The 71,101-nt window shown below is 32.9% G+C and overlaps 7 protein-coding genes across 17 annotated transcripts in view; 3 read left to right on the top strand and 4 right to left on the bottom strand.

The window, feature by feature from the left end:
• The window catches only part of LOC140792256 (pyruvate dehydrogenase E1 component subunit beta-1, mitochondrial-like), a 7,221-nt gene extending 4,975 nt beyond the window's left edge, over positions 1-2,246 (bottom strand). Inside the window, exons 1-7 of the mRNA XM_073143132.1 lie at positions 2,141-2,246; positions 1,851-1,905; positions 1,680-1,757; positions 1,222-1,302; positions 1,118-1,144; positions 930-992; positions 637-723 (exon numbers count right to left, since the gene is read on the bottom strand). Coding sequence (XP_072999233.1) covers positions 637-723; positions 930-992; positions 1,118-1,144; positions 1,222-1,302; positions 1,680-1,757; positions 1,851-1,901 — 387 coding nt within the window. The 5' untranslated portion in view covers positions 1,902-1,905; positions 2,141-2,246. The remainder of the gene's footprint in view (positions 1-636; positions 724-929; positions 993-1,117; positions 1,145-1,221; positions 1,303-1,679; positions 1,758-1,850; positions 1,906-2,140) is intronic.
• A 10,985-nt stretch (positions 2,247-13,231) lies between these two features.
• Positions 13,232-14,443, bottom strand: LOC140792532 (NAC domain-containing protein 83-like). Its single transcript, XM_073143602.1, has 3 exons — positions 14,136-14,443; positions 13,750-14,033; positions 13,232-13,630 (listed from the first exon to the last, which is right to left on the bottom strand). The coding sequence occupies exons 1-3, from the start codon at positions 14,317-14,319 to the stop codon at positions 13,370-13,372; spliced, it is 729 nt and encodes a 242-aa protein (XP_072999703.1). The 5' UTR covers positions 14,320-14,443; the 3' UTR covers positions 13,232-13,369.
• A 9,682-nt stretch (positions 14,444-24,125) lies between these two features.
• LOC140792843 (bidirectional sugar transporter SWEET14-like) lies at positions 24,126-25,731 on the top strand. The gene is made up of 6 exons (XM_073144063.1): positions 24,126-24,177; positions 24,587-24,623; positions 24,721-24,931; positions 25,020-25,181; positions 25,266-25,385; positions 25,495-25,731. The coding sequence occupies exons 1-6, from the start codon at positions 24,126-24,128 to the stop codon at positions 25,729-25,731; spliced, it is 819 nt and encodes a 272-aa protein (XP_073000164.1).
• A 4,474-nt stretch (positions 25,732-30,205) lies between these two features.
• Positions 30,206-31,854, top strand: LOC140792842 (bidirectional sugar transporter SWEET14-like). Its single transcript, XM_073144061.1, has 6 exons — positions 30,206-30,257; positions 30,686-30,722; positions 30,822-31,032; positions 31,122-31,283; positions 31,369-31,488; positions 31,618-31,854. The coding sequence occupies exons 1-6, from the start codon at positions 30,206-30,208 to the stop codon at positions 31,852-31,854; spliced, it is 819 nt and encodes a 272-aa protein (XP_073000162.1).
• A 1,389-nt stretch (positions 31,855-33,243) lies between these two features.
• LOC140792771 (serine/threonine-protein kinase PBS1-like) lies at positions 33,244-39,448 on the bottom strand. 2 transcript variants are annotated; one of them, XM_073143956.1, is made up of 5 exons: positions 38,898-39,448; positions 38,241-38,443; positions 37,786-37,975; positions 34,687-35,078; positions 33,244-33,958 (listed from the first exon to the last, which is right to left on the bottom strand). In XM_073143956.1, exons 1-5 carry the CDS (start codon positions 39,016-39,018, stop codon positions 33,506-33,508), a joined length of 1,359 nt encoding a protein of 452 aa, XP_073000057.1. In that variant the 5' UTR covers positions 39,019-39,448; the 3' UTR covers positions 33,244-33,505. The 2 variants fall into 2 exon arrangements, with proteins under 2 accessions (XP_073000057.1, XP_073000058.1); XM_073143957.1 differs by having other exon boundaries at positions 38,241-38,697; positions 38,898-39,272.
• A 7,125-nt stretch (positions 39,449-46,573) lies between these two features.
• Positions 46,574-52,800, bottom strand: LOC140792943 (uncharacterized). Of its 9 annotated transcripts, none has more exons than XM_073144197.1 (7): positions 52,261-52,760; positions 50,432-50,455; positions 50,211-50,258; positions 48,944-49,017; positions 47,438-47,510; positions 47,260-47,315; positions 46,574-46,882 (listed from the first exon to the last, which is right to left on the bottom strand). In XM_073144197.1, exons 4-7 carry the CDS (start codon positions 49,000-49,002, stop codon positions 46,753-46,755), a joined length of 318 nt encoding a protein of 105 aa, XP_073000298.1. In that variant the 5' UTR covers positions 49,003-49,017; positions 50,211-50,258; positions 50,432-50,455; positions 52,261-52,760; the 3' UTR covers positions 46,574-46,752. The 9 variants fall into 9 exon arrangements, with proteins under 9 accessions (XP_073000298.1, XP_073000303.1, XP_073000304.1 ...); XM_073144202.1 differs by having other exon boundaries at positions 47,438-47,524; positions 50,211-50,349; positions 52,261-52,757; XM_073144203.1 differs by having other exon boundaries at positions 47,438-47,524; positions 52,261-52,756.
• A 4,933-nt stretch (positions 52,801-57,733) lies between these two features.
• LOC140792656 (uncharacterized) lies at positions 57,734-69,757 on the top strand. Of its 2 annotated transcripts, none has more exons than XM_073143774.1 (8): positions 57,734-58,043; positions 59,616-59,732; positions 59,893-60,140; positions 65,717-65,836; positions 65,962-66,115; positions 67,695-67,834; positions 67,949-67,984; positions 68,677-69,757. In XM_073143774.1, the coding sequence occupies exons 2-8, from the start codon at positions 59,657-59,659 to the stop codon at positions 69,484-69,486; spliced, it is 1,584 nt and encodes a 527-aa protein (XP_072999875.1). In that variant the 5' UTR covers positions 57,734-58,043; positions 59,616-59,656; the 3' UTR covers positions 69,487-69,757. The 2 variants fall into 2 exon arrangements, with proteins under 2 accessions (XP_072999875.1, XP_072999876.1); XM_073143775.1 differs by having other exon boundaries at positions 57,779-58,043; positions 59,616-59,803; positions 59,921-60,140.
• Positions 69,758-71,101: the final 1,344 nt, after the last annotated feature.

Genomic DNA, 71,101 nt, shown 5'->3' with positions numbered 1-71,101 from the left:
GTAAGTAACTAAGTACAGAACTACTACAGCATCGATGTGGTTGCTCTTCCACACAAAAAAAAAATCACTAGTTAATAGTGTCCACCACAATGGTACAGCAAATTCTACCAGATCACATACCACATAGTTTTGGGGAAAATTTTGAAAGACGAGAATGAGAGGATCAGACCTAGGTTCAGACTAAGTTGCAAATCATCTATTATACGAACAATTCATTCCCAAAAAAGATACTTACATAGCAGATTTAATATATGGGTGACTGATGAGAGTAAAATTTAGTCAAAGCAGACGTTGTTCACTTAAACAAATTTGAGCCATTATAGCTCTAGTTTTGACTAGAAATTACCTAAAACCTCTTATACTCCTACTATGTGAACTAAGTATCATTAAAACTGTAAAGAAGACAATTTATTGTATCAACTAAGATCAAATAAAGTAAAACTTTCTCTAGTAACAATATAATGTACTATGAAATTCATAACCTTCCAGATTTTCATGCAGGGCTCAGCCAGTATGTAATTAACTGACCAATAACCAAGCAAATACTTAAGTCAGGCTCATGTAGCATGACTTTTTGTGAATTTATATAGTCAGTAAAATATGTCAAATAAGCATAAAAATCAGAAAGCAAGCTACCTGCATGGAGAAATTGAACGTCATAAATTCCACTACAGGCCGTAACCCATGATAAGCTGCACCAACTCCAATCCCTGTGAACCCAGCCTGGACGAGCAGAGCAAAATGAATGGCTGTCAGAATTAGAGATGGCAAGAGAATCTTTTTAAAGAGTCCACGTTGAGGGTGAGGGAGATAGTGAAACAGAGTAATTAGCTTAACGGTTAAAAACAATCTGATAGCATAAAGAGAAAGTGTTCCACATTGAGTGACCAAAGAAATCAATCATTGGTGAACAAGTACAAAGATACAACCTCAGTAATGGGAGTATCAAGAACTCTATCAGGGCCGTACTTGTCAAGTAAACCCTTGGAAATCTGCAACAAGTTACAATAAAGGGATGCTCAATATAAGAAGAAATTGAAAAAAGAAAAATCTATCATGTATAACAGAATAGAAAATGAAGATAGACTTAGTCTTCTGAGGCTTTATGGATTATGACCTTATAAGCGCCTTGATACTCTCCAACCTATAATACAAAAGTATTTATCAGAAAAGAAGGTAACTGGAGAAAACTCAACAGACTTGCTTTTCTCAAATAAATACCTCTTCCCCCATCAAGAAAACTTTGGGATCCGCTGACATCTCCTCATCTAGTGCTGAGTTCAGAGCATCACGCACGGTCATCTTCAACAAAGATGTCGGCAAGTAAAATTCCATGCTTCCCTTACTAGTTAACAAGAAATTCATGTATAACAAGAAAAATAAAATGACAACATTCTATAATTATTCTGCTGCAGCATACACACTTTCACATAAAAGCAACTGTTACTTGATCACTCCATATGTGCTCACATATAAAGTTTCTCACACTGGAATTTAAAACCAAACTATCATAACCATCAAAAATTAATCCCGCAACCATAGATATATCACCAAGTATCAATATAACATCAATATATGAGTTTTCTCTCCTCAAGCTATCAAAGACATGATCAAAGAATGGCCTGACCTCATAATTCATAGTCATATTTCAATAACGAAAAGAACAGTTAACAAAATACCTCCTTTACCGCAGTCGAGTAATGCTTCGGCATAACCGATCCAACGGGCCGAATCCTATGCAAGGCTTGCCCTAAAACCTGCCAAAAATTTAAGCTAAACTCCATAAGAGCAACGAACCACACCTAACCAAGAAACCCAAAATCCAAACAAGAATATTCAATCATTGTTACCGAAGCAGGGAAGCTCCCAGATCCGATCTTTCGCCTCGCGAGCCCCAACATCGTTCTAACAAATTAGAAAAAAAAAGAAGGAAAGAAGAAATATTCAGAAAAATTCACTGATGGGCACGAAAGCCAACAACAAAATCTACGCTAGAATCGTGTTCTTGGGCTGCGAAACGATCAGTATACGAGAAAAGCAAGTTAAAATCCAAATAAAGGGAAACTGGAAGGAAAAGATCTTAATCTCTAGAATTCAAGTAGAAAATTGGGTTACAATCGTAAAATTTTAGATTAGTTACGTTATTTTTAGGAGGAAAAGCACAAGGAGAAACAGAGGGAGACTGCAACGGAGAAGAATGGATGAAGCGACGCCACAGAGAGAGAGAGAGAGAGAGAGAGAGAGAGAGAGAATTGCTATTTTCTGGGAGGCTTTTTTCACTTAACCCCCTGCCAAAAATAAATACTGACTATGGTGGTGAATGCTTTGCAAGATAATTCTACTTTATAATTATTTCAGCAAACATGGACTAAGAGTCTAAGACACATGCTTACAGCAAAGTAGTCTTTTTTTGCAAATAATTTGAATTCTCAATGCATATTTTGTTATAATAGAGTACATATAGAGTGCACATTAGAGTTTATTATTATAAATACAAAAAATTAAATACAACACAAAACCCCCAGCCTCAAGGGCTCTAAGGCAATACTATGATAACAAAGCATAGAATTTTGGAAGTACTTGCTCAGACACTTTCCTATAGCAGCTTGTTCAATAAATGAGTACTATGTAAGAATTCTAATAGGCTTAGGAGTTTGTACAATAAATGAGTACTATGTAATGTAAGAATTCCTATTGGCATAGCAATGAAGTCACATATGATGTTATATAGAGTTTAATTTTTCATACTGGGCTTTTAAAATATACCCATTTTAATATTAAATTTGGAGTAGAATTCATTTTGGTGAATAAAGTTTATGACTACTTTGGTCCAAAAAAAAAAAAAAAAAATCAACTAGTTCCCATAATGCTTTTGCTAAAAGGGATCTTCTTTATTCTCGTTTGCAATTTCAGTCTTTTCATTTCTTAATAAAGCAATCATTTTAAATTATTTGAATAAAGAATACCACAAAGTTGAAATTAAATAAGAGGATTAAGAACAATTTTTTTCTCCTAATTTTTAACTCTTTGGTGTGAAACGACTTGAGATCAGCAAATATATTAGAGTATTGCATAAAGCCAATCAGGAATAGATTCTTAATATATAAATATAATCCAACTGCGACTTGGACCAGAGATTTTGCACTTAGCAACCCCAGAGTTTTGTTCTTCTTTATTTTCCTATTTTTCTATGCAATGATTAGTTTGGTTTAATAAAAATATGCAACTGACTTTAGGTAGGATGGAGTATAATATATAGTTGCATATAAATTTGGGTTAGCATAGTCTGTTGAAGAAATGGATGGCAAACAATTTTGGTTAAGTATGTTCATCAAAATCACATATAAGAAAGCATTATTTGGTTGGTTGTATATTATAAAGTTAACCTATCCTGTCTATCTATAAATATATATAAGAAAAGGAGAGTAGACATTTTAGTACTGTAGTCGAATCCGGCTCATAATAAGACATGAGTTTGAATACCCTTTAGATATTGCAGATTAATATTTAGTAGATTTTTTACTAGAGTAGTTAGATGATTTTGCTGCAATTTTTCTTTTTTGTGCATTCAATAGTTCAAAAGCTAAATATTTGTTTGATAGAATACCAACATTCTCTAAATGCTGAGATATTTAAGCTCCACTAAATTTTAGTCTAAGCTTTAAGTTTTATGCGTTGTTGAACTAATGCTATGAACTAAATACCGGCCAGATATTATTTCAAGTCATTGCGCTATCGAGCTACTCCTCCAAGCCACTGCACTGTCAAACTCATCAATCAAGAGTATTGAGTCAAGCTACTGAATAATTACTTAAAATCGTACTCGATCTTGCGATGGAGAAGGTAGCTAACTAATTTTATTCAATAATTTCATTGCAAATTGGGAAAGAGAAGAAAAATAAACAATAATTTTTTTTAGACTAATGATAAGTAAAGGGAAGGCGTCTTTTGCAAATACGGAAAAAACGGCAAGTCTGCAAATGTCGAAATGTGGAACTGTTTTTGCAACAAAGCTAAAAATGTAGGAGTGAAGGATGATTCGCTTGTTAGGTAGTCAACTGCATGATGGAAGCGACCATTCAAAGCCACCAAATTACTCCCTCTCAAATTCCTTGGCTTATAAATAGTAGGAGAGAATTTTTTTTTCTTAAAAACTTTTGTGAAAAGAATTAAGAAAGAAGTATTAATTTTCAACTATATAAGTAAAAAATAATAATGATAAATACAATGACGGTGGTGAAGTATAAAACCCTGACTCATTCAAAGATCGAGAACTGCTTAACTTGAATCGAGCTAAGTCCAATTCAAATCTAACTTCATTATTCATAAACTAATACTAGTCACTCTTGGCTTCGAATTTTTTTTTTCTTCTTATTGATGGCGTTTAAAAAGAAGTGAAATAAGGCTATTTTATGAAAAAAAAAATGGAGTAGTGCGATGGGAATAGATAATAACCCTATTTATCAAAAATCCTAGCTCCGCCATTGCATCTATCAATAATGATCAATTTATTATGCACACTAATTGCCCGAATGTAATATACCCAAATTGAGTCTTAATTTTGAACACTTTGGACCTAAAAATAAAGCCTAGTAATCTTTTTATTTTCTCCAGAAATCAAAAACCAACTTAAATTACTTCCTAGGGTATGCTTTTATTCCAAATTCTCTCTATTTCATTTGGGCCAAACTCCTACTCAATTGCGAGCACTTAAACCAAAAATATCCTTTGCTGAGAGCCCAAAATAATAGTGGGCCAATTCTTAGTTAACATGGACTAATTATTGGGCCCTTAGGCAAAGCCCATGCAGTGAGTACTTCCTCAAGAATAGGAAGTTTTTTTTATAATATTTTTCCCTCAAACTTCTACAATAGATACACAAAAGTTCTGTGAGCTTAGAAGATCTAGTTTCTCAGAAAACAATAGATTAAACACATTAAATTAAGACTAGTATCATGCTTTGAACCTATACGTTACAATGTATATGTAAGAATTAGTAGAATGCAACCTTAATATTACACATGGATAGATGATAAATAATAAGATACGATCGCATATCCTCAGCACTTCGATATTAGAAAATGGGAAATAAAGTAAGGCTATCAGGGTTTGATTTGAATTCATGATAAAATTAGCTGGGATATTATGTTAGATAAACAATTAATCTAAAAATTTTAGTTGTTAAGTACTAAAAACAAACAATAAAAAAGGGAAAAATATGGCCACCAAGGTGGTGAGTTCAGTAAAACCTTTATGACTAAAATTAGCCCAAATTATTTTGTTATGACTGATATCCTGGAAAATATTCTTCGAAGAGATCACAACCTGCAAGTAAATCATCACAATGTGAGTTCTTTTTCATAAACCTACTCCTCTTAATAAACTTTCTTGAATTCTTTACCAGTGCAATAGTAGTTTGTACTGTCTGAACTCTTCTTACTTTATTGCATATGTGAGTATTTTAAGCCCCATTCTCTTCAGGAATAACAAAAATTCTTATTCCAGAATACAACATTTTTTTACAACATTTTTTTTCAGAATAACAGCTAAACACTATAATAGTTATATTCCAGAATATAAACAATATTTATCAAAATTATATCTTATATCACACACTAACCTAATTATTAATTTACTCTTAATTTGACTATAACCTCTCTTAAAAATCTTATTATAATTTATAACTTATCTTTTATCTCTTTCAAACATCTTATCATAATTCATTACTCCTCTTTTCTCTCTCTTAAACATCTAATTAATATCCTATTATCACTCCCCTCTACTCTCTCTCCTCTCTTATCATATTTTTTTATTTTACTTTTATACTAGATAAATAAAATTTAATTTAAGCAGCGTAAATGTCAATAATTTAATATTTCATAAAAATAAACACATTTTAAAAAGTATTACTATTATTAAATATTATAAAATTCTTAATAATATAGTATTTAATTGATATAATAATTATTTATAAATTATCTTATTATTAAAATTATTTTTATATGTACTAATAACATTAAAAATATAATATTAGTAAACTAATATTTTATCAAATTAAATATTAACTCATAGATAAAATAATATATTTACTATTTAAACTATGTATTAATCTAATTAATTTTTTTTAAATAATAAAATAGAAAATTTGGGAAAAAAATAATATAATATTATTAATAATCTCATGTTTTAAGCTAAAATAAAACATATGAAAGAATAAATATTTTAATATTATTAATAATCTCATTTTGCAAAGAGTACTAAAAAATATATGTTCCATGTAAAATAAAATTTTAATATTTTTAATATTAAATATAATAATATTTAAAATATAACATATTATTTTTGACTATAAAATATGTAGGATTAAATGTAACAAAAGACTAATATAAATAAACTAATATTTTAAAGCATTATACACGTACCAGTATACAATACGTAGGTACGCTCCCATCGTAGTAATATGTGCTAATAGATAGGTAAAGCATAGTTATGATTGATATTGGTTGCCAAAATATAATGCATTACATACGTACCAGCACACAATGCATAGGTACGCACCCACCATAATAATGGGCGTTGATAGATAGGTAAAGCATGACAATAATTGAAATTTCTTGCCAAAATATAATGCATTACATATTTACCTGCATAAGTATGCTTCCACCATAGTAATAAACGCAAATAGATAAGTAAAATATAATAATGATTGATATTGCTTGCCAAAAAGTAATGCATTACATACGTACCAGCACACAATGCATAGATATGCTCCTAACATAGTAATAAGCACTGGTAGATAAGTAAAGCATGATAATAATTAATATTGTTTGTCAAAAGATAATGCATTACATATGTATTAACACATAATGTATATGTACGCTCAAACTATAGTAATACGCGCTGACTTTGTTTTAATACCATATTAACTCACCAACTACTACTAAATTAAAAAACTTAAACAGTCAAATGACGATAATTTTAATATTTTATATTCTAATAATGTTCATAGAAATCAACTCAAATGATGGCATTTACTTGCTATATATTTTAGAGCAAACTCCGCTCTAATGTCTCCGGCTATAGATCTTAGAAAATAAGATGGCACAAGTCAATTATGTTCAATGGCAAGTTGCTCTAAAACATGCCAAAACAAAAAAATACTTCTTAAACTTGGTTTTGTAGCACTAATTCACTCACATGGAACCATCCCTTCTTCCTTTTCTATGATCAGTAACATGGAATATATGTACAGCCAACTGCAAGCCTTGCTTTTGCCCACTTTACCTTCAAAAATCCATTGGATTATGGATTGCTGACTTAGTTTTCCATGATATTCCAAAGGACCACCTCCAATGGCCTAGAGCTTGAAAACACTTCTGCCAACCACCACCTTGATGAGAGGATTCTGAGCAACGTTAACAAGGAAGCAAGGCATCACAAGGGTTTGGAATCTACATGAGAATAATTGTGTGGGAATTGGTTTTTTGTTGGATTAAAGCATCTTCTCGTGAGGAGGAGTATGTCTTAGTCCGACTGAGAAAACTAGTTCATCTGTAGTTTTAATTGATGCTGTGCACCTGGCATAGTAAATCTTGTGTATTTCTTTTCTCTTGTATGTGTTAGTCTCTTTGCCTCTTAGTGTTTCAATGAAGAAATTCAAGTAATACATAATAAATTGATTGCGAGTAGACTTTCGAGGATTGGAATTAAGCTGTGATCATAAAGAAGGGGTGGGCACTTGTGTTTTTTGGAACAAAGTGATAACACTTCATGTGCAGCACATGCAGCTTGATGACCAAGGAGTCCTTTTTCCCCCCTCTCTCTTGCAATGCAACAAAAGAGAGGAATTGGTTGAGTAGAAGAAGAGTCCATCCTTGGACTAATTAAGGCCAAAAAATTTTATTGGAGCTAGTGGATTGTTTTCTTCTTGGAAGAAATATATGAATCGATAGATCGAGAGTAATTTGTTACTCTGGTATATTGGCATATTACATATGAATCGTTTTCTCAGATAACGACTTTTGATTATTTTTTCGGACAGTTTTTCAGTATAGATATATGGTGATTCATAAGAGAGCAATTTGATGAACTAACAAAACTTATACTAGAATGAAATTAGTTTAAACAGTAACATACTGCAGAACCCTGTAACAGTGCTTTGATTAAAAACTCCCCATTGAATATACTGCTGGTTGCTGCTTGTGGTTTTGTGAATAATTGCATGACAACAGCAAGCATTAACTTTTGATAAATGATTGCATCAACTTCTTGTCTCATTGTCTTTAAGCTTCTAAATAGTTATTGAAGATCTAAGGCCCTGTAAACATCTAGAATAGGGAGGAATAGGAATAGCTAAACCTAATTTATTATTCCTAAAATGATGATTGTATTCTAGGAATAGTTATTCTTATGTTTACGATGTAATAATTATTTTTAATGTGATATAAAATTAATAAAATAATGAGAAAAATTACTGTAATACCCTTCGATTTGATTTAAAATAGATTGATGGATAGAGGGAGAGAAGCTTATAATATTATAAGTACGCAATGCATGCACGAAATATTGCATTATCGTGCTTTACGTATTTGACGAACCTGAATCCACTAGTTGGCACGACAAGTTGTATGAGTACAAGGATGTGAGAGACTAGTCACCTTAAGAATAAGGTGTCGGAAGCGCGGTGGATTGTTACGATTCGACCACATGGGTTAAGTCGAGCCAAGTCGAGTCGAGTTAAGTTAGTTACTTAGCTTTATATTATTGTTTTGAATTTCAAATATATCAGATACTCCGCATATGGATCCGATCCGCTAAGGATTTTACTCCTATAAATAGGGGTGGACATGTGTTGATAATTATCATTGAAAAAATCTGAGTTTAGTCAAGTTATTATTTTCGTCCTTATCTTTTATCATAGTCGTTAGATCGCTTTATCTTTCTAAGAGTATATCATAGCCGTAGAAATATTCTGACCTTCTAAACCCTAGCCACCTCCTACCTCCAGTAGCCACCCTACCTTACAGACGTCCACCACCACCCTTGACCGTCCGTCACCCTCCGACGACCGCCGCAACATCAGATGTTTACCGTTCTGCCCTATTTAGACCTATCTCCATTATTTTAATTATATCTTTTCATACCTCCGATTTAGGTGAAACTAGAGTCATTAGAACCCCAACTTACGAGGCTACCTCCACCTAATTTTTTATAATTTTTTTATGTCCGGATCAGTCCACATCTAGTTCATAACATAATCTTATATTTATCAAAAAGGTAATATAAAAGATATGCAAAAAAAATGTTTTGAGGGGCAAATATCTACTTCAGACAGATATACATGCAAAATATCCAAAAAATATATATCAAAATCAGGGATCTCAGACTAGTATTTACTAAATTTTTATATTTTGTATTTTAATACTCCCACTTATTTTTAGGCTTTTTGATAAGCTCCAAATGGAATGAAGCTAGCTGGACCTTCTGGTGGTCGGGCGTGCTATGGTACATGAAAAATTGCTCCGCTAGATAGGTCCAATCTAGCGAGTCTGCTCTAGAGAATTTTAGGAAGTCAAGCTTGACGGTCCTATCTTGGATCCCAAAATGTGGTTTGTCATCGCGGGCCAAGTGACCTTGTGGTCGAGGTTAGTCATGTGGGTCATAGGTCCACGGGTTCGGCTCATGTTGCACCCGAGCTACACTTGGGTTCGACTCAGTCTAATTATGCGGGCCCACAGGGTCATTCCACCTTTCATCCTCAGGCTCGTACTCGTGCTCGGGGTTATGTTCATGGGTTCCAAACTAGTTCGCATGAGGTGGTTGAACTGGTTGGCAAAATTTTGGCATGCCTCAAAAATCGTGTGCTTCATCTCCGTCATTCAAATAACCTAACCCTAATGCTAGGGCTGAATTTGGAATTTGGCCTAGGGGCACCGCCACAGGTTTCATGGGGGGTGACGGCGACTAGGTTCGATCGTGGATCGCCGACAGTTGACCCCTAACTGGTCCTCGCGGCGGTGGAACGGCGGCGAGCGGCGGAGGAAGCCAATTATCGAGCTCAGGCTCGAGGGGCTGCAACGGCGGCCATGGCACGTCGCCGGCGGGTCCACCGGCCCCCGGCGACTGCAGAAGGAGCTTGTGGCCCCACTGCATGGGAGCAGCGGCAGAGCCACCCCGACGTAGGGATAGCTTCCCACTCGACTTAACCCATGTGGTCGGATCGTAATAGATTAAGTCTCACTAGTTTAATAAATAAAAAGATAAAAATACAATTTTTTGAGAAAGATTGGAATGATTCTATTAGAATATATAAAATAAATTAGAAATTATAAAGAGAAGAGAAGAGAAGGATCGAATCAAAGCCCTGAACAGTTCCCACGATTTCTAATAACTGCTGATTTGCTACAATACATCTCTCTTCGTTTCTTCCATAACAACCACCAAGCTAAAACAATGATTATATTCCTTCTTGGTCTCAAATCTTTAAAAACATCTAATTTAAAAAAAAATTACATAATTTGGAAAGTTAATAATATGAAGATGTTGAAATAAAATTAGTAGTAGGAGGCTAGTGCTCGATGGATCGCATCATGAGGATATTGGGCTCAATGGATCGAGTTTATTTATCTTTTAATTAATTCATATTTATCTTTTATATACGCACTTAAGACAAGTCTAATTAAGTCATGTAGGCCACTAAGATAAGTCAATTAAGTCACGTAAGCCACTAAGATAGATTTAATTAAGTCATGTAAGTCTATAAGGCAAGTCCTAATTCGAGTCGTATAAGCTCTAGGGCTAAGTCTGAGTAGAACTCATTATATTCAACCTCTGTATATAGAGGGGTCGTGCTTCTTTGTTTATTCATCCAAGCATCTAAGCATTGAGAACTAATTGAGTTTAATTATTTTCTTATTATCACATTTACGGTTTTATTGTAGCCGTTAGATCGTTTTACCTTTTCTATGAATAGATCATAGCTGTAGAACCTCTTAAGTTTCCAAACCCTAGCCACCACCTTCCTCCAGTAGCCACCTTATTGTACGGCCATCCACCACGATCCTTAGTTGTCTGCCACCCTTTGACGACCATCGAAAAGTCAGATATTTATCAATTTGTCTCATTTTGACCTTTCTCTGCTATTTTATTTATATATTTTCATTCCAAACATCTGATTTAAGTGAAACTAAAATTATTAAAACACTAACTTCCGAGGCTACCATCAAGAATAAGTTTGAAAGTACAAAAAGCGAAACGGTTATCAAATGCTTTCCTTCTCTTCAACGCAAAGAACACAAAGTAAATAGGTTTTCCATCCTTTCCTTTCCAAAATATCTTTTGCACGTAGCCAATAACATACCACAAGCCATAGAAAAACTTTATTAATTATTGGATGGAATCTTTAAGCTCCAAATAGGCTTAGTTGAAGCAAATATAATGCCCATAAAATTCAAAATTTGATAAAAGGATTTAACTGAAAAAGTATTTGATGAAGATATTCTCTAGCTTATGCTGTTTAGTCCACCAGGTAATGATAAAGAACTGAGAAGCTGAAAGAGGTCAACTTTCTTTTTTCTTTTTTCTTTTTTAATTTGCTATATGAGATCTCCTCGGGAAGTAGTTTATCCCACGAGAAACTATTAGCCACCTTTAAGTGCAGTGGCCAAAAATGAAGGAAGACCCTTGTTTATTTGATTTAGAAACTAGACTCCAATTTACTAAACAATGCCAATTATGCTAAGCTAGGCTAATCATTCTCGCATGAAGGTCTGTAACAATATATGAGCAAAAGAGGAGATGATTAAAATACTCTTAACTAAGAGTTAGATCAATAAGAATAATTTTGCATTTTCTATACAAAAACTTATGGGTAAGCTTTAAAATATATTATTTATTTTATATCAATATGATATTGCAATACCCCCAAAATTACTAGGGTTCTTTTAATACATGCATAACTTTTAAAAATCTTTTTTTTATGCGCATCACCTATCAAAAATTAGTATATCCCTCAAAATCATGGAAACCTAGTCTCGTCTTTTATTAACCGTTAAAATTTCATCAATTTAACTATAAACAGATATATATATATATATATATATATATATATATATATATATATATATATTAAAGGTATATATGCTATTTCTTTGTTAAGATTCCAATTTACGGATGCTAAAGAGTAATCGAAGGAGTATCATATGCATATTATACGTGGAAATATAAAATTTAGAAGGGCGTACATGAAAATAAGGAACTATGGATTATTTGAAAATTTTGAATTAGCTTACACTTAGTTTAGTCTGGTTAATATTAAGTTGATTATTCTTGTAGATATCTGACAGACTTAACCTGATATATAAAACAATGAATTTCCATGGAATCCAGAGTTTGATTGCTTCAAATGATACATATCTTCTCACTTCAACTCATAGCATATTTCCATCAGTCAATTACATAAGAGTGATTGTAGAATAGTTGCATGGGAACAACTGCAATAGTATCTCGGTAAAGCTTGCGTGTTGGAAATTTGCCCACAGCTTTGCCTCAAAACTTTTGTAGAATTGGCAACTTGCTGACCCCTCCACAATGATTTCTCTTCCTATACGACTCTCCAGATTGCTCAAATCTGGTACAATTTGCTATGAGAATCTACTTCTAACCCAACAAATCTAGGATCAGTTTTACAGCCAACAGTTGGAAAACTTTGATGTTTGAGTGAATAATTTTATTACCATAGTTCGAAGTGTCGATTTCAGTTTTTTTTTGGTGACAATTACAAAGAAATCGAATAGTACCGAAGTGGGAAATGTTTTTTGGCGAAATATCTCGGCAAATTGTCTCGAGATCTCAGAAGAAACTTCAAATTGATGAATTTAATTTCCTTTTGAAGCTATCCTGAGGAGGAGGAACATATTAATCATTATCTAATTGGTAGCCAAACTAACAACTTGGTCAGAGCTGCTGAAAGCTGGCTTGAAACTAAATTGCATCTGAGCCAAGAAAGTCCTTGATCTGATGTGATCCTTAGCTCTTCCAATTCAAAGCAAAATCTTTGTGCAGATTTTCTTGACTAAGTGGGCATTTATCAGGGGCCCCAGAAAGCCACTGTTATCCTCCAAAGAAGGCAATCTCTTGTCCAACCAAATGCATATATACCTTATCCTTATGCATTTATGCTCTTAGAATGAAATGAGAGGCATACGACAACTCTTTTAAGTCTATCAAACAGTTCACTGGTAACCACTTCTCTTAGCTTTAAACTGCTTTTCGATTGAAATTATTGCCCAAAAAAAAAGTTAAAAGAAGTCACAAAAGATGCTGCACATTTTTTTGTTTTCTTTCTTTCAGAAATGGAGATCCTATTACATCAGAGATTCTCTCGCCCTGCGTCGTCATCAGAAAGATCGGTGACACAGCTCGAAGAAGAAGACGACGACGATGGTGATGAAGGCCGTCGATCGCCGGCCTGGTGGTGGCTTACGCAGTTGATAAACTTAGCATCAGGAATTTTCAGAACTTGAGTGCTGCTGCATTGCTGGTTGATCATCTCTTTGTCAAACTTTTTCAGCTGTCGATTCTTCTTAAAAATGCGGCAGACCACCCAATCTTTAGTTTGTACCATGCAGCTCTGCAATGACAGAAAAGAGAGAAACTTTTAGTACTCTTTCTGAAGCATGAATTGTAGAATCTTTCTATATCTTAGAACAATAGGAAAAGAAAGAAAAAAAAAAAGGTTGGAAAGCTCACATGGCTTGCATTCTTCCTTTGAGGAATGCTTAAGGCTCTGGATTCAGAAGCTGCAAGGCGGAATTCATGCATTACCCACTCAGTCCGGCGGCTTTGCGACGTCTTCCCTTCATGGAAGACGAAGACCTTCTTCGTCCCGACCATCTTCTCGCTCCGTGAAGCCACGATCGGCTTATCTTTCCCGACGGCCTTCCAGTACCCCGATCTTGTTGCCCTAATAGATCGGTCACTCTTCGAGTACTTTACTTCTTGAAGATTGAAAAAGTATATTTCTCCGTAGCCTCCTAAAGTGTTCAAAAAAGTTATTACAACAATAATATTTCACATCAATATGCTTCGAAAGTGATCCTTAAAATATATATAATAAAAAAATAAGTACTACAAACCGTGCAAGTCCCAAGGATCACACTTCCCGAGATTGATCTCGGGGATGACGGCGGCGGGCAATGGGAATGAGAACACCTTCCTTTTTAGATACTCCACCACCAGTTCCTCATCGGTCGGGCAAAACCTAAACCCCGGCGGAAGCCTCGAAACTCCATGTCTCATGACTACCGGCGGCCTCTCCATTACCAACCTCAAAGATGAAGAAAAAGATCGAGCTTGTGATAAATTTGAAAAGAAAAAAGAAAAACCCAACTCCCTTGTTTAGAAAAACGAATCTAAGAAGAGGTGGGTGGGTTTCATGAGGAGGAGGGGGGGGGGGAAGTGGGAGTTCTTTATAGCAAGAGTGGTGTTTGGCGTGAGCAAGACTACAAACGTAACTACCACATTGGAAAAGGATTCCATATTTCTCTTTTTTTTATTTCTCCCTATTGTCCTCATTGAACGGTGGAATTGAGAGGTGGTGATGTGTATTGGATTCTTTCAGTGCAACTACCATGGTGAAAAGGAAAAAGTGCTTCTTAAAGGGTAGTTGATGTATCCAATTTGGTTGGAAATTTTTATTTGTTATTTAGCAAAACTTTGTTTAAATTAGTAGAGATCAATATATTTTATTCTTTGATTTAAAAATTACTAGGGCTAAAAATGATCTTAATTAGTAACTTTCTTGGATATCTCTCGAACAATTACAGATCTTTTTAAGAGTAAAATAGTATACTTTTTTTTTTCCTCTCTACGGTGGTCGATCGGAGTGAAGGAATGATCGATGCCTCTGGTCATAGTAACTGATACTTTTAGTTATTTTTATAAAATATAAAAATAAAAATAAATTAGAGGTAAGTATTAAATTATTTATTTAGTGATGAATAGTAACAACAACAAATAACAATAGTAATAAGTTTCTAGTGTTATAAGCTTTGATAAAATAGGAGGGTATTGTTAGGTATAAGATTTGGTATGAAAAAAATATCTATTAAAGTCGACCCTGGAAAGAAAATAGAAGTAATCTACTTCATAAAGTTTAAACTTGTTGAATTTATGATTGACAAGTAAAGCCCTAGTTCTTGAGTTTAATTAGGCATTTTTATGGTACTTGGAAAAATCTTCTTGAAATTTTTGTAAGATTAATGGGTGCTATATTTACTATCCAAATCCTGAAAAATTATTTTACTTATTTTTGACCAATTTGTTATTTCTAGCAAAAATAATTATTATTTTATTATACTTTTAAACTATTTATTAAAATATTGTAACTGCTGTCATGTAATAACTATTTATTAAAATATATCTTATAATAAATGTATTTAAAAAAAAAAGAGTTGCTTTTAGCAAAAAATAATATATTCTTCTAAAAAAATCATCCTATTTTAATAGTAAAACACTGAAAATAAAATAGAGAGATACTTTGTAAGCAGCTTTCTCTAAGGAAGTGTTTCATTGCTAAAAAGTAAGACGAAAAATAGTCACTTTTATAAACTTATCTAATTTTAATATTTGGTTATAGAAAATAAATAAATAAATGACTTCTTTATCTATTAAAAGCAGTTCCAATTTTTTTTTTTTTTGATTTCCTTCGCAAAGAGAAGAGAGAGTCAGTTCATCGAAGTACATTATTTTATTGAACTCCACTATGTAGTAGTCAAACACATCCTAGCTAAGAGGGATTTCCAAAAGAAAAAAAAAATTATATAGTAGTTAACTTGGTAAAAATTGTACTAGTTTGATAAATGATTTAAAAAGTATAATACAGCAGTAATAAATTTTGTCAAAAATATTATATTGGATCAATAAATAAATAAATAAATAAAAGAAAAAGAAAAAGAAAAAGTGCTACCTTAGATCAACATGAGCTCATGCTTACAATATATAGTGTCTTCTATAAATCTTCTTTTATGACAAATATACCCTTCAATTCCAATGCTTCTTTATAGAGCCACTTACCAATATGCTCTCTTTCCCATGGTCCCCATTTTTATTTGGCATGGAGATTCCAAAGCAAGAAGGTTACAATCGCAATAAGCTTTTCCTTTTAATGGAGTACTAAGTTTAAACTATTTTTATTTTCTCTTTTTATTCTTTAGTAACTAGAAATCTTTTAGACAAAATACTATTCAACTCAGAAGGCTTAGGCACAGTCTCCACCCAATAAGATAAACAATGAGATAAGAAGTCTTTAGATCTATCGAGAGTCCTAGCACTTGTTGAGAATGTCTATCAACTGCGGAGACTCAAATGTGTAGAATAGTAATTGAGATTGCATGCCTCTAAAATAGTTTGCAGAAAATGAAAATGAAAAATAATTTGAAAACCTTACAAGTTGCAGATAGATAAAACTAAATAAGAACATAAAATGAATATAAATATAGTGTGTGTACAGCCACATGAATAAATATTGGATAAACCTCATTTATTTTTTTAGATATGATGCATAACTGAATGGAAGTAAATATGAATATATGGATATGTGTGACATCTTATCCACATCCTTTTATTTTATTATACTATTTTAAAGTAAAATATGGATAGAAAACGTGGATAAGGGTAAACACGAATAATTTTATACTGAATAGTTCCATTGATTACCTTTTAGGTCACAGTCTCTCGTGAACCCCACTTGCTATTTGGCTTCCAATGGTCATCTTCAATAGCCTTCTATGGTTGACATTAAGAGATGATATTTAAGAATCCTTAAAACCTCATCCTGGAAGATAAGGCTTTTGAAAGCTCTACTTTTGTTCCATTCTTTTTTAAAAAAATTAATTGAATTAGGAATCCAGGAGAGAAAGAATATGTACTTTTAAGTAATTAGTGAGACAAAGTTGCACTTTACTAGTGCTTTACCTAGGCCATGTCTTGTAAAATAATAAATATTTTTATATCATATATAGTTAATTTTCAACAATTTCACATTTATCCTGGTGATGTTTAATTAGAGTTGGTTCTTTGCAAATATAATTATAAAATGAAGGATTAATTACACCTAGAAGGCTAGAAACTATTATTTGGTTTTTGTGATGCTTTGACTCTTTGACATTGTATGAATATTTTATAATTATTTTGCAAAACTATACTGATGTAATTTAATTTCCTTCATTAATACCAATATTTTTATAACATTTAATTTCTGATCAAAATATCTTGAATAGACTAATAGATCATAGTTTAATATGGGATTCTTTGAATAGAGCTAAATTATTATTTTTTTGCTCTTCCATCAGCATTTCTTCAAGATTGGATTTATGCAAGTAAGCAATTACTTCAAGATATCTATTATGATTGTGACCTTCAATCTTTGTAAGCTTGTAGATATTTATATTTTTTTAAAAATTGTAAACAATAACTAAAATAATAGTCTACCTTAATGAATCTCTCCAAGAAATATTTTTTAAGAAATATTATAAGTAAGTTGTTAATATCAATTAAATTACGAAGGACCTCGATCGCGAAAAATGAAAAATTAAAATAAGCATTTTATGCAAGTCTAAGGAACCCTAGATATTTTCTAAAAATTAGGATTGAGTTAGCAAAAAATAAAATTGTGGCCCAACTCATTATGGAAGGAAAATGATTCAATTACTTAATAACATGAACTCATTATAGCATCACACATTCACACCTACTAGCTAATTAAACTCAAGAGGTCCTTGTAGTTCAACAACATGATGCATTGAACCAATAACTAGTTCTCATTATTTCTTATTGCAACTGGAGCAGAAGCTTCTGCTGCCCAAATTTTCTCCAATAATGCAGAGAGATATATATTTTTTTATGTCTCTCTTGGAAAATAAATCCTTATCAAAGGAACTCTGATAATGATCTTTATAAATTAGTAGTTTGTGCGTATGTACCATTGTTTACGTCTTTATTGGTTTTTAAAATAAAAAAAATTGATATATTTTATTATCGTGCACTTATTCTAAAAATTACATCTTACTGTACTTCAAAAAGTCTCAAAATCAATCATTATATTTATGACTAAAATAAAATTATTAATTTTTTTTGTCAAATTTAATTGAGCATCATGGCTATTTTGGCTACATATTTTATATAACGAACGTGATGGGAGTATTTTAGTTATTTTGATATTGTTCAATTAAGTTTAATAAAAAATTAATGGTTTCATTTTAATAAAAAAATACAATGATTGGTTTGAAATTTTTTCAAAAATAAGGTAAGTAAAATAGTTTTGGGTATAAATACGGGATGATAAAATATATTTAACCCCCAAAAATACTACTCTTTCAAATTTATTTATAAACTATTGTTTTTATTTTAGATGGGCCTATAGCTTGACACAGATGAGAATAAGAGTAGGAATTTTACAAGCTCAAGAGAGCATCCAAGAAATCTCAAAAGCCCCCAAAGTCTAGTTTTAAAAGAAGGCCCAAACCCTGTTAGGAACAAATAATTTTCAATTGGCAATGCTCACCCCCATTTCATCAAGCAAGCATCTCTTATCCAGTTTCGCTCGCATTTGAAATAAGTCAAGCTTGATCAATTGAATTATACTCAAATTTAATGTCAAGCCGTGCTCGAACACATGCCAGCTCGATAAAATTTAAATAAGCTCGAATCCGAGCTTGAGCTCGAAATAGGCTTAAATTGAAACTAATCAATCCAAGCTTGGGTTTGTATCTAAGGGGACAGCATGTACAACTAGTTGGGTGATTTTAAGAACTTAAAGATCAAATTCTAGATCTACATGAACTTCCTTTTCTTTCTTTCTTTTTTGATATATTTTTTTAATTCACTAGGAAAAAGACTTTGCCAAACTATTTATGTGCATTAAATAACATCTGTGAACTAGCTGAGTTTAGTTATTGATCCTACTCATATGATGTGTGTTGGATGTGGATATGATCTAGTGTTTGATTGGATAGAATAATAGTCAACTCACAAAGCATTTATTGTTCTATTTTCAGAAGATGCCTTAAGTCAGCTGGTTGCGAGGAAAACAGTGGTCAATGTGCAAAAGGCTTTAATTTAATTCGCAGAAAATTAATCCTATTCGACTGGTTAACCTATTTTTTAAGAATGTATAGAAAATAATAAGCTAATTGGGGTCAGCAATATGGATTAATTTTTGAAATTTTCACATAATTATCCTTAAAAACTTTCAAAATATTATAACTCTAACTACATTATTCAAAATATTATAATTTTTTTACAAGATAAAATTATTAATAAATATTTTACATTCTAAACTAAAAAAAGAGAGAGAATTATAGCCATTTATATATGTTTGTTAACTATAATAACAATATATTAAGAATATTATATTAAAAAATCAATCCTAATAATAATTCTGATAAAGTTACTCTCTCGCTTTAAGATCTATAATGTTTATAGAAGAAGTGGGGCATTTGTAGAAAAAAATATATCCTTTAGTTTTTAAAATAATAAAACTATGCCCTTTGTACATATTTTTTATGTAAATTATATACATTTTATTATAAAAAAATATATACATCTAATATAAAAAATATATTTAATTTCAAGAGTTCAATCTTATTATTATTAAGATCTAAGAGTATAAGCTATGATTATAGTTTCTTGCATATATATATATATATATATATATATATATAAACTATATTGATGACTGAAGACAAATGTATATTGCTTCTTGCTCTTCCAAATATCTTTGTCATTATCACCTTGTACATTAAAAAAATTTGAACACTTAGTGAAGAGTAGTACAAATAGTAACAATGGAAATTAATATATATTGATGGAGCTATGTGGGAAGAAAAGGATACTTTTGTTCTACTCAAAGGATCAATGTTTGTATTAAAAAATGAAAAGAATTTACTCCGAATTGCACAAATTTACATTTTGTATATTTCTTAGAAAATAAATAGAAAATATTTATATGGTGTTATAAATATAAATGTGAAATTAAAGAGATTGATTCAGTAACAGTAACATTGAGCACTACATTTTTGGTATTTAGAAGAAATTGAAATTGATTCGGATATTTAATTTTTACTGCTTCAATTCTACTCTCATCCAACCAGTGAGTTTTGAGTTATTTTAGGACTATTTATTATCGCTCGCCATAAATAGGGCATTACGGCTTATAATTAAATATTAATAAAATTTATGCTATTGAAAATCAAAGAGTTTTTATTATAAACCAGATCTGAACCGATATGGATATATAAAAATTATAAAAATTTATATAATAGTAGTATCGGGAGTTAGAGTTCTAATAGTTTTAATTTCATATAAATCAGAGGTTAAAGTAAAAAGATATAAATAAAATAGTGGAAGAATGTCAGAATTGGACATATTGGTAATTATCTATCGTTGCAGTGGTTGTTGGAGGGTGGCGGACGATCAAGGGTGGTGATGGACGACCCTAAGGTAGGGTGGCTTGTGGAGGTGATGGTGATTAAGGTTTGAAGGTAGAATTATGATTCTAAGTTAGATATACTCATAGAAAAATAAACGGTTATGATTAATTTACTTCTACTCATATATTATCTTATTCTTACACCTAAGATAAATTTAAGACTAAAAAAACTTCTCAATACTTTAATACTTAGATGATTAAATAAAAAAGCTCAGCCCCTCTGTATATCAAAGTCGGGTACAATGAGTCATACTCGAACTAGTCCTAAAGATTTATAAGACTCGAACTAGGATTTAATTTAGTGGCTTATATGACATAACTAAACTTGCCTTAAGAGTTTACATAACATAACTAGATTTATCTTAAGTGCTTACATAAAAGATAAATATAAATTAATTAAAAAATAAATATACTTAATCCATTGAACCCATTGTTTGTATGATTCGATCTGATGAGACCCGGATAGTATCAATTTTCTCAAGTTCAAAAGATGTTTGCCATTATTGATGTCCTGTGTTTGATATTTTCTTAAAGAATCAATAGAATAGAAAGGCTTTAGTCTAGTAATTAATCACGAGCAAATCAACAAATTAGAGTAAATTTATCGCCTTACCTTACCGTCAACTTAGACCAATGTTTGACTTTTCGATTAGATCTTGCATTAAAGTAGTTGAAATTTTGTCAACATATAATTAAAAAAAAAAGACCTTTAGATAGAATGAAAGAAATCCACACCATAAGCACATAAGTTAGAAAGGTGAGCAATATGTGTGCTCACCTGCAGTAAAGGCTAACCCTAACCTTGTTTCCAACAACAACTAGAGGAAAATATGGCCATTGCTTTTATAAAATTAAAAAACATGCAGTAGACTTCATGCATGGTAGAAAAAAAGTCAGACCCAAAAAGGATAATATCTCCTTGCTGAATGAGAGGTTTACTGTATACTAAAACCCTACGAATTCCTGAATCATTGCATATGATCATTGACTTTGATTTATGCAAACTTCTTCGGCTAAGCCATTCTAGAAAAGATACAAAAATTGAAATGTGTAACAATGATGGTGTTCAAATTGACTTGTGCCTAAGCTCTTATATCTTATGATGATAGAGAGTTTAATTTTGTCAAAATATGAAGCTGGTGAATCACTATTGAGATGTCTTCACCATGTCACGGTGAGTAGTATCTTTTGTTGAATTTATATGATCTTAATACTAATGTTCTTACTAAGGACCACATAAACATTTCCCCATTCAACGATATGCTTTTTAAAAAAAATAAATTATACTGTTATTTTAATTTGGTGCAAGAGAAAGCACTAGCATCAAAACACAACGGGAGGTCATCCGCATACATGAGGTGACTAATAGCACAATCTTTAATGTTGAAAGCAGTAAGGTAATTTTCACGGACTGTTTCCCTCATTAAAGACGAAAAAATTTTGGCCACTAGGATAAAAACGTAGGGGAAAACGGAATCACCTTTACGGATACCCCGCCTTTCCTTAAACCAGTTAGAAGTATTACCATTGATCAACACAACATAAGTAGAGGAAGATAAGATAGCAGAAATCCTTGATAAATTTCCAGGAAAGCCCATTCGTGTCATGCAACCAGTAATAGACTCCTAGTTTAACTGGTCATAAGCTTTTTTAAGATTAATTTTAACCAAGACAAAATTCTTTTTTATCCTAGGAGACTTTAAGGCATGAACAATCTCTTGGATAAAGGCTATATTATCATGAATATAACGATCAGTCACAAAAGCTGTCTGCTTAGGCCCTATCAAGGTACAGAGGGCTTATGTATACTTTACTTAAAACTTAGCTCAAAATTAATAAATATTTATATCAAATGCATAATATTTCCAACAATTTATCTCTTCCTAGGCGACAACATTCCATAATTTTCTCTTGTTTGTATATATACTCTTCTAAAATTCTTGCTTAATTTGAACGTACGCCCTATAAAAGATTATATATGCTACCTCTTAAAATTAATGCAGTAGATTTTTGCATAGATGCCCTAAAAGCTAACAAACAATTAATTAAATTTTGAAATATTTAGCAGTAAAATGATAAAGAAGGAAATGTACCATTTTTGCATATATTTATATCATTTAGGATCGCTTGTTAATTGGTTTTGATTTAGCTTATTATTATAAAATATAGACGAAAGTTATAGGCAGAAAAAACATGAGTTTTGAGGGACCAACACATTAGTGGCATACACCCAACTAATAGATTATTCAAGGGATATACATGCAAAGAAAAAATAACTCTATTTTCAAATTATATAATTAGTCTAGAAGGGAAGTGTACTAATTTAGACTAGATAATAGTTCACAACAATGGTCAATCATAGTTTTTTCTTTTAAATGTTTTTGTTGAGAAAATTGAAAATTTGATGTTGTCCCAGTTATGTTTCAAGTATGAGTACATTCACACGCTATAAACCATTTAACTATCTAACACTATCTCATAGGCGAGAACCCTAGTACTCGCTAATGCTCTTATAGCACTGCTGAAATGTTCACTGAACAACTACCCCCTTTAGCATTCTGTTGTTAGGTAATGTTATGCTTGTACGTTTAGTTGATTAATTGACATGGGGTTCATATCTGAAGCAATTAACTCAACTATATAAACTGTCCTCATAAGCACAAGAAGTCACATATGCTTGCTTCTTTTCTTGTCTTCTTTTTCTTTGGCGAAGAAGTTTGTCGAATTTATGTACTAGCTGTGTTCCCATTCACTATTTCACTTCTTCTTTTTTTGGCTTCTTTAAGTCAACAACTTGTTTTATAAATGACAAGGTCGAGTTTTTAAAAACTGAGTCCACATAAGTTTATTCACATTTTAGTACAGTGAAGTGTAAATAATTTATATATATAGTACACATTTACAGTCCATTATTATTAATTGAAAAAATAAAATATAATTACGCAACATTATTTTATGCCCTTCTAAAATTCTGGCTTTAATTGAATGTATGCCCATATAATAGTTGATATATATACTACTTCTTAAATTAAATTAATGCTCATTAGATAGGTAATTAAAGATTATGAAATAAGCTTTTTTCAATGCATAAAAATTATCATCGATCAAATTTCATATTAAAAAAATATAAATAAAAAATGAATAATACTATTCACCTACGTAGGTAATACTATGAGTTTTGAGGGATCCACACATTTAGTGGCATACACCAAATTAATAGATTTTTCGAGGGATATGTTTCCAATTATATGGAACTTGAAATTAATCTTAGTGTAGAATCGATCCGTACTAATTTAGACTAGATCATAGTTCACAAAAATAGTCAATCATAGTATTTTTTTATGGTTTCATTGAGAAACACATTCACACTCATTGCGGTCAACTATAGTAGTATTATTGCTATAACGCTGTTGGAAGGTTCATTGTACAACTACTCCAGCATTTTATTAATTCTTAGGTGATATATGTCATTCTTGTATATTTAATTGGTTATTCTTAGGTGATATCAAGCAACACCTCCACTATATAAATGGTCCTCCTCATAAGCACAAGAAGTCGCTAAGCTTGTTTCTTTTCTTGTGTTCTTCGTTCACCTTTCGTTCAGCAAGCCATTAATCATTCCTAGTGTGGAAGAGAAATGGCAGGCCTATCATTGGACCAACCTTTGGTCTTCACCTTTGGCATCTTAGGTATAATTGCCATTGGAGACTGGAGAGCTCCTTCTTGTCCCTTCAGTACTCCCAAGAGCTTGCTTCTTGATCTCATGTTCTTATAATTAAGAAACAAACCGTGCGCATGGTTTCCATATATTCTTCATCTTTTTATAGTTTAACCTTTCTTTCTATGAGTACGTAAAAGGAACCGATCGAGTTTTCTTTAGTTGTTTTGTTGTTCTTAATTACTTTCAGCATTTCTTCCGAAATAAATATTTACTACGCCACAGAATTAATTTTTTCAAGGTCTTTGCTAAGTACTAGATCAAATATTGCTCCATTGTTATGCTATGATATTAAAATTTCATTTCATATGTAGACTTTAATTCTTTCATTGATTACCTATTGATGGAGAGCTGACTTTAGTTTGACGATACCTACGCAGGTAACGTCATCTCCTTCATGGTGTTCCTTGCACCAATGTACGTAATAACGACTACGACTGCCATCTCATTTTTTTCTCCTTATTTATTTGTCAAGGCTAATTTATACTGACTAGGTTTCTCCTCATAACTGCAGTCCTACATTCTATCAAATATACCAAACGAAGTCAACGCAAGGGTTCCAATCTGTGCCTTATATTGTTGCACTGTTCAGTGCAATGCTATGGTTCTACTACGCGTTTGTGAAGACCGATGCTGTCCTCCTAATTACGATAAACTCGGCTGGATGTTTCATAGAGACGATCTATATCATCACGTATCTCATTTATGCGCTGAGAAAATCCAAGGTGCATATACTAATGCATTTCTAGATCTTCTATCAATAAAGATTTGATCTAATTAATGAATACCATGCAATATGATTTTGGTTTGCAGATCACCACTTTAGCGTTCATCTTCCTCTTGAATGTGGTAGCATTCTCTCTGATCATTCTCTTCACTCTCCTACTTGTGAACGGATCACATCGCGAGAAAGTTATGGGGTGGATCTGCGTGGCCTTCTCCACAAGTGTCTTTGTCGCCCCTTTGAGTATCATTGTACGTAAGAGACTAAAACTAACACCTTGAGAACACTATGGACATATATTTGATAGTTAATAGTCGCGCATATTTGATCGACAGAGGCTTGTAATTCGCACGAAGAGCGTGGAATTTATGCCATTCTCGCTATCCTTCTTCCTCACGTTAAGTGCCGTCGTCTGGTTCTTATATGGTCTATTTGCAAAAGATTTATATGTCCAGGTGATCGATTGCTCAGCCATGCATACTTCTTTCTATTTCATCAATTCCTTTTGAACACTCTTTCTTCTTCTTCTTCTTCTTATACAATATCTCTTTATGTCAATATCAGCTCCCAAACATAGTAGGGTTTGGATTTGGAGTCTTCCAAATGCTCCTCTATTGGTACTACAGGAAGAAGAGGCACATCATAAAACCTGAGAAACCCAAGCATGGAGATAAGTTAGAAGCAACGGAGATGAATAAGATCGACGACGATTTGGAGGCTGCCCACGAGAAAACTGATCGTGGAAACAAGGAGGAAAAAGATGAGTGCAATGAGGAGGGAAAGGATATTAGCCCATTGTGAGACTTCATTCATATGCATATAAGAGCAACAGAGATGGAGAGAGAGAGAGAGAGAGAGAGAGAGAGGTCATCTTATACTTATCTGATTGAATAATAATATGTAACCTTCTAAGTCTTGAGATAATCTTGGAATAAAAATGTGTCACTTAACAGATGATATCAAATTCCAGAGATTGGTATTTGCGATCTATTCGATCACTACTTTGGGAGAGATGTGAAATTATGCAGTCAAACTCCTGCAAGGCCTCCCAAAGATCAACGAAAATGCACTTTGTTTTTCTAGCATGAATAGAGTGATCAAACTTTGGAGCTAAGTAGCAATTGGTGGAGCCTTAGGAATTATGAGGCTTATTAGGTAGCATCCAACTTCACTTCTATTCCCTTAATTTTTATTTATTTTTTGATAGAAAGAGAGAGGGAGAGAGAAGTTGAAATCTATAACATGAGCAAGCCCTTAATTTTTTATCACGAAAGGCAGGCTAATATTCCAATAGCTAGGTTATACATAGACTAAGACCTGCTGCAAAAGTTTGCAGCTCTCTTATCTGAGAGCAGGATGGAAGAAATAGAGTTTCTTGAAACCGCCAAATAAGTATACTTTCCTCCTCACTTTTGAGCTCGAGCTCAACCTCCCTTTCATCAGTGTTGGAGCTCTCCGCTATATACGTCTATGGAAGGTTTGCAACGATGCTGTCTTTAGAAAGCTAATCCCCTCTCCCCCTCCTGCCGAAATTTGTTTCTCATGATGCTGTCTTTGGAAAGCTCTCATCTTGTTTCCATGCAAATTAAAGCTCTAATTTGGCTCAAATATATGGTGGAATAGGTTTCTATGTCACGCGATACCCAGATTAATTCCTTATTGGCAAGTCAGAGGTGCTGCTGGGCTCCGAGAATGATCACCTGCATGTCAAGGCGAGAGCTCTTCTAATTGGGCTTCAAGGCCTCTTCAGTGATAATAAATTAGATTGAAGACCATGTAGGTTGGAGAATCATCACTGTTATGCAGGAATTTCTCCTATGGATATCAAAGATTTCCCTCTCTTTAATGTTTGTTCCACGAGTTGCTGCAACAATTCAATGGTTCACAATCTACCTGGCTTTTTCGTCCAAATTTCTCTAAATTTTATAAGTAAAAAGTCAAACAATTTCGTGGGAAGATAGCTCGGACAAAAAGAGTCAAATGTGAAATATTGTCAACAGGATAGTGCTTAACAGATGCGAAAAAAAAAGAAAGAAAGAAAAAAGTTTAAACAAGCTCGCTATATGTTTAGGGAACATCAATAATACAATAAGGAATTACATTATATCAAGCCTTATCTATATCTGATATACCGTTGAAAATTGGCTTGAAATTGCAATTTGTTGTCGTTATAATTTTGTATGCTAGCGTTCAAACGACATCCATCTGTTCGAACGAGATGAAAGCGTTGGAACGATGTTCGAATGTTCGAATAACCAAGAGTTTGGAATGTCACAGTGTTTGAAAGGCGTTCGAACATGTTACCACCGTCGTTCAAACACTATCCACTCGTTCGAACAATTCTGTGAGGTGTGTTGTAGCGGTGCATGGGCATTCGAACAACCCATGGATTTTCTTCAACCTCAAATCAACCCTATAAATAGAAATGTTGAATTTAGGGTTTGGTATGGAACAACATAGGAAGAAGACTTTTGTAAGAGGGCAAGGGACTTTGAGAGGGCACACCTCTATTTGCATCTCTATTAGATTAGAGACTTGAAAACTCTTGTATTTGGATCTTGTAAGAGTTGGGGCAAGTTTCAAGAGAGAAAATGTGAGAGATTTTTGAATGAGGAGAGGGCTCTATGAGAAAGCACTCATGTACTGTATTTGAGAGTGATTAGAGAGAGAGAACCTCTTTGTATTTGCATCTCTATTTGCATTGGATTAGTGGATTGAAGATTGCTCTACCTGTGTATTTATTTTGGAGTCTCTATCTGTGATTATCTTGGGTGCTTAGTAGATCTCTACATTTAATATCTTAATTGTGGATTTTTCATCTGGTATTAATATTGCTATCACAACGATATTATTTGGGGAAATTGAAAATCGCTTTCGCTAGTATCCGTGAATTCGGTGTTTAACATAATAATTGATATCAAAGCACACTATATATGACTTCCATTTACAATGAAAATAAGTTTAAAAGAACTGCTGGAACTGAGAACCACATCACAAAAGCTATATAGATGTATGTTTCTTTCATTTTATGATGAAAAAAAAGTTTAAAAGAACTGCTTGAATATGGACCACAGGTCTGAATAGGACTAAACTAAAAAATATATTAACTTTTGTGTTATGATCGATGAAAAGAAAACTTAAAGAGGTGCAGGAAGTGAGATCAACGTGACTAAATTTTGCGAAGATGTCAAGCTGAAACTGAACTACGTCAGATACACTCGACGAATTTGTCCTCACATTATTAACATTATCTTAACTTTGGTTATCACTATCCACTATTAAGATGTCCTCTCTAAGTCCAATCTTTCACACTAACTCAAAGTTTTTCACCAAATTAGCCCTGTCTCAAACTTTTTTTTTACCGAAATAAGACCACCTCTAACTTAATTCACCGTAGCTTTTAATAAAACATTGAAATATTAAAAAATTCTACGTTTTTATTTATAAGTTAACAAAATAAAATGCTAATTTTATAAGCAATATATATATAATGCTAAACTTATTTATGGCTTATTTAAATTTTAAATAAAATGTTGATAGATGCAGCTTAGTCTATTTTTTTAGCTGTCATATAAAATGCTGACTTTATGAATAAAAAGAAGCATTTCTATCTTTTAGATAAAATACTAATAAGTTCAGTATTTTATTTATAGTTTCAGTAAAACAAACTTCTTTTGATATTAAATTTAGGATCGATTAAAAAATAATTGGAAGAAGGCTAGTTTGGTAAAATCTCCACCACCTCATTCCTTCCATCAATATATCCTATATTAGAACTCGTAGTATCCTTACACGACAACCCAATTAACGATCACAGAGAACATAAGGAAAAGATGTTCATTGCTTTTAGCCCCACATTTAGTTTGATAAAAGCATGAAAAATCCAAACCAAAAATGGATAATATCTCTTTGCTAAATGAGGTTTACTAGACAAAAACCCTCAGGTAAATTATATCCTATTAACTATGAATTCTTGAATTTGCATATCGTCATTGACTTTCCAAGTAAATGATCCTTTAACTATGAATCCTTCGGCTAAACCGTTCTAGATGGGATACAATTTTTTTTTACATTCAGTTCTATTAGAAGCAATTAAAATTGATCGATTGAAGTAGAAGCAAGATCAAAAATTGAAATGTGTTAACATTATGATGGTGCTCAAACTTGTGTCCAAGTTACAGATCTTCTGTATTAGAATATAGATATAAGACTTTTTATTTTATGATGAAAGAAAATTAATGTATGAGAACTGCTGGAAGTAGTGACATGTGATTCCAATTTTGCAAAAAAAAATGTGAAGCTAGTGAGTGACTATTGAGATATCCTCATCAAGTCATAGTGAGTATTGTTGAATTTATGTGATCTTAATACCTAGAATGGTCTCTCTATGAACTATGAACTAACTGTGTTCCCATTCACTAATTCACCCTTTTTTTCTTTTTCTTTTTTCTTTTTTTGCTTTGCTTCTTTTGAGTCATAATGGGACTACAATTTGGAGAAAAGTGAAATTTTGATGAGGAGTTGATAGTTGTCAACAACTTGTTTTTATAATTGACAAGATTGAGTTTTTTAAAACTGAGTCCTCATATGTTGTATAGTTTATTCACATTTTATTATAGTGGACACAATTTACATATGCAATATACATTATAGTCTATTATTATCAATCAAAAAATAAAATATAATTACGTTACGTAGATGGCAACTTTATTTTATACCCTTCCAAAATTCTGGCTTTAATTGAATGTATGCCCATACAAAAGTTGATGTATACTACCTCTTAATTTAATACAGTTGGTTTTTGCATGTATGACCCTAAGAGCTAACAAACAAGTAATTAGAAAAAAAAATTATTTAGCAGTAAAAAGATTGATATATATATATATATACCATTTTTTTTGCATATATTTTTATCTCATTTAGGAGCATCTTTATCTTTTAGTTTGTTAAATGGTTTATATTTTAGCTTGTTATTGTGAAAATTCCGTACAAAAATCATGTTCACAACAATGGTCAATCATAGTGTTGCTCTAACACTGTCTTAATGTTCATTGTACTTTGCTATTTCCTTGCATTTTCTTCTTACATGATCTCATGCATGCTTGTATGTTTAATTTCGTTGGCGTGGATAACTTGATCATCTCAAGCAACACCTCCACTATATAAATGGTCCTCCTCATAAGCCCAAGAAGTCACATAAGCTTGCTTCTTTCCTTGTGTTCTTCGTTCACCTTTCGTTTAGCAAGCCATTAATTATTCCTAGTGTGGAAGAGAAATGGCAGGCCTATCATTGGACCAACCTTTGGTCTTCACCTTTGGCATCCTAGGTATAATTGCCATTGGAGAGCTCCTCCTTGTCCCTTCAGTACTCCCAAGAGCTTGCTTCTTGATTTCATGTTGTTACAATTAAGAAACAAACTGTGCGTGTAGTTTCCATATGTTCTTCATCTTTTTATAGTTTAGTCTCTCTTTCCATGAGTACGTTGGGAACTGGTCGAGTTTTCTTAGTTGCTTTGTTGTTTCTTTTACTAGTATGGTGGACAAGAGTAGAAGGGTTTGCTGTGAAGAAACCTTACAAGATTTCTTAGTTACCTTGATCAGCACTTCTTCCGAAACAAATATTTATGTCACAGAATTTATTGTTTAAAGTTCTTTAATAAGTTGATCAAATGCTCGAGTTTTATGCTACGATACCTTTCTTTCGTTGTTTAACTATCGATGGAGGTTTAACTTTAGTTTGTTGATACCTACGCAGGTAACATCATCTCCTTCATGGTGTACCTTGCACCAATGTACGTAATATCCACTTCGACTACCATCTCATTATTCTCCTTATATATCTAATTATCAAGGCTAAGTTATACTGACTAGGTTTCTTCTCATAACTGCAGTCCTACGTTCTATCAAATATGGCAAAAGAAGTCCACGCAAGGGTTCAAACCTGTGCCATATATTGTTGCATTGTTCAGTGCAATGATATGGTTCTACTACGCTCTTGTGAAGACCGATGCTATCCTTCTAGTTACGAACAACTCGGCTGGATGTTTCATAGAGACGATCTATATCATCATCTATCTCATCTATGCGCCAAGAAAGTCCAAGGCACGTAGACTAATGCACGTCTCTTCTCTATATATATATCTATAAAGATTTGGTCTAATGAATACCATGCATGGTTTTGGACGTTGTAGATCACCACCTTAGCAGCCATCTTTCTCTTGAATGTGGTGGCATTCTCTCTCATCCTTCTCTTCACTCTCCTACTTGTGAACGGATCAAATCGCGAGAAAGTTATGGGGTGGATCTGCGTGGCCTCCTCTATAAGCGTCTCGGTCGCTCCTTTAAGTGTCATTGTACGTAAGAGACTAAATTAAACACAAACAATGAGAATACTTTATGATTACATCTAACATTCATATAATATTATTTGATCTACAGAGGCTTGTAATCCGCACAAAGAGTGTGGAATTTATGCCATTCTCGCTATCCTTCTTCATCACGTTAAGCGCCGTCGTCTGGTTCTTATATGGTCTATTTGCCAAAGATTTATATATCCAGGTGATCGATTGCCCAGCCATGCATGCATACTTCTCTCTATTTCATCAATTCCTTTTGAACACACTTTCTTCTTCTTCTTCTTCTTCTTCTTCTTCTTCTTATACAAGTATCTTTTTATACCAATATCAGATCCCCAACATAGTAGGGTTTGGCTTTGGAGTCTTCCAAATGCTCCTCTACTGGTACTACAGGAAGAAGAGGAACACCATAAAACCTGAACAACCGAAGCATGGAGATGAGTTAGAAGTCGTGGAAATAAATAAGATCGTCGACGATTTGGAGGCTGGCCGCCAGAAAAATAATCATGGAAACGAGGAGGAAAAAGATAAGTGCAATGAGGAGGGGAAGGATATTAGCCCATTGTGAGACTTCATTCACATACATATTAGATATACATATAAGAGTATGAGAGAGAGAGAGAGAGAGAGAGAGAGAGAGAGAGAGAGATCGTCTTATACTTATCTCATTGACTAGTAATATATGTAACCTCCAAAGTCTTGGAATAATCTTGGAATAAGAATGTGGCACATAATTAATAGATGATATCATATTCATGAGCTTGATGTTTGTGATCTCTTCTATCATTAAATTTTGGAGATATGTGAGAATAATGCAGAGTCAAACTCCTCTAAGGTCTCCCAAGATCAACCATGTGAGACTCGAACATCAGTTTATTTTAATGGTGTTCCAATTTTATTTGAATCTAAAAATAATAGTATAATATTTTATATGAGCCCCTTTAATAATCTGAGCACAACCGAGTTAACACTTCACTTATATTCTATTTTATAAAATAAACAGTAGATGACCCTTTTAAATATATATATATATATATATTCATAGTTGACCTATCTGATATTCTTTTTGTCCTTCTAATTAATCCCCTTCTTAGTTGTCTTTTTACTTTTGTTTTAGTTTCATTTGTGTACTTAGATCCCCTTGTGGTCAACTGTTGACTTTTTGGCCCAAAGATCTAGTAAATATCGTTTTCCTACGAAATTGTTAGGTTTTTTACTCGTTAAATTTAGGGAAAATTGCGGCGAAAGAATTATTAAAACTTGTCGGTTTTCACAAGAGAAATTATTTTCTTGACTAATTATCGTAAATATAAAATCCATTTGTCTTTTCACATTGGAAAGTAATGTCTGCCAATTAGTTGCATATAAGTCCCAAAAAAAAAAATATTAAAGTGTTAGAGAAAAGTCAAGAGAGGTACTCTCAATTTTGATCCAACTATGGAGGACAAAATGTATTTTTCTCTTATGTACATGCATCGTTGGGAAAAACAATAAACAAAAATACTTTGGCTTGAAACTTTTTAGGACTCTCTCATTGATTGAAATCATGGGGAGTATCTTAATTAAGTTGTTAATCACAATACTTTGTTTATTATAGATGGTTCCTCTTTATCAAAGATCTCATCCAATAGCATGGATGTTCTTCTATGTATAACATAGCTATTGCCTATTGGAATATTAGCTTGTCTTGGGTGATAAATTTAGGGCGTCTCAATTGGGCCGGTTCGGACTGGGTTTAGACAAAAAAAAAACAAAAAATAATTGGACCAGTGTAGGGCCAAGATCAGTCCTGCACCGATGTCGGTGGGTCGGAGTCGGTGGGTCGGAGCCGGTGGGCTGTCTGTCGGATCTCGGTCTTCGGGTGGATCCCCATTGGCCTGCTTGAACACTAGGCATAATCAACAGTGGATTATTAAATGCCAAATGGTAGTAGATAGCATTAAAATGGAAGAAATAATTTTGAATGATGAACATCATGTGGAACTCTCCCACAAAATTTTTTGGACTTCCAATAAGCAAGAGGTTCAGTTACATCCATAAGACCATCATCAGTATATGAGTACTACTACATTCTTTCCTGCCTCCAATGATGTACACTCAACTCTCCCTCATCTTCCCTCAGTATAAGGCAAAAATGCTTCAAGTTGATAACTCCCTTGTACTAATTCACTTCTCTTATACAGACAAAAAATGTATGGGAAGAGAAGTATTTACTACCTTCACCCATGATTTGCAGCATCACGTGCATTAGCACGTATCTTTTCTCGCCAATTCTCTCCCCACATTTTTGCCTCTGCAACTGCCTTCTCCCGATCCGAATCCTTGTTTGAAATCGGACCAACAACTTCTCTTGGGGAGCCATCTCTCTCTGATCCATCCAGCTCAAATTTTCGTCCAGAGAGTTCCCCTTCCTCATTCTTTGCTAATACTCTTCCACCCCCACCTGATTTGTTGCTGCTGGTGGGAGAAGCATTGGTGTCGTAAGTTTGGGAGGCCAAGAAGGACAGAGCAGTGACAACATCAGCGATAAGAGGACGACTAGCAGCTTGTTCTTGGATACACATGGATGCAACAGAAAGGGCTTGATAAAGCCCTCGCATAGGGAAGCGGCCTTGCAACCTTGGATCAGCCAATTTTGGGAGTTTCCTTCGGTCACTGAACATGGGCCTAGCCTGGTAAGATGATGCAAATTCTGGTGAAATAGGAAACAGCTAGCTTATGAAAATTCTAACAATTCATTTGATATAGGTTACTGCATAACATACTAAAAGACAGTAACAGTGTAAATAAATGCCCCAGTACAGAACCACAGATAACATATCCCAACTCCATGGTATTAATCATTGTGCAATATTTAGTTTACATCTCTTTACTCACTTCTAAACAACTCCAAGCCCACTAACTACTGTTGTAAATAGTTGAGGCGGCATCTATCGAATGATGACTAATTACCTTGCAGTTTCCTATCATGATATTGAATCGTTGACCTTTTATTTTAGGTTCATTCAATAGAAATCAAATAAAGCCAACCTGGTGAACTATGCTATTCTTTACATGGACTTTCTTTTCGTGGTTATTCTAGTTACATAGCAAGGTTAAAAGTTTAACACATACTTTTAGGTGAAATGTAACATATTGTAAGGCTCTCTGGTAGAAGTGACACTATTTACCCATATATGGTCATAGAGTTAGTGCATTTACAAGATACAAAAATTAGGGACAGCTGAACTGACAGATTTGCTTATCATTGTTAAAATGAGTTCCCAGATGTAGCAGACAATACCCCATATGATTGTTTAGAAAATATAGATAGCAATCATAGAGTAGAAACTCAGTCAGATATATAAACAAGTAAAAGATAAGTCTCCAAATTCTACCATGTCCAGATTAAGAACCTTACCCATGAAACAAGATTCTGTTCTCCACTTGGTCTGGTGCTATCAATTGCCCTCCGACCTGTGATCAGCTCCAAAAATACAACACCAAAGCTGTAGACATCTGACTTTACTGTCAGTTGACCAGTCATAGCATACTCAGGGGCACAGTATCCGTAGGTACCCATCACCCTTGTTGATACATGAGACTTGTCACCAGTGGGACCAAGTTTTGCAAGCCCAAAATCTGAAAGCTTCGGGTGAAACCCCTCACCCAATAAGATATTAGATGATTTGAAGTCTCTATAAATGACTGGTGGGTCGGCTTTATGATGGAGATACTCCAAACCTTTAGCTGCACCAGCAGCGATTTTCATCCTTGTATTCCAGTCCAGTGCTTCCTGGTCGGGTGGCAGATCTGTTATCATAAATCTCCAAAGTTATAAAAGTACAAGGAACACTTTAACTTGGAGATTGAAACCTTCAGGTATCATATGATAGAGAGAATCAAGAAATATAGTTCAAACAAAATATAACGGCGCATTGGCTTTACCATGAATCAAGATATTTAAGAATGAGGGGATGGGCAAGACTTGATTGGCACAGTTTGGCATTGCATATCCATGAAGATTTTTTTTTTTTTGAAGTTAACATATTCACAAAGATTTGCACACACACATAATGCATCCAAAATAGATAACAGCCTACAACTGAAGTACGTTGTCTATATCATGAAAATAGTGCAACTAAGAAGTTTTGTCGTGCAAAGTGCACTTAATCAGCAGCGCACATAAAGTCAATTGCAAGTTGTTGTTGTAAACACAATTAACCATGGTGTTAATCATACCCAGAATCTCAGATGGCTTCTCATGACTACAGACCATCTGGGACTTTCAATAGATAAATAATAAATATCTACTTTGCAGGGTCTTCACTTTAGTGAAAGCTGACATATTAGCACTACATACTTTTGGAGGAGAAAATCTTTTTTGCAGGTAATGGTACAAGCAAGTAGAGCAGTTGTAAATTGTAATATGATGGATTCAACTTCATAATATCATGATGCAGCTATTCATTCACCACATAGAATTTGTGACTGGATAAGATGAAACACTGCAGAAAGAAATATAATATTTCTTTTTGATCTTTTATTTGTTCCGGTTTCATTTACTAATCTTGCGTGTTTCTTAAATTCAAGTACTTTCAATATATGTAGAACTAACACATCAAGAACATTTCTTTTCTTTTTTTACATTTCTTTATAAAGCTTAGAGAGTGACAGAAAGTGAAGTATTTATAATTAAATCAGCAACAAGCACAAATGACATCTGGAACATTCTCCTATTTTTATATGCCCTTTTCTTAATAAAATTATAGTTTACCCTTTTAGAGCATATACTTGAGCATAATGCAAATGGAATTGACTTGAAAGATAAGTGGTTATGATATGTTAAGTTAGATGTTATAGAGAGTGAAACAGAGGAACCTTACTGCATGCATCAAAGAACTATGAAGTATCTCAGTGAATAAGGTATACAACAATAAAGTTCAACTTTAGTCAACTAACTTAATTAGGCTCTCTTGTACAACAATTAAGGGTAATATGGAGTCGAAGGATTACACCGAATTTTCTTAAAAAAGAATTCTGGAAAAAAATGTTAATTTCTATGTTATAAGATAGCTAGGTTGTGGTATGATACTATGATGAATCAACTCGTCTGACAAATGAGGTTAAGGTTTATAGCATATGCAGACACTTGCAAGTTAGTATTAGAAAGGAGGGAAAAAAAGGAAATACAGTAGTTTAAATCATGTGGTCAATCAATATGTCACAACATTTTCGTCAATATGTTGCAGCCAATCATCACAGAAAGCTATAAAGTGCTCATTATCTGATCCAATACATGACAAGCCAGAAGGAATCTACAGCTTCTGTTTAGTTCCAACTAAGGGACCAAGAGATAAACTCCAATTGTAACGGTCTCATCAGTTTTCATGCAGCGTTGCACTCCAAGTAAGGATGAAAAAGGAAAGAGCTTCTCATCAAGAGTAGGTGAATAGTTGCTGCAGGAAGTCTGCTAGTTAGGAAAAGGTGTTCCACCAGGTTTCCATTTATGCGGAGTCTAGAAAGGAGAGATGTATGTATTCTCACCCTAATATTTGGGAAGGCTATTTCTAAGACTTGAATTAATGACCTCCTTGCCTCGTCATTCCAAGGAAGCCCAGCCGCTAGCTATTCATGTTAATGAGAACTGCACTAATTCTGGGGCCAGAGAAAAGAACTTTAGTTTGGCTCATCTGTTAACCATTATATATGTACATGTGTATATATTTCATATGTAAGTGTAACAAAGACACAAGCCACCAACTAGTTCTGTTCAGCTATATGGCGCTTCCTTTTGCTAGGTTCTATTTAATTTAAAGTCATTTGCTAAGTACCATCTTCTCTTTTCTTACTACTTCGTCCATGCTACTTGTAGTCTTCCCCTTCCTCTCAAGGCAACCATTTCATTCAAAGAGACACTCCTTACTGGTGCCTAACATGATCTCCTTTGCACTTGTTTAGACTTTAGACAACCTTAGTTGTTTATGTAACTTGCCCTCCATAGCTGCTACCCATAACGTCTCGGATACACTCATTTCCTAATCTATCTTTTGTTTAACCTCACTCGTTCACCTTGTTCTGCTACACTCAAGGTTTGCTTATGTTGTTTCATAGTTTCCAATATTCTGACCCATAAAGTATGGCTAGTCTCAAACTGTCTCAGAAAATTTCCTTTTGACCTGAAGGGTACATGAGAACTCCACAACAAACTACAGACATTTCTCCTTTTTCACCATCCTAACAATTCCATGTGGAACATCCTTATCAATTTTCTTAGAGAACTTTAGATCTACATATGTAACATTTGTCTAGATCTAAATGAAAAGAACAGATACAAATAGAAAAGGAACAAAAAGAGCATCCTTTAACACAGTTCCACTTATTTATACAATTTGCTTATAAAAGCTTACCTCAAAGAAAAGAACATTCCAAAAAGGAGTGTAAATGTCAAAGTAATGTGAGAAGGAAACAAACTCTTCCTATTTTATCAAATGTAGTAGTACAACAACAGAAACTTTACCATGTAAATGATCCTCCAAAGATCCCAAAGGCATAAACTCATATACAAGAAGGCGTTGATCTCCATCAGCACAGTAACCGATTAAATTCACAAGATTTGGGTGATGCAATAAGCTAAGCATGAGAACCTCCACAAGAAATTCTCTGTTTCCCTGAAGCCCATTCTGATCAAGCTGCTTCACAGCGACAACCTGCCACCACAAGTAGACAATCATGCAAAAATGTACTAATCTAAGTTTTCTTTTTCTTCTTTATCTCTTGTGCTTCCACATAAAGTAGCACATTTTTTACATGGATAAAGAATAATCATCTAAATGTTAAATGCATTTTGCATTGGCTTATGGAGACTTATACAAAGCCAATTACTACATTTGGTTGGTTAAGATAAAGCTAAAATCTTCCAATGCTAAATCAACAAAATTGTGGCAGAAATATAAGCATAATCAGAAAACCAACCTGACCGGTACTCTCAAGGCGCCCTTTATAAACCCGCCCAAATCCTCCTTCCCCTATAAAGCACTCAGGTCTAAAGTTTCTTGTTGCAGCGGCGAGCTCTCGAAAGGTAAACGTATGAGCAGAGATGTTAGAACCAGAACCATCCCTTGGATTATTTCCTTCCCTTTTCAAACCAAGGCCACTTCTAGTCCTCAAACTATCAGCTGTTTGATCAACTTACAGGGTTAGATATTTATCAAACAAGCATCTAGTATAATAATAGATCAAGGAGGAAACAGAGAGATTAAATATATTCACAACAGTACAGCTCCATCAATAGAGATTTTTCAGATCATTGCAAAATGGACTAGCCATAGCTCATGATCCAAAGAATCCAGAAAATGACCAGAACTTCAAGCACTAGTAACAGGTTCTATCATTGGAACCAATAGAACAAGCAACATCTCGTGGATTTCACCTAAAAAAGAAACAAAAAAAGATCCTCTCTAGTGATCTCAACCAGATAAAAATAAGATCTTCCCACATTGAAATTGAAAAATAAAATAAAATAAACATATGGCTTCAGGAATCCAGATCCAATCTACCAAGTAAAGTTTAAATACCAAAATGAAAACAATAAATACTCAAAAAAATTTAGAAAAAAGATATTTAACTAACCAGAAGAAACTCTATCGACTCGCGGAGCAACCATGGGCTGCTCCTCCTTCTTATCCTCCCTCTCTTTCCCATGGCCCAACTCATCTGTCTCCCTCGATTCGAAGCATGGGAAACAACCCATATCCCAAAACTACCAGAACTAGCGGGAAAACCACTAAAAATCGCGTCTTTCCGCCTCAAACTTGCCATTCCAGCCCATACCACCCCTCCCACCCCGCGCCAAATCGGCTCTTGCCATCAAATTCTACATGGCTTCTCTTCGCCCTCCAATCCAATCCAGGGAACCGCTGCAATTGTATCGGAGGAGGAATAATTCATCGGAACGGCTTCGGGTTTGATGTGGAAAAAGAGTGGAGAGATTAGGCGATCCGGTCCATGCGACGGCTCCATGTGCATGTATTTATACAAATCTATTAAGATTAGAGTCTAATAAACAAAGTTCGCTGTTAGGAATTATTAATTTATTATGACTTAATTAAGAAAGTTTCAAATTTTTATACGATTTTTCCTGCAAATCTATCACATGCCTTGTCGGTATCTTGCATGAAACCACTTCAAGTTGATTAGTTTTTTAGATTAATCCCTTCCTCTTTTATGTTGCAAAAAATTATTTCTAGTAGTAATATATTCTTTACTAAAAATTCCTTTTTTTCTTTGAACTTTTTATTTATTATATCTAATATCTAAACTACCTCCTCATAGATCTTCTTATTTAATTTTTAGATTTTTATTTAAAAAATATACGATTGATCAGATGATCAATTTTAATCTCTTTAAAGTCCATTATACTCTCATTTTAAAGAGGAAAGCTGAGATTAAAAGATTATTTGATGAGAGGATGCATGGGAAAATGAGTCATAAATTTATGGGTCTTCGTATAATTGTTCTAAAAATGAATTAAGACAAGAACTTAAAAATTAATATCTTTTAGCACATAATTAAGGACAGCAATTATTGACGAAAATAAAGTAATTGGATGAAAATAACAAGGTTTATGTGCATATACTTCTTTTGAAGAAGAATAGACTGACATTTGACTTGAGAATCAAATGCTAAGGATAAAATACCATCATCCATTCATAGTGCCAAACTTGGGAAAAAAATTAAGAAAAAGAACAAAGCCTAGACAACTTATCTGGTCAAGAGCTTGATGGAGATGCCTCCATAGAAGAAGAAAAAGAAAAAGGTTTCATAAGGTCCTAAAGTTGGAAGTATGCTAAATTTATGATGTGATATTATCTTTAATATAAAGGTTCCTTTGCAAAGAAGAGGTAAATATGTCATATAATTTCTATAATTAGTGAAGTCCAACAAAATAGGTATTTGATTATTATTATTATTATTTATTTCTATTAAGAAAATATTAATTTACTATTGCCTGATTTGAGAGAAGTGAGAATATTGTAGTGTCCCACTAAATACCGGGTTTTGAATTCGGAAACTTTTATACAGCGTGAGCTACTTTAACTAAGTACTATTTTGAATATTGTAAAATAATACTGAATAAGTCACAAAAATAAACAAGAGAGTCTATATAAAAATAGATAATATTCGAGAGAATCTAGGTATAACTATTCAAGATAAAAATAAAAAAAAATTATTAAAAATATCATAAGTTTTGTTTGAATTATCTTTAACATTTTACGACATGAATTTATTATTTAATCTCTATATTTTACTTTTAAATATCTAAAAACACAACGAATTAATTTTCACTGAACATCAACTAACATAATAAAGAACATTTGACTACTATTATCTTAGCTTAAAATATTTTTACTCAGAGGTATATAGGTTGTTTTACATCTATATTTAGATTAACTCATCTGTATAGTAGCTAAAGATAAGATATTTATAAGACATTAAAAGTAAAATAGAGACCAAGAAATATCAATATGATAGGATATGATTAATAAATTTATCCAAAAAATTTAAAAACAAAAGCAAAAACCAGATGATTGAAGTACATAAGGTCAGTGGAAGTGCTAGGGAATCAACAATCCATTCAATAGTCTACTCTATATTCTCCTTCAAATCTTTTTAGCTATTGAAGCTTTTTTGTTTTCCTCCCCTTCTCTAGAGGTTTCAGCCACTCATAATGGAATTGGTGAAGGAATAAAATCTTTCCAATGGATTCTAGTGCCACTAAAGCATATGAAAAGTGGCTCTGGACTGTCCAAGCAATGAAGCTAAACAGAAGCTTCCATCTCTATTTACACAAAGGGAGAAGAGAAGAAAAAAATTTAAAAGGACAAAAGGGTAGTCTTTCTTGCCAATGCCATGCAGCCTAATCACACAAGATGCTGCAACCTTCTTTCACCCTCAGAAAAGAAGCTTAGAAAAGTGGATCTAACTTTAAATGCTGGCATAAAGAATAGAAAGACATGAATTCCTTTCCACAAAGAGGAGCAAGGGACATCATTGATGATGGATATTTTGACATTCTTATGCTCTTTATTCTAGTATTCTTATTTATATAGATAAATATTCTTTGCTTTCATGAGTTCTTAGTCTTACACTCTACCCTTTCTAGATTTATGTTTAAAGCCCCATGTTTTAGAACATATTCTCTAAACGCATCTTTCGTTAACAAAATTTGATGAAAAAGGTAATAGAAGACTCAAAAATTATAAGTTAAAAAGGACTAATCATCTCACAAAAAGAAAGAATGGCCTAATTTGCTTCACGAAAACAAGGTTTAAATTGAAATAATAGACACAAGTGATCAAGTTTTTGCGGCCTTGGAAAAGGAGTTCCTTCTAGGATAGGGTAGTTTGGAAAACCTTAATGGAATATTCATGAGTTAATACTTTTTGTTAGCGGTGTTTTCTAAGGATAAAGTCCGACACAAAGAGCTCGAATTATAAATACTGAAAAAAATAGTGTCAAATATAAAATATTAAAGCGCTCTAAGTAGATAGTCACAAAATTATATAGATCAAAAATCAATTAAAATGTATAAGAGTTGTATAATCCTCTTTGACTCTCTCTCTCTCTCTCTCAGGCACAAGAGTCTGCCCTATAGATGGAGAGATGCCATTTTTGAGATGCCCATATTTGAAGGTTTCTGGAATGTGAGTTGATATTAAATAACATCAAGCATGTTAAGAATAGTATTATTAGAACACTTCTTTGACTCTCTTTCTCTCTATCTCAATATGAAACTGCACATGTTTTCCAACTAAGTGCTTCAGATGCTCCATAAATGTTCACTCTCTCCTTGCTCATGAGCTGGAGTCCAATGAGGTAAGTAGAACTGCATCTCACACAGCAAATCTACCTTTTTGACAACAGCCAACTAAAATTTCAGCCCATCAATGACCATCCATGGACTTTTCCAGGGGGACATAGAAACATTTCCCTCTCCCACTTGCTATCTAAGTTCTTTTTTTCCCCAAGGAATAGTGGAACATTTCCCTTTCCAACTAGCTATCAAGGTTCTAGGATGTGACGTGCTATTTAGATAGAGCATTGCTGTCTTTACTATAAATATGAGTAGGGCTAGATTGGTTCAAGTCTGGTAATAATAATGCAAATATGAACACAACTTATTTATTAAACGGGTTGAAATTTCTAAGCACGAATATAATCTATTTATCAAACGGGTTGGCGGATCAAATCCTAAATGATTAATTAGGTTGAGATAATAAATACGAATACGATCCGTTTAATAGTTATGTTAGACAAATTAACATGTTTATAATCCTAAACCTGATTAGACTAAATTCAGGCATATTTAAAAGTTGAATTATCATATCAAGTTATCGAGCTAGATTAGTTTTTGCCATCCCTAACTATAAACATTTAAAAATGCGGCAGGATAAGAGAAGAAGAGGCATAGTTTCCAAGTAAAAAAATATATATGATTCTTTTAGACACATATTTAAGCTTACTAAGGGTAGTGACCAAATAGACAAACTCCATAACTCCCATGGATCTAGGGCATTGTGTCTATAGTTGATCCACTCACATAATTGTGCCTTTATTTAATTGGCTTCCTTCCTCCAAACCCCACCACCCATCCCAACGTCAACCCCACCCCTCCAAAAAAAATATATATATATTCAATTTCTCTTGCTACTCCTATTGATACTTTGCCATGTCCGTACAATAATGCAAGAACTTCTCTCCTTTCAAACCTTCAGTGAGCATCCATCATTTATTAATTTTGGATGCCTTGCCTTTCTTTTGGACAAGAAAAGAGAATAACACATTCAAAAAGAAAAGGAGGAGAAGAAGCATAACCGAGGGAGGCATTCATTGTTGCTACCAAACCAAACTGCTAATGAAACGAACGATGAACTCGTGGAATTGGGATTAGTGATTTGATCTAAACTAGCTAAGTTCTTAAATTTCTTTTACCAAAGTATATTGTTCCTCAAACTTATTATAAAAAAAAGATCTATTTTACTGTAATTAAACTCATAAGTATTTTATATTTTTTACACAACCTTCTCCCCTCTGCAAGAGAAAATTCGCATATTAGAACTCCTGGAAGAGCCCACTGGAAGATAGATTCCTACCAGGTGGACGGGAGCCTCCACTGAGACCAAAAAGAAGAGGATGGATGGACTCCAAGTCTTTACTGAGAGAATATACTAAGGAAGAATTGAATTGAGGATAGAAGACTCAAGATAGTGAAAAACAATATATATATATATATATATATATATATATATATATATATATATATATATATATATATATATATATATCAATTTAGGAAGCATCAATCAAGGAAACCATGATAAGTATAGCCCACTAATAGGCTCATTCTATTTTATTTTCTGGATACTGGAGTATCAGTAAATTAACCCCATTGATAGAGCCTAACTCAGGTTGTCCCTCGAAGTACCACGGTCCATTCCATTTATACTCTATCTTGTTTGTTTTAAGTTTAGAGGCTCCTTTTAAACTAGTTCAAGGATTTTAAACTCCTTCAGTGATCAAATATTGTTTATATTTTTTTATGTCTAATTAAGTTTGCTTTTTAAAAATCAAAACTAAAAATCAAAATTAATTAATCGAACTTCGAAGCTTAACCTTAAACCAAACAAGGGGATACTAAAAAATCAGAGTTTTTTACATTTCCATCCGAGTGATCACAAGTTAACATTCATCTACTAACCAATCAATGTAATGCATGGTTCCTATTAAATGATGACATTTAAGTCTATAATTCAATATATAGCTTTACAATTTTTTCAAGTATTTGAATATAAAATCAGCAAATATAACTCTTCCTAAAACATAAACCTTGATAGTACACTCATACATTACAAAACACGTCATTTATAATACCAAATTTTAACATAAAAATTTTTTTTTGACAACATTTCTATCAAAGAACTGTAAACAAGTCCATATAGAGCTCATACCAAATCCAAATCCCATTGCTCAAAGATGTTTCACAAGACACATCATTTGATTATGAATTCCACTCGTTCAGAAGCTACAAAATGTATTTCACTTCAACTATATAAACAGATTAGAAAAAAGAAATTCTACTCAAATTTAGATAATCAATTTTCTCCTCCGAAAAATATTAATTGGAAGAGCATTTGAATTTTAACCTGAAAAATAAATACTTAAGCTCCTATTGCACTTCCAAATTTCTAGTTGGCATCATCCAATTTGACTAAGAAATTAGGTTAGCTATTTGTACTCTATAAGCTTCATCATTTATAATCATTTGGATACAATCTTTTAGCTAACTCTAACTAAATTATATGTGATATTATTCTCTCTAACTCACAATAATATAAAACAGCTTTTACAAAATTAGGTCCCTGGGACAACTCAAATCTAATAATACACCAAATTATTATGGATTACGAGCTCAAAAAACCAAATTTGTCGTCCCCTTCGGACACACAAAATCTGAAAATATATCTTCTAATCATGGAAAAGAAACCCAGGATCTGTAAAAAACACAAAACTTCAATTTAAAAGCCCAAAATTATAACAGAGTTTTTGCCACTTTTCAGAAAGAAAAAAAAAAGACCCAAATCATGTCTATTGTCTTATGTCTATTTATTCCAATCTGCATAGAACTTGAGCATATAAACATATTTCAATTTCTCTAGACAACAACAGAAGGAAGAAATAATTCCCAAAATCAGCAAGAAAACCTCCTGAATAGCAGCACTTATTTTCTTTCTATGAACTTAATCTTTGAAGTGCTACAAAGGGACAGGAACAAATATTATAGAATAATGTTTTCAACTATCTCCAGCAGGATTTGTAACAAGATACTACTCGATTATACAATCTAGAAACACAGTAGGTGGTAGTTTCCCTCAACAATGAAATTTAAGCAACATATCTAAAATAGTTCCTGTATCAATGATAAAATTCCAAAACCTTCACATAACAATTTAATAAAACAGCCCAAAAATCTAATTAGATTCTTTTTTCTATTTATCTAGTATTAGGTATACCACCATAGGGAATTAGAAGAATAGAAGTACATAATAATTTCAGCTACCTCTAGCTAAATTAGAAACACAAGTAATCCTCATTTCTAACTTCAAAAAAAAACTCTTAGTAATAGTATTTTCAATAGCTCATTTTGAAAACCTTTTATCCAAAATATTTCTCTAACAATCAAAATAAGAAATTAAAATCTGCATAAATCAGTCGTGAAACACAACCCCTAAAAATTCTGGATCAGCTCCTCTTTCTCTTTGTTTCTTTTCTTAGAAATAACTTCATGGACATAATACTTTAAATTTGCATAGAAACCATACATGACAGCCCTACTTAGGCTTGAAATATTATTTCTCTATAACCAATCTTAGAGAAACCATCATAGATATAAAATTCTTGCTCCACAATTGTTTAGAAACCAAAAATCTGCATAAAATATTTTAGAAAATAGCCCTAAAATTGATTTTGGTTGGAGTATTCTTTTTCTATCTTTCATCTATGAAAGACCACCATAAAATTTGGTGTTATAAGTCTACATATAAAGTTTCAACAAAGAAAAGCCACTAATTCTAGTTAAAATTCTCCTTCTCTATACCTAATCACTAAAAATAGCATACAGAGATTAAGAGAAAATAAGAATTCAAACCTTTAATGAAAAATCTATAAGATTTAGCCACTAAATTTCTCAAAAGAGAGTTCGTTTCCTTTATTTTCTTCTCTCTTTTTTTCTCTGTTTTCTTCTCTCTATTATATGGAGAAATATAGAAAATAGATGGCTGCTTAAGTATTATTATCCTCTCTCAAGCAAAATAGCATGAGATGTTAATTATTTCACATATTAATGTAGCCTAGAACTATTATCAATTAAGCAACTTTAGTTTTGTTGAATAACACCGAGTCCTAAAAGAATAGAGTTATATATTAATGAAACAGTCACAGTTGATTATTTTTAATTATGGAACATCCAGTTAATTACCTCACTAATCAAAATCATTAGAGCTAAATTAGTCACTAACTCAAGAAATTAATTTACAACAATATGATCTCCTTGAAGAAATATTACTATATTCTTTGATTCTTGTCATGCTTCATAAGTTCCTTTAGGTCTAATAATGATTTCAAACTTAAATCTCTTTTATTAATTGGAGCAACACCAAATGAATAAGTAAATGAAACTATTGGGAGCATTGCAATTTTAATGGATTCTTTCCAACATTAGCTAACTCTTTTAAGGTCTAACATTAAGATTATAACAAATAGAAGTAGACTTGCTCTAATATATAGTCTAAATAACATGATTAATACAAAACTAATTCATATATCACTAGATAAAGCTAGCATTATCAAAGATTAGAAGTCTAAAAATTCTACCATTGTTAAAATAAGTTTCGTTCTCGAAACTGTGTAACTACTATTAGATATCACATTATCTCTTTTTCATAATATTCTTGTTGCCTGTGGTGAACTCTTCAATAAGCTTTGTGGCGAGTACCATGACATCTACAAATGCACTGAAAGATGCACGAAGAAATCGAGCCTCCACTGCTTCAAAGTGCCTGAATCACAACAGTTTGAATCAGCTTCAAGAGTGATTTTAAGATCAAGAAAAATCACACTGTTCAAGAATAGGACTTATTTTGAAAATCTCGTGAAGTTTACTATTAAAATTTGCACAATTTAAATGTAAAAAGACAAAAATATTCTTATTCTAGTTTCAAGTATCTCTCTTAGTTAAAGGAATTCTTATTTTTATTTTATAAATTTATTCAAGCTTAAGTGCTTAACTTGAAAGGTAGCCAAGAGGGTATCTATGCAAATAGCATATGTTTTGAGGGACTTTGGAAAGGCATATAAGCAAATAAGATGTTTTTTAATAGTATACATGCACACACAAAAAAAAAATCCTCAGGAACACTATCAAAGATAAACTCACACTAGAAGCTTGCCATCAGAAAGAGACATTTGCCTCTTAACCTTATCTGGCTGTAACTGCAATTAAAACACATATATGAATAAGTGAGATACTAACTTCGATTGACAGTAAATAGCACCAAATTAGGCAAAGTTAATGCAAGAAAAATAATTCAAGCCAATTCATAAGATGCCCTAACCTCTTTGTCGACAGCCAATGCAGTGTAGACAATGGAAGCATGCTCCTCTGATCCATAATCAACTTCAAAGTCACTGGAAATATAAGTCTTGAAACACCAGTTCAACAAAGTCTTAAAGTAATATATACATATACCAAAGTATGCGATGGAAAAGATAGTTTGCAACAGAGAAAAGAAGAAAGAAATAAAAGGGGCAAATGCATAGGCAAGTTTAAAATTGTCTCAAAAATATAACAAACTAAAATTGAGCTAATAAAGTTTGCCACACCATCTCAACTAACCTACTATAGCCTTTTCATATATTGCATGCCATTTGACCACTACACATAAATATGTCAATGTAGAACGAATCAAGGATTTTTGGATTTAGGAATTTACAAAAGGTAAAGTTTTTGCAAACAAATAATAATATTTAAACTCCAAAGCTAGAAGGCTGGACGAAATTTTTTATATAGACTGGAAGAGTATTTTTTAACTTTTATTTCATAGATCAAGGTGTTGTCGTCATTCTGTTTCCTAAGACTTCCTTCACGTAAAAGTCTGGTCTCATTTGGTGAAGGAAACAAAAAAATTTATACTCTTCCCGTCTAGTGTCTCTAAAAAATTTCTTCCAGCCCTCTAGGTTTGGAGTTTAAATCCTTTTATTTGCTTTCAAAGTTTTTACCTCTAGGTTACTCTTTACTTAAAATGAGCTAGAGCTGAAATTAATGTGCTTGCTAGGCACATTGACACTGGATTCATGGCAGTTGATGCAGTTGAGTAGTTATCACACAACAAATCTTTAGATCATCAAGGATGATGGCCAAGCTTTTGATGTAGCCCAAAATTGTTAAGAGTTTGGGTATTAAGCATGAATTGATCTCTAAATCTGGCCCTAAAGATTTGTTGTGTCATAACTAGTTAACTGCATCAATTGCCAAGAATCCAATGTCGATGAGACTAACAAGCACATTAATTTCAGACCTAAATCATTTTAAGTAAAGAAGCACCCTATTTATGAAACAGAGTACTAATTTTCCAGTCACCATAGAAGCATAAATCACAAGAACTGTTAGTATTACTAATACGATCATTTCTGGTCACTCATCTGGGATTAAGAAATGAGAAAATAAAAATAAGAATGCCAATCAAATAAAACAAATTTCATGACAAGCTCTTCTCTGTATTGCCAGCATCATGGAAATTTTATCAATACTACAATTCCAAAGCACTAGCAATAATTTCTCAAAATGTGGAACAAAGAGAATTGGGTCACACTATTGGAATCAAATTGCAATGAATGGCATCTTTAAGCCAAAACATCCAAAAGGTTCTTAGAAAAGCAAAAATATAACTAAGTATAAGATAATCCACAATGCCAAACCAATAAATATTAACTTTCAGAAAAATCCAATCAAAATGATGTATTATATGCTTGGAATTTAGTAATAAACAAGTTCTCCCGTTTACCAAATAGTATCAAAATTAAGAGAAATGGAGAATAAGGGAGAGGAATCAAGAGCTAACCATCTAAAGTCCCACCCAGAAGAATTAAAGCATCCAGCATTGGTGATAGTGGCATCCATCTCAACCTTATTCTCCTGAAATTGAAGCAACAATCAGAATTTTCTTCGAAAAAGTTTAGGGTATATGATTTGAGAGAGATGGATGTGTAAATTGTTCATATCCAGTTTTAATGATACACCTGATAACAATCTGACCTAATTGCCAAATGCCAACAAACTAAGAAGTTTGTTTCTACTAGGGAGTTTTCTAATGCATAATAATACTATTGAAAAATGCAGAAGGATCCCTTATTAATGAAATTTGTTTTATTGGAAATCCTTCCATGTAATGATATGAGTGATGGAAATTTGGACCATAATACATATCCGTGAAAACAAATAAGATATGGATTGAATAATGTTCAACCCATATTCGGATCTATATTTTTACTCCAACACTGATATTGAATGAGTAGCAAAATTTAAAACCAAATTCTATTTAAATGGATAGGGATACAGATCTTAAATGGATACGAATATGGATCAAATCTTACCTGGATACAAATACAAACCAGATCTTTCAACTATATAGGCATCATATGAGGATTTCTTCACTAGTGTCCACAACTTGGTTGTTGATGGAGTTACTACTGTTGTCTTTAACACTAGTCAAAAGATGAACTAGAGAGGCTAGTTTGAATAAAAGTTTCATCTCTGTTATGACTTCTAGATTCCAACAAGTTTGTAACCTAAATTTTTAATGAACATGTTTGTGGTCAAATTTGGCCCCTTATCCTATCATTGATTTATCTTATCATTGAATCAAGCGTTCAACCTTTATCCATCAACATTGATAAAGGACATGATCAAGATGATTGAATTCAAAGCTCACTGAAAACATCAAGATCATTAGCAATGGTATCAGTGCAGTAGGCTAACAAAGTGGCAAAAAAATTAACAATGTTATCACTTTCTTCCATTCAATGAGACATTAGTGACTGTGATATACCACACATTGGAACAAATATAAATGCCATGTTCCAACACAAGTTTGGACCAAGAAATATAAGTATAATAGATACATTAAATGACATCCACAAAAGTATAGATCAAAATAATCTCTTGGGGTAGGAAACATGTCACAATCTAATGAGAACCAACAAGAAAACTACAGTTGTGCAATAGAGAAAACAGTGGGTACAAGATAATCATGATGCAAACTACAAACACTACAGAAAATTAGTGTTCTATAGGAAAATAATATACTCCAATTGATTACTCCGGCCTACCTGTTAAGCCAACCAATCACCCTCAACAATGGTACATGATTTATTTCGCTTATGTAAATGTTAGGTGGTGATAACAAAGTCGAATCAGCACCGGATCATCCATAAGCATATATGCAAGTGAAGCAATCTAGAGTCATAGCTATGAAAATAAACTTCTTCTATAGATCAGAATTAATAACACAAATCTTCATGAAAAACTTGAAGAAGGAGAGCACACATACGTTGGAGAGAGATGGAGGCGGTGACTGGCAGGTGAAGAAGGAGAGTCATTGGAGAGAGATGGAGATGGCATCCGGCAAGTGTCATCAGAAAGAGTGAGGCAGAGAGATGGAGACAGATAGGGTAAAGGTTTCATGATGAAGCATCCAATGAAGATGCCACATACACAAAAGGTCAAAACTTTACTTGTTACACAGTTCTGTACTTAAATTTATACTATGATATCCTACATATAAATTAAACCTTGGATTTCAGTGTATCATTCAAAGAAAGGTGTATGCAATTTTTCCGCACAGATTTTAGATATGTTTACCAACCAAGTAAAATATAGTCATAAGCTCCTAATGAAAAGTTGAACTATTCTAGAAATATCTCAAAAGGTAAAATAAGATATATTTACCAACCTAAAATCATTCAAAGAAAGGTGTATGCAATTTTTCCGCACAGATTTTAGATATGTTTATCAACCAAGTAAAATATAGTCATAAGCTCCTAATGAAAAGTTGAACTATTCTAGAAAGTAGAAATATCTCAAAAGGTAAAATAAGATATATTTACCAACCTAGTATCATTCAAAGAAAGGTGTATGCAATTTTTCTGCACAGATTTTAGATATGTTTGCCAAGCAAGTAAAATATAGTCATAAGCTCCTAATGATAAGCTTAACTATTTTGGAAATATCTCAAAAAGTAAAATAAGATAAGTGTGCCAGCAAACACATGAAATTTCATGCCAGATAGCTTTGCTATAGAACATAAATTTCATGTGTTCAGTAGCACATAAAATAAGATATTTTAGTAATATCTAATGAAAGTAAAATATGTGACCTTGAATCACTAGCTGCCTTTCACAACCAAACTACATGATCATATCTTCTGTTAATCAACATCAAATATTCCACAAAATCTCCAATCAGAGCAAATGCTTAGCTACAATAAATTGACAGAGCACATTAAGATATTATCCAATTTAATTAAAGAATGATTAGCTACAATAAAGATATTATCTGATTTAATTAACAAGTATTCAGTTTTTATGGCAATGAAAGATGGAAATGGGGAAAGCGGAGATATTATCCTACATCAAGTGGGAAATGTGTCATTACTCTCACTAGAGTTGAAAGATTTGTCCAATGATGGAAAAATGATATGCATAGGGGTGAAAACGGATTAGACACAAATCTAATAGTGCTCAATCCATATCCGGATCCATATTTTTTGTTCGGATACAGATATTTAATGAATAGCAAATTAAAGCCATGTCCTAACTAAACGGATATGGATACGGATCGGAGAATTTTTGGATACGAATCGAATGGATATGTATCGAATCTTAAACGGATTATGGCCATTCTTTTAGACACAATTAATACAAAAAAATAAATAAATCACTTCAATTGTCCATTAATACATATAGAACTTCACAAACTTCAATTAACTTCAACATACAATCACTTCATTCACATTAATTTCAAGAAAATTAAATTAACACATATTCAAATAAAAAGTCCATACAAAAGTTAACATTAACTTCAGAAAAATTAAATTAACACAAACATGATCCAACAGACGCATAGATTAATAAAGAAGAATGTAAACTTATAATTTTAACTTTAAACAAGAATTAGATGTTCAGTAAAAAATGAATCAGAATCAGATAATTGCATTGAACCCAAAACAATGAAATAAACCTATTGTTAATTAAGGAAGTAAAAGGAAGATTTAAATAAACCAATTGCTAATTAACCAGCAAAAATAGATAATTTAACTCTGAGCTATAAATCAAAGTGCCTATAAATAGATAATTTAATTCAAATTACCTATCAAATTACCTGTAAATTGGTGAAGTGATGGAGCTTGGCGACGGCCACGGAGTGGTGATGGCCGCAGAGCTTGGTGATGGTGACGAAGTGGTGATTTCGGCAGAGCTTGGTGACGGCGACGGAGTAGTAATGGCGTGGAGCTTGGTAACGGCGAACTCGAGGAGGGAGGAGGCGGAGCTTGGTGACGGCGACGGAGTGGTGATGCGGTGGAGCTTGATCACGGCGAGCTCGAGGAGAGAGGAGGCGAAGCTTGGTGAAGCGACGAAATGGTGATGGCAGCGGAGCTTGGTCACGGTGAAGATGCGATGGTGGCGGAGAGCTTAGGCTGGCGAGCCGTCGAGCTCGAGGAGGGACCGGAGGAGGCGAGGTTGGTGACGCCGCAACCGGAGAGGTGATGGCGTCCGGTGATCGGTGATGGCGAGGACGCCGAGGAGAGACTTTAGAGTCGCGGGTGGAGGTGGCTACGGGCTCAACTGGGATTTGGGGGAGACGGAGAGGGTAGGGCTAGTGGGTAATTAGATGAGTTGGGTATTTAAATAGCGAGTAAACAGATATCCGAATCCATTATCTGAATTCTTATCCGACAATATTAGTTATACCTATTATCCGTATTCGGATTCCTATATTTTCTTATTTACTACTCATATATCTGGATCCGGATCGAATAAGAATTCTTTAGTAGTATCCGATCCGATCCGAATCGGCTAGAGAGTTGGGTTGGACTTAAACCAACCTCTTTTCACCCCCTAAGCATAGAAGATTCAACCTAGGATTTGATTTGATTGGTTATCTAGCAATATGGGTTCACCAAATGGACGAAAAATGAGGATATGGTTTCATATCACTAGGGTTTAATAATAGTGAAGAAAATGGAGGCACTAATCGACACACAAACTAAGGAGATATTTAGAGCATGAAAGAAGAGAATAAATGCAAAAAGAGAGAAGAAGATAATTAAGATAAGAAGAAAAGAAAAGAATTATGGCAACAATGAAGATTGCAATTTGGGTAAGATGGAGGACATAGATAAAAAAAAATTATAATATTTTTAGTAAGAGCACTAAAGAATATTATTTATTTTTAACTCATATTCCAAGAAGGTTTTATGAGATCTTCAAGTATTTAATATGTAAACATATTCTCAAAAGTTGTACAAGAGCAATATAGGTATTTAAAAATAAAATAGAGTAAAACTATAAAGATATACCAAAATGGTAGTAGGGCAAAAAAAAAATGCCTAAAAAGTGTAACTTTTTTGAATTTTTTTTGTGTGAAGTGGGTTTTATAATTCTTAATTCGTAGAAATATTATGATTAAGACTTATTTTTTGAATGATGATTATTATTTATGGTCAAGCATAGCTTTATTCTTTCCCATTTATTTATATTTCTCTATTCATCTAATTTCTTCTTACTATTTTTTACGCTTATCTCCTCCCATCATATATCACCACTCTTTATTTATATTTTTGTATTTATATAATTTTTTCTTAATACTTCTTTTATTTCTGTCCATCGTCATATGATGTAAATCAAAGAGTTGAATATATTGATCACACACTCAGAAATGAAGATGAATTTACATAAGATATATTGTTACTTCTAAGCAGTCCAATTATAAATCTTAGAGCCGTTTTAAGGAAGCACTAAATGGGCTAACGAAACATAATTGGGCTGATTCTAAAAAGACCAAGATGGGCTCAAATAATAATCAAGACTTAGTTCACGTCATCAAAGCAATTGAAGAGGTTAGCATACAAAACGTCACCAACATGGTCCAATAATCAAATGGCATGAATTTGTTGAGTTTTAAGGATATTAAATATAACTTTTATTTTGTTGTCTCTAGAAGTTCAAAAGGCCTAAAAATGTTGAGACTTATTTATGTTAATATTTGTGCTGGTTTTAAAGCGTCATTTATAATTTTTTTCTATTTTTGGACGGTTGTTCTAAGTATATCGATGAGTATTTCGAATTTAAATGAATAGATTATGCATTCATAAGATTATTTTCATTATGAGGTTTTTGTCTCTTTTTGTTCTTAAAAAAACTCTTTGAACTGATCAAGTTAATTTTGTGGCGTTTAAACAATCAAATTTTTCGCTTAGATTGTTGAGGAATCCTCATATTTTATTGGTGTAACGTTTCAATCCCTCGTAGTCTTAATTTTTATTTGGTTAGGTAACAAGTCAAGGCTCAACCAATCTTATCTACAAGATCTTGGGGTTCTAAACCAACATTGCTATTGGGTTTCATCACAATTGTTGGTAGAGTCATTTCACCACATACATTCATTTATCTTCTATCTTTTGTTACGTTTTTTTTTCTTTTTCTTTACATCCATTATTTCATTATATTTTCTCTTATAATATTATTTTTTGAGCTATCACTTTACATTTAATGTATGTTTAGTATAGTGAGATATTATCTAAACTTGGACAAATAATTTTTTTTTGACAAATTAGAATGGTAGCTTGAATAGGTAATGATCTAAATAAGTTTAACAAGGAAGCTATTATTTATTAATATTTTATTTATAGCATAATCTCATAATAACATATGGGGTTAATTATACTTTGACCCCCTTAATTATAGATTATTATTTCATTCTCACATTTTTTATTTTACGACTTGAATCTCTAAACTATTCAAAATAGTTAAACTCTTAGGCAATCTTATTTAAGGTTGTGAGATAAGTTTTGTACCCTCGAACTTCTTTCAAAAGAAGGAAAAAAAACTACCCAAAAATATATATTCATCACGAGATATTTTAGTAGTTAAGAGAGGCAATTTGTAGAGGGAAAAAATGAAAAAAAAAATTGACCTATAGTTGAGGTGTCAAAGTGTAACTAATCCTAAAAATTCTAAGAAATGTTTTTAATTAAAAAATGGAATTTTAAATAACATCATGTAGTTTCTTTATTTTCTCAAATAAAGATATATAACATATTGCCGTATGTATTAGGACGATCATAATAAACTTGTTTTAAGAGAAAATAGAAAAATTAAGTTATTTTTAAAAATATACCATATTTTCTTTAAAAAATATTTTTTTTTTGAAAGGAAAAAAAAAGTATAGTAATCTCTATCACTATTATAAAAATAAAGTAAAAAAACTTTAATCTCAAAACAACTATGTTATTATAAAAAATGAATAATGCCGTGATAAGGAAAACTATATTAGTTTTTTTGTGTAAAATGGATTTGATTTCTCCATTATTCTTAATTTATGGAAGTGTTATCGTTATGGCTGATTCTTTTAGAATAATCACTATTTATGATCAACATAGCTTCACTCTCTCCCCTTTATTCATATTATTCTATTCATATAATTTATTCTTGCTGCTTCTTACACTTCTCTCCTTCGCCATATATACCTACCTATTTATTTACATTTCTCTATTCATATAATTTATTCTTAATATCTTATATTTCTCTCCTTCGTTGCATATATCTATTCATCTTATCTATTTTTTACTATGTTTTTTTATTATCTATTTCTATACATTTATTATTTCTTTATCTTTCTTTTGGAATATTCATAATAAAAAGTATTATCTTAAGTTATCAGCCTACATTTAATGCAGATTCAATATAGTGATATATTCTCCGAACTTATACGACTAAATTTATCAACATTTTTGAAATTTTATAAGAAGTGAGATAAAATTATATTGATAACCAAAATTAAATAATGATCTAAGAAGAAAACTAAACAAGTTTTTATTTTTATTAAAGTAACCCTTAAAATAAGGATAATATTCTTTATCAATATTTATTCAAAGATAATACCCTAATAAAATATGTGGTTAATTACTTTTGACCCCTTTAATTATAGACTACCATTCTATTCTCACATGTTTTTTTTTCTATACAACTTGAATTTTTAAACTATTCGAAATAGAAACCCTTAGGCACCCTTATTTAAGGTTATGAAATAATTTGTATACCCATGCTTCTTTTACAATAAAGAAACTTATACCCCTCAACATCTATTCATTTTATCTAATATGTTCACCATTATTAAAGATTATAGTGATCTCAAAGATGCATAAATGAGTTAATATTAAAAGCTTTGTGGGGGCACTGAGATATTTTAATAGCTAAGAGGTCAAATTATAGACCGAAAAAGATGGGGAGTGAGTAAAATTAACGTATAGTTAAGATGTTAAAACATATTTAATCATAACAATTTTGATGATACTTTTCAAAATTAAAAAAGGAAAATTTTAAATAACATTGTGTAGTTTTATCATCTTCTCAAATAAAGATATATAACATCGTAGTAGCATGTCTGAGGACGATAATGACAAACTTATTTTAATAAAATACTGGTAGGATAAAATAAAAAACTTTAGATTATTAAAACAATGTACCATCTTCCTAAGAAAAGTATTTTTTAGAAAAAAAAAACAAAAGAATATTAATCCCTCTCACCACAATAAAAAATAAAGTGAAAAACAACTTTGGTAAAAAAAAATTAGTTGTGTTATTATATAAAAAATATTTCAATAAAATTGTAAAAAGTAAGGCTATATTGGTATTTTGTGTAAGATAGATTTGATTTTTTCCTTGATCACTATTTATGATCAAAATAGCTTCACTCTATCTCATTTATTCATATTTATCTATAATTTTTTTTGCTAATTCTTACCCTTGTCTCCTACGTCACATACATGCACTTATTTATTCATATTTCTTACTGTATTTTTTTTTATCTCTTTCTCTATATTCATTGTTTTCTTCTCTTTTTTATACAGTACTCATAAGAGAAAGTATTTTCTTAAGGTATCAACCTACATTTAATGCAGTTTTAATGTTGTAAGATATTCTTTGAATCTCGACAAACAAATTTATCGACAGTTTTAAAATTTTATAGGAAGTGGAGTATAATTACATTTGTAACCTGAATTAGTTAATGATAAAAACTAAATAGGTTTTTACATAAATAGCCCTCTCAAAACATGGAAGATGTTCTTTGTCAATATTTTATTTTGAGTTTAATTTCCTAATAAAATCTAGTATTAGTTACGCGTTGACCTATCAACTATAGATTATTATATATTTATTTTCTCTAAAACAGCCAAAACTCTTAATCCTTAATTAAGGTTGTGAAATAACTTTCATACCCACAAATTTTTCTCTCAATTTTTTTATACCCAAAATATTTATTTATTTGACAAAATGGTGATCTTAAAGATGATAAATAAATTCATATTAAAATCAGTGTTCTTTTAAAAAAAATATAATTGTATTAGTTAAGTGTATCGTAGCAATTAAATTTTAACTTAAATTAAAATGGTTTTATAACGAAAAATGTCAATGTGAGACAAAAATCATTCATAAATAATTACATTTTAAACTTAAAGAAGAAAGAAGGGTATTTTAGTCATTTAGTAAATATTTAGCAATTATAATATTTTAAAGAATGTAAGGGTAATAGTGTTATTTTAAAAGCTTTTGGTGGCAATTTTATAACCCCTAAGAAAAGCCTTTCTAACATAGAAGGCTCGAACCCTCCTCCCTCTTCTCCCCCTTTCCTCTCAAACCCACGCGCTCTCTTGAAAACCTCTGCCCCTCCCTCCTTGCAGTAGAAACAACAATAAGGAGGAGAAGTAAAAAGAGCAAGTTTTACGAATAAATCTCCATTTTTTCTCTCCTCTTGAGCTATCTTGGGATAATTCTCCGTGTAACAATGGGCGAATCGAACACGACTTCGTCCTACTCGATTGCGGATTCAGAGTAGCATCTCGGATTACCACAAGTTTCGATCTTTTTTTCTCTCCTTTCCTGGTAAAGCTCGTCGGTTTATTTTCTCCATTTTCGTATTTTCTTTTTCTTTTCTTTTTTTTGTTTTGTTTCTGAGGTAGTTGGAGGCTGTTCATTCTTGATTCTTGAACGGGATTAGGAAGCATTTCTTAGTTTTTATAGTTCCTGACCCAAGGTTTTGGTAGCAAAAAGATCGTCTTTTTGTTCTCCTCTCATTGCTTCGTTTTCTTGATTGATTTCGTCGTGTGGCTCGAAATGACCTGTAGGATGTGAGCTCAAAAGTTTATATTTTGCTATTAGATTTGATAGCTAAACCTGACTTAAAATCGTAAAATCTTACTTGATTGGTCTTTTATGGCCCAAATTTCCATCTTTTGCGTTTTGGAGCTTATTTACTTGGAATTAGGTGTCAGATTTTGATATTTCTCGTTTTATTAGGTTGCTATGGATCAATCTGTCGGTCGATTAATGCACTAGTAATCGTAAACCCAGATGGTTAGAAGATATCACTTATTGGACCTGTAGAGTCGATCTTTTTGGGAATCTAAGACTCCAGTGCATACTTGAACACTTCATGTTTGGAAATATTTATTGGGTTTGTTTCACTTTTCCGGTGATTAACCTTGCTTCCTCTTTTATACTTTATTTAACTGTAAGTAGCGGATACTGTGAATAGGAAGTAATGTTGGTACCATCTTTCCTATAATTTTCAAATTTGGTTTGTTTTATTGCTCCTTGAGGTACTCCAAGATCATTACTGTTATGTTCTTAAACTTTATTAGGACCTATTCTTTAATGGCAAAATTTTCTCAGAATACAATGCCGAATATTTCCTATCTGGGTTTTGGATGTTCGAAGTTTGAACATGAAGGTTTTTATGGAAATGTATAAGCTTTCTTTGTCCATCTATTTGATAATTTCTAATTCTTCTAATCCTGTATAAGTTACTTGCAGTTGCTCTTTCTATCTACTAATTCAGATCGTCTGGGAATTTGATTACTAATGTATCTATTTCCGTGGCTGGCAATCATAAAATAATGGTGGAAAGGTAGAGAATTTGAGGTTTGAAAAAGTGATCTATGCTAATGAGTAATGGTTTTTTTTGAGTGAGAGAGAATTGAGTGATGTATATAGTTCTGAGACCTATTCAATTTTCAGTCTAAACTGTAGGTTGAAAAGGTCTTGTGGGTTTCTCTGTTGCCATAATCTGAAGATTAGACTTGAGTGATGTTTTTATCCATCTGAAATGATGTAATTGCGTCTATTATGCTCTTTCATTTAGGAAGTTAGATCAAAAAGCAAAACTTTATATACTGTCCTTTTTATTAAATTATTTTTCAAAGTACCACTTGTTGTGTAAGTAGTTAGTGGTGAAGGTTATTCCTATTTCTGGAGGCTATATTTGTCTCCTAAAGAGGTTTGGTAGCTTTGTTCTTTATCCTATGTTGGTCTAAGCTGATTATAGTCAGCCTTCTTCCTGCCATGTTCTTTTCGCAGAGTACATTCCAGTTATTTCTCCCATAATCAGCTGCTTTCTTTCATACCAGTTTGGCAGTCACTAATTTTCTGGACTTCTTTTCTATTGCTCCTTTGTAGGTTAATCTCCCCTTGGCTTTGGGGATCGTCACACTAGGGAAATGAACGGGTCATTTAATGGGCAGATTTTGGTGGATAAGCTTGCTAAATTGAACAATTCACAGCAGAGTATAGAGAGTATCCTTTAATTGAACTATATAAGTCTGAACACTTATACAACTTCGGTTGGAAAATCCCAAAAAAATCAGGCAATGGTCTTATTACACCTAATTGCTTATCATATGTTTAGCAATCCTATTATTTCTCTGATTGAAGTGATGTACTTAACGGGGAAAAGCTTTATCACATTGGTGTATCTTCCATAGGAATAAAGCTAAGCAAGTTGTGGAAACATGGGAGCGACAATTTCACAATTCGCCCCCAGATAGGCGAGTATCATTTCTGTATCTGGCAAATGATATTTTGCAAAACAGTAGGCGAAAGGGTATGGAATTCATCACTGAATTTTGGAGGGTTCTTCCCGATGCACTTAATGATGTACTTGAGAATGGGGATGAATTTGGAAGGAATGCTGTAATTAGACTGGTACGTGGAATGTAATTATTACTCCTGTTTTTACATGGTTCACCCTCTCTTATTGCAGGAATGTTACCCATCTTGTTTAATTACAAGACTAGTGTATTTCTTTTTTGTGACTTTTGTCAATTGATTGTTTAGTAGAAGAGGCATGACATTATTGGATCATTGTGTATTTTAACTATCTGCACAAAACCTCGTGATTCTGGTTGTTTGCATGGTATATTTCTGTGTGTAATTTTCGTCTAAGACTCTAAATTACTTGATACCATGCAAGTTCTTTTCTCTGTGAGCTGCACTTGTGCATGCAAAATATGCATGGATAAGTCCATAACATAAGAATTACCAGCACTATGATTGATCTGTCATAATTCATACTCACTAATGTTTTAGCAGTTGACTTTTACATGTATATGCATTTGGACATCTCTTTTTATGCTCCTGACATATTTTATTTTGCTTTAAGCATAAATAGTGGTAAGAGGAACCTGACTTGTAGAGAAATTCATTTTTTATTGCAACTTGGTACCTCCAGTAGAATGATATGTTCTGAAGATTATTTCAATACAGAATGTATGCATCCAGTTGCATGAGCCTCCAGCCAATTCTGGGCCAGTAGGCGATTTGTGCAGCCTTATACCTTGATGCAGGATGCTGCTAATGTGAAGCTGGATATAGATTGAAGTGAAGTCTAACCCCCAATTTGTCTCCAACTCTATTATTTTCAATTAGATTACTCTAGATTCTTAACATCTTTGCACTCTTTTTTCCCTATTTGGACTAGGACTAGTTTGATATCAATACATAGGAGCAATCTCATGATGCAAAGGGAGATTGCTAAATAAAAATCTTTTAGGTTATTTTTAACCTTGTTTTTCTTCTCTTATAGATTCGAGCAAGGTTCGAAAAATCTCCTTCTAAAAAAACGATACGTATCGGTCGGATCGGCCGTATTGGTCGCCTGGATCGGATCAGACTTTTTAATTACATAAAATTCTAAATATTATTTAAAAATGCAGGAAAACTTCTAAAAATTTAGAAATTTTTTTATCAAAAATAAGAAAATAAAGAAAGAAAAATTATGGTGTAATAAAAATTAAAAAGAAGAGAGACTAGAAAGAAAGTGAGTGGAAGAAAATCAAATAAAAGAATGAAAAACCATGATACAGTAAAGAAGAAGAAGAAGAAGAAGAAGAAGAAGAAGAAGAAGAAGAGAGAAGAAAAAAAAGAATAAAAAAGAAGAAAAAGGGAGAGAGTGGAAGAAATGAAAAAAATTGAGAGAGAAATAAAGAAAAAATACCAGAGTTCGTCGGAGTTCACCAGAGCTAGATCTCTTCGTAATAGAAACAATAATTATATGTAAGGAGAGAAAAAAAGAAACAAAGAGTGAAAGAAAAAAAAGAGTAAGAGAGAGTGAGAAGGAAGAGTGAAAGAGAGAAAGAGAGAGAGAGTTTGGATCGGGATCGGCCGATCCTGAACAATGGATTCAAGAGTTTAGTCTGCTAGAATGTGTATGCTGTTGCATTATACCTCTTATGAGAAAGCAAGGTTTTTAAAAGAGGTAGTAGATAGGTGAACAAGGGATCATGTATTGCCTAGGCACTAGGCGGGTGGCATAGTACCTAGGTAGGCACTAGAATTCAAGACAGTTTAAAAATTAACAAATAAAAGAAATAATAGTTAAAGAAGTTAAAATTAGTATGTACAATCTAAACAATATATTAATGGATTCATGTTAAGAACCATATTAAGCAATTATAATCCACTAATTTATCGACATGTACAATAATTTTGAATTTCAAAGTCAACCTACATACTAAAGCATAATATGAGATACTAAAGCAGTCACCTACGTGGGACATACTAAAACATGATATGAAATACTAAAGTGGCCACCTAGGTGGGACCCAAGCAGAGTCTAGTTATATTGCATCTAAGGGCGGGATTTTAGGCATTAAGGTGGAAGTTCTATTAAAAACAATGTGGGAGAGGTTGTACTTGCCTCACCACGACCCATGGAAGAAGCACTAACTCGCACCAATTAATGCATATAGATTTTTTCAGCAAATGTCTCTGTAATGTATTATGTGCATACTATTCTAATTATCCAACTAGAGATGCATACATTAAAACTATTATCTTTCATAAAAAAGTAAGTATACTCCAGTAGCTTGCTTATTGTATATAACATGTGGTCGTGCTAACATGATGCTAAATCTTTTAAACAGTGATGATTGCAGCGAGAGGGCATTAAGAAGAATAGGATAAAGGTCATATATGAGGGCAGGAAATAATAGGAAGTAATTCTTAATAGTATTAGAAGGGAGGATTCCTCATTTAGTTATTCCATTCAATAAATTATGTTAAAATGAAAAGGTATGAGGGTGGAATAACTAGGGTCAAGAGATGGACCATAGACGGGGAAAATAAGATGTAGCTTTGATGTACTTACCCTTAGAAGAGGAAGGAACATTAGCACTTTGGAATTTCATACTTGTCGTCCATCAATGAAGGGAGGGTTCCTCATTTAGTTATTCCATTCAATAAATTATATTAAAATGAAAAAGTATGAGGGTGGAATAACTAGGGTCAAGAGATGGACCATAGATGGGGAAAATAAGATGTAGCTTTGATGTACTTATCCTTAGAAGAGGAAGGACCATTAACACTTTGGAATTTCATACTTGTCGTCCATCAATGAATCTATTATGGCCTCTGGTTGGCATCAGCTATATGATAGACACCTGGTTGAGTTGTGACTTTTAATGTGAAAATTGGCTCATTCAAACTTTTCTCATCTTCTTTTAGAACAAATGAGAAGTTGCTCTATGGATTCACAATTAGGTTCTATTAATTAATGTTCCCTTATGAAATCATCATTCTTAATATGGAATTTTGACTGTTTGAGGAGTTGATTTTTTTTAAACCTTTGAAAGAGAATGCGAGAACCGCTAACTAAGATTCTTTTCAGATGCCTCATTGAATGTACATCATCTGTGTTGCACTAAGTGAAATCATTTAAGTATCCAATAAAGTTCTTCATATGCCTAACAAACTGTATATAAGCAATTTTCAATAGTCAAGAAAGCTCCTTATATAAGGATGCCCAATTAAATATGACTACTAATTCCATGTAGTAGATGCATCTCGAAGTCATACAATTGGCTCTAGTATGGCCATACTAAGGCTTTTTAAAGTGACCAACAAAAGCTTTTCATTACTTTCCCTATCTTGTTAATTATAGTGCTGCTTGGACGATATATTTTTCCTTTTTTTTCATGGTTTTAAAAATCGGTTGATCCCGATCTTGACCCCAACATTAGTTTCAGTTGATCCATCTCGGCTGTATCGGCAGTATCAACCGAAACTAATTTTTTTTTTTAAAATTGAGGTCGAATCTAAAATAGATTTAACCCAAGAGATATTAACAATATTAATGTCCCTAGTTGCCTTTTTTTTATCTCTTACACACACTATCCTCCCACGCCTCACACTTCATCGAACTCATCCATTGAATCTCTTCGGCTTCTCTGCACTGAACTCGAGTGATTGCTTTTTTCTCTCATTTATTTTTTTATTAGTTCTCTCTTTCTTGCTCGCTCTTTAATTCTCATTTCTTATTGCTATAGAACAATAATGAAGAGAGATCATTTCACTTCCACAGCAGTAATTTACGAGTATAAAAATTTACTAAATTCCGCTCGAAATTCAACACAATTTTGAATGAGTGTTTTTCTTTAGTTTTTAGGCTTCATATGTGAGTAAATTTATTTTCATATTTTTCTGTAACTTTTTCTAATTTTTTTAGAAATATTCCAACATATTTTAAAATAATATTTAAAATTTTATGTAATAAGAAAATAGTTTGATCTGATAATAGCGGTTGATACAATTGATACAACCTATACGATCGATACATATCGTTTTCTCTACCGGTCGATTCAGATTTCGATATTGAGATTCGAAATCTTGCTTTTTTATTTTTTATTTTAGTTTCAGTGAGGTTGTGAAAATTACTCGCTTATGCAATGAACTTTGAAATTCACTAGGTTAAAGTTACTTTGGCGCCCAAGAGTCTCCATAAATGATGATTTCTTTTTAAATGATCATCGATGTCGTATACAATACGACAATATGAAATGTAATTGATGACCCTTTTGCGGATATACTAAGGGCCCTTAAAGCTACTAACGAAAGCTCTTTTTGTTACTCTTTTTACTCAGCATCTTATGCATCTTTCCTCAAGTTATAGAAGAAATATATCATTAAGAAGGTCCTTTTTTATGCTTGATTTTATGGATGTGCTTATGGATATTAATGACTTAAGAATGACTAATGGCGTAATAGTTGTAGCAGATAAGCGATGGTATTTTTCTAAGGCTATTAGTCTTTATGGAATTTTTTAGGGCTAAGGAAAGCTCCTTTTTACATATTGGGCCATTCAACCACCCAAACTTTCTTTTTATTGATAGTCATAGCCTACCAATAGGATGTGTTCTGATACATAGCTGTATCTTGCCCTTGTCTAACAGAAATAAGCCAAATAAATTTTACTTATTTTGGCATAATACATCATTAATTGATCTAATTGTATAGCCCATGATTAGTTTTGACTTTTGACTATATATTTGAAAACTTATAAGAATAATTGGCAGTATTTTATATTCTGTAATAGCAAGATACTATCTCATGCACCGATAATTAGGAATTGTAAGGTGTTTCCTGATTTATGAACATAATCTTGGAATTTTGTATTATCTAGCTGAAGCCACATATTTGTAAGTCTAAACAAGATTGTGATATCAATGAAGGAAAGACTTGCAATGGACTAATGTGTTGGCATTTTGTTTGGTTTATGTTCCTCAATATTTTTGCTGAAGAATTTACCACAGATTGTTAGTCTCTCATACAGCAAAGTTACATTAATATCTTCATGCTCATTCTCTTGAGGACTTTGCAATTAATGATGAGCATTCTTATGTCTCAAATATCTCCTTACCATGGTGAGATATTTATTTCATTATATTGGTGGATGCCTTGCTGGATTTCCCAGTTAATTTGTTCTTGGGATGATATTCTACCATGTAATGCAAATGATTGAGTCATGCATTGTTGACATTATGATTGAAATCACGGTTCAAAGTTATGGTTTAGTTTTGGTTTTGGTTTCTGCTTCATTAAAAAACGAAAAAGTCCAGTCGGGGATCAGTTTTAGTTTCATTGTGTCGGTTTCAGACTTCTTTTGATAAACAGTCTATTTTATCTTAGTTTTCAATGCATTACACATGATCTAATAGCATGTAAGTGATCAGGTTGATATTTAGTTAGGTATAAGTTGGGTTCAAGTCAGATCCAGCTCAAAATCTAAAACATTCTTTAAAAATTGTTATTAGGGTTGTTTCTGTGAGATGCTAATTTTGGGGAAAGTTCTGGGTTAGATAGGACCAAAACACAAAATGTTTCAGCGAGGCAATTTTTGTTAGGACAGAATTTCAATCCCTGATTGGCATCTCCACATCTAGTTAAAAATAGTAATTGGATTCTGGGAAGCATTTATGCCATGATTATAATTATTTGTCTTCTAGGTTGGTATATGGGAAGAACGAAAGGTTTTTGGTTCTCGTGGGCAAACTCTTAAAGAAGAGCTCTTGGGGAGGAAGCTGGAAAACAGAAATAGAGATGGGAAAGGAATTAGCTACAAGTTGGTAAGAAAATTCAGTCAGATTGGAAAATCAGTATGAGCATGACATATGCTGATATCTATGTTCCAGAACATATATGTGCCTTCGATGATTTTAGTTTCAAATGAATTGATACTTGCATGTTGTAGAAACCGGGCAGACAACTGCTGGAGAAGCTTATTTCGAGTTATGAGCATATTCAGAGTGCTCCCATGGATGATGATGCTTTATTTGGAAAATGTCAAAACGCTATTAACTTTGTTGACAAGATGGAAAAGGAATATGGAAATAAGTCTAATTTAGGTAAGTGCTACACCCTTTCTTGTTACCAATTTGGATATATTTTTTCAAATTCTTGTCTTCCTTTCTATTTATTGTTCCTCTTTAGACTTTTTTAAAAGTTAAATAAGCTAACCTTTTCTAATGTCTAATTTCCTTTGTATCACAACCAATAGTCAGGTTATACATTTGGGCATATTGTATACTACATTGCAAGCAAGAGCTATATATATGCGATACTTAATCATGACTAAACTTTGTTGGAGAAATATCCTCGTTTACAGGACAGTGCTGAGCATGTCATTTCTTACATATCTTTTAATAATTTTATCAAATTTTATATGCCATTTAATAAGAAATTATTTTGACTTGCCAAGTTTACCTCTGGATCTACTACATAGGGTTAGCTATCTCAAAACTGATTGACAGGCTCTCAAAACCTTGCTTTCATATACCATGTGTTTTGTTTTCTTGGCAGTCCCACTCCCCTATGGACATCCCCATGATCTTTTACAACTGAAGCTTTCAGTGTCTCTCTGGGTACTACTTTATTCGTTCCATTCTGCTTTAAAAGGAAATATACAGGGGCAATAGCTCAGACATTTCTGGCAATGCATAACCCATTTCTTCTTTAAACATCTTGAAGCTTTTCAAATTCCAGCTGAAATTTTTTTATACCAGAATAACCTTTATAGCTATCAGTTCTCCAGAATACAAATTCATCGTAAGTCCATTTGACAATAGTGCTGCTTTGGCATTGGCACTATAGTATTTGGATGGCCAAATACGTGCTAAGTAAATGACCAGATGACTGGAAGAGTTGTATGGCTAACTTTCAGTTATTTACACAATTGATCGGTATCATACTGGATCTGTTGAAAATCCTTAGATGATGTGTATTGAATCTTTATTTTTTCCTATGAGAATCTATTGGTTTTCTTTTTTGGCTTCTGAAATACATGCCACTTTGAAGTTAACCTCATTTGATTCATATATACGCAAAATATGGATGATTGTTAGTTTGTTACGGTTACCAAGTTATCCTTGGATGATAAAAGGTTGCAACTTTTATAATTTATCATTTTGATTTGGGAGAGAAGTATAAGATGTATAAAGATGATTTAGGTAAGGAATCTGTTTTGGTTGGACTGACAAATTATCAACTTTTTTGGTACTGATAAATTATCATATTGTAAAGTTATCAGAGGTGTGGGTGTGATAGAAAACAATGATAAGGGGAGAGTTATTACCCTTTTAAGTTCCTTTATTGGATTATTTTTGTTGATGCCTTTTGTTAGCATTTGGTTGACAAATAGAGATAAAGGAGCACTGACTCATGGATAAACCTTCCTTTGATGCGCGGCCAGATGGCCAGCCACTTAAGTTACATAATGTGCTACTTCATTTTAATTTATATAGATTTTTATCTTGCTTTAGATTAAAACTCTGATTCTCTCTTCTCTATGTTGTCAATCACCACATATGTAGATACTTTTGGTTGGGTCTCAATGAGAGAGGCAGAGGGAGGGAGGGAGGGAGAGAGATTGTTGATGTTGTTGCCTTGGAACTTATGCCACTTTTCCTGTCTCTTGTTTATTGATAGGAAACAATAGCGAATCTGGAGTTTTGGGGGACTTTCAGGTGCAGCACAGCAGACTAAGAGAATGTATAGAACAATTAAAAGCAGCTGAATTTTCCAGGAAAACTCTTGTTTCCCAGTTAAGAGAGGTGCTTCATGAGGAGGTGAGTTAGCTCATTCATTTAAAGGCCAGTAGAGTAGAAAGTTGCATTAGTTGGAGCAATATATTCAGATCTTTCTCTGATATTCTTATGGTTTGGGAATGGTTGATTTTTCAGGAACTCAAGATTGAACAAGTTCATAATCAACTTCAGGTACTTTTCATGCACATAATTTCAGCGTCTTTGTTAAAGATAACTTAAAATACATATTAAAAGTAAGATAAATGTGTTTTATTAGAATAGTTCATAGGTGCTGGATTTATTTGTTTCCGCAGATGCATTATGTAAATGTAGTTGAGACCTATTAAGCAATATCAGAATTGTTAAAGTACTGTAGGTGTACCCAACATTACTAGGCATGATTTGCAAACTTTATTATGTCCTCAAATGTGAAGTTAATAAAGATATCAATTTTTGGTGGTTAATGTGTGGTATATATGCTGGCAGATGTCATTTTCAAATTATATTTTGTGAAAATATGCAGCTCATGCTTTTTTTATTCCTTATTTTCAATTTCAAACTGTGATATTTTTTTTTATGCTTGATTGTGGCCTTGGGAGAAATAAATAATCAAGGACTGATCATTTATGAATCACAAGTAAAAAGTGTCTTTTATTGTGTTTCATCTTCCTTTTGTAACTGTCATGTTTTTATCCATGAATGAAACATGCTGATGTTCATGGTTGATAATTGTATTTTAATCTTCAAGATATGAATAAATAGTATATTCAGACAAATAGATTTGCTAGATTTTCTTTAAAAATTTAATCTGCTTTCTGATATGAGCATTCAACAGATATTCTTTTCTGATGTTTTCTTATTATTCACTGCATCAAAACTTTCAGGTCGCTCAATCACGGTATGAGCAAGCAGATGTTCTCTTTCGGAAGCAATTGAGCTACAATATCAGGCAGCCACCATCTGATCAGAATAAGGACTCATCCTCTTCCCTTTCTGATGCTCCACTTAATCTCAAATCAGAATCCACTGCTGCCACTGGCGAGAAATCGCAAATTTCTCCAATTGTGTACAACCCGGAAGGAACTTTTAATCACAACGATTCTTCCCGTGTTGAGGAGGAAGCCTCGAAAATGGCAGCTGCTTCCATGGCAGCAAAGCTCACTGCATCCACTACTTCAGCTGAGATGCTCAGCTATGTCTTCTCCTCTTTGGCCTCCGATGGCATCATAAACCAGAGGATGAAAGAAGAGTATCCTGATAATAATAAGAGGCCCAAGCTAGAGAATAGTGTGCCTTCTTATGTGCCGCCACCATACCCTCAGCCTCAGTCCCAGCCACCCCCACCACCTTTCCCACATCCTGATTCACTTCAACAGCCACCACCACCATCCCCTTCCATGGACCATCCGAACCCCAGCTTGCAGCCACCACCGCCACCTCCAACCTCATTGCCTCTTATGCCTCCTCTGCTACCACCTACAAGTGCACAGTACATGCCGACTGCTGCAGGTGCAATGACAGGTATGCCATATGGTTATGTGCCGGCTCCGTTTCCTCTCCCAAACTTTCCAATGGTGGGCATGCCTCCATTCCCTGGTGCACCCAACCCGTATCAGAGTTTCCCCGTATCAGAGGGCGCACTCTTTAGCCAACCACCCTTCCCAGTGCCGCCGCCTCCAATGACCAAGCAATAAGAAAGGAAATCTTTGAAGTTGACCTGATGACTCTACAGTGCAGAACTTTCAGGGAGTCTGCCTTAGACTTGTTTAACTGGAGGAATGACACTGGTCATGTATGTATGGTTCTTTAAACCATCTATAATTTATATTTAGTTAGTCCAGACAAACTTCCATTGAAGTTTAATCTGCTGTTAGTTAGATACATTGTGATAACATCAATGGATTGGAGTGGGAAAGCAATTTAGAAATGCAATTTATAAGGACAAGCACAGCTGGTAAGTTGCTAGCTCTTATCTGTGTCTAAGTTAGAAATATAATATATATTTACATATATACATATTGCCTGATTGATTTCTCGTCTTCAATAGTACCAAGTTTCTTTTAGCAGACTTCAAAATTCAACTGAGTGATACACCTACTTGTATGATTACTTGTTTACTGTTTTCCATTTATTTATTTTTTACTTGCGAATGCATTGTTCATGTGCTTATTCTCAATCAAAATTTGGTTATAATTAGTGATTTTTACTGACTTATGAAGCCATGAATTTATCACCAGTAAGAAGGGTCATGAATATTGTTCAACCTACCAAATATGTCTGTAATCATCTCTCTTTGGAGAAAATGTTTGCAATCTTCTTTGTGCGAGTTCTTGATCTATATAATACATATAATTAATTTTAAGAATAATTCTCTTTTTATCCTTTGAACTATCACTCTTTTCTATACAACTTTTATGAACTTTTTGTTTGGTACGTAATAACCTCGTGAATATTTTTTTTAGTATATAATAATTTCATAACAGAAGGGGCCAAGTGAAGTATATCTGATAGCTCAGGGAGTCATTATATATATATAAAAAATTTGGGGGCCTTTATGGAAATAGATAATAGTACAGAGGATAAAAATAAAATTATCCCTTAATTTTATACTGTTCTACTATAATTTTCAAACTACTTACAAGTAGTTAGCTGACTACTATCAATTTAGGAGATAAGTACTTTCTTAAGTTATATTATTACTATGTAAATTACTGAATACCATTTGTGATAGCAGATTGGTAGAAAAAAGGGAAAAAAAAAACCCTTCTTTGTGCAGTGTAATTAGGGATATATATATATAAAAAAACTCAAATAGAAATACAGATCTAAATATCAGATATCTATTTACTCGTATATATATAAATAATATTATTAACAAACCCTAACCGCCACGAAACGAAAACCTCATACTTCTCCTTCACTCTCTCCATCGATCTGATCTCTACGCTACTTCCAACCTCCTCTTCCCTCGCCGATTGCTGCCTCTAACCTCTTCCTCTTCCTCTTCACTCGTAGGTTTCTCGACGTTTTTTTTTTCTCTTTCTCGACGTTTTTACCTCCCTAGTTAAATCATTCAAGCTAATCCCGTGTGTTTAACATCTAACTAAATCCTTGAAGGATTCCACTTCTCGTAAAAAAATCTCATTAGAGATTCCAGGTGGATTCAAACATGAAACCTGATAACTCGTTGGTTTAGTACTGCAGAGGATTCTCATTTGACATCTTTAATAAGATGAAAGTAGAAATTTAGTGGGGAGAGGTTGGTCACCTCGGGCTACTTGTTAACTTTTCTTTTTCAAAATTTTAACA

Source organism: Typha latifolia, chromosome 7, assembly GCF_019914945.1.
Source record: "Typha latifolia isolate L0001 chromosome 7, TyphaL0001v2, whole genome shotgun sequence".
Taxonomy (NCBI): domain Eukaryota; kingdom Viridiplantae; phylum Streptophyta; class Magnoliopsida; order Poales; family Typhaceae; genus Typha; species Typha latifolia.
Note: the sequence above shows the minus strand (reverse complement) of the source record. Positions and strands in the feature narration are given on the sequence as shown.

Bases quoted from the DNA above. Each gene is read 5' to 3' on its own strand.
- LOC140792842 (XM_073144061.1), top strand. From the start codon at position 30,206: ATGGCAGGCCTATCATTGGACCAACCTTTGGTCTTCACCTTTGGCATC. The intron at 30,258-30,685 runs GTATAATTGCCA...ATACCTACGCAG, and splicing joins CTTCACCTTTGGCATCCTAG to GTAACATCATCTCCTTCATG. The intron at 31,489-31,617 runs GTGATCGATTGC...TACCAATATCAG, and splicing joins CCAAAGATTTATATATCCAG to ATCCCCAACATAGTAGGGTT.
- LOC140792771 (XM_073143956.1), bottom strand. From the start codon at position 39,018: ATGGGTTGTTTCCCATGCTTCGAATCGAGGGAGACAGATGAGTTGGGC. The intron at 38,444-38,897 runs GTTAGTTAAATA...TTGATCAAACAG, and splicing joins AGTCGATAGAGTTTCTTCTG to CTGATAGTTTGAGGACTAGA. The intron at 35,079-37,785 runs GTAAAGTTTCTG...TTATGATAACAG, and splicing joins TTTGGAGGATCATTTACATG to ATCTGCCACCCGACCAGGAA.
- LOC140792943 (XM_073144199.1), bottom strand. From the start codon at position 49,002: ATGGATGCCACTATCACCAATGCTGGATGCTTTAATTCTTCTGGGTGG. The intron at 47,511-48,943 runs GTTAGCTCTTGA...TTATATTTCCAG, and splicing joins TCTGGGTGGGACTTTAGATG to TGACTTTGAAGTTGATTATG. The intron at 46,883-47,259 runs GTGAGTTTATCT...GTTGTGATTCAG, and splicing joins TCTGATGGCAAGCTTCTAGT to GCACTTTGAAGCAGTGGAGG.
- LOC140792532 (XM_073143602.1), bottom strand. From the start codon at position 14,319: ATGGAGAGGCCGCCGGTAGTCATGAGACATGGAGTTTCGAGGCTTCCG. The intron at 14,034-14,135 runs GTTTGTAGTACT...TGAACACTTTAG, and splicing joins TGATCCTTGGGACTTGCACG to GAGGCTACGGAGAAATATAC. The intron at 13,631-13,749 runs GTGAGCTTTCCA...CTGTCATTGCAG, and splicing joins AAAGGAAGAATGCAAGCCAT to AGCTGCATGGTACAAACTAA.
- LOC140792843 (XM_073144063.1), top strand. From the start codon at position 24,126: ATGGCAGGCCTATCATTGGACCAACCTTTGGTCTTCACCTTTGGCATC. The intron at 24,178-24,586 runs GTATAATTGCCA...ATACCTACGCAG, and splicing joins CTTCACCTTTGGCATCTTAG to GTAACGTCATCTCCTTCATG. The intron at 25,386-25,494 runs GTGATCGATTGC...TGTCAATATCAG, and splicing joins CAAAAGATTTATATGTCCAG to CTCCCAAACATAGTAGGGTT.
- LOC140792656 (XM_073143774.1), top strand. From the start codon at position 59,657: ATGAACGGGTCATTTAATGGGCAGATTTTGGTGGATAAGCTTGCTAAA. The intron at 60,141-65,716 runs GTACGTGGAATG...TTTGTCTTCTAG, and splicing joins GGAATGCTGTAATTAGACTG to GTTGGTATATGGGAAGAACG. The intron at 67,835-67,948 runs GTGAGTTAGCTC...TTGATTTTTCAG, and splicing joins GAGAGGTGCTTCATGAGGAG to GAACTCAAGATTGAACAAGT.